Genomic DNA, 65935 nt, shown 5'->3' on the forward strand with positions numbered 1-65935 from the left:
AGGTTTAACAAAATTCTGAAAATTTCCATGACAAATTTGATGTGTGGGGGAAAATATCAAATATAAAATTATTTCTAAATAAATATTTTTCAGTGCCTTGTTTTGCCGACACCTAGCCCTCGGCATGTCTATTGAGTAAACAGTCACTGTTAAATCCCCAAAACCCCACCTTGGTGGGAGGGAAATGTGAAATTTAGGGGAATTATAGTATATTGCGTCTTTCCTTATTTAGAGTATTTTTCTGAATTGGCATTTCCTCAAATGTTTGTCTTGGAAATTTCTAAACCTTTCTGTAGATTTAAAGTTGCAAGAATTATATGTCTATATATGACTTTCACTTAGATTCACTGGTTGTTACAGTTTTCCCACATTTGCTGTGTAGACATGTGTTTTTGCTGAACCATTTGAGTTAGTTCCAGATATCAGCTTCATTCCTAAATACTTCATCATGTATTTGCCAAGAACAGAGACATTTCTACATAAGCACAAAATGTTATCACATTCAGGAATTTTAACATTGTTACAGTATTATCTACTATATAGTCCATTGCAAATTCCCCCAATGGTCCCAACAATTTTCCTGTGATTAAAAGAACAAACAATAAACCAAAAAAAACCCCCCAAACCTGCGGGATCCAATCAAGCATCATGCATTACGTCTAATTGTGTCTCTCCGGTTTCCTTAAAACTATAAGATTTCCCTGCTCTATTTTTTTCTTGCATAACATTGATATTTTTGAATTGTGCAGGCCAATTATTTTAGAAATATACCTCAATTTGTCTCCTTGGGATCAGATTCAGTTTAAACATTTTTGGTAGGAATACGACAAGTGACTCTGTGTCTTCCCCGGTGCATCCTGTGGGGGACAAGTGATGTCAGCTTGTCCCATTTTTGGCGACGTTAAATCTGATTACCTGGTGGGACTTCCTCGGTGGCTCAGTGGTAAAGAACCTGCCTGCCAATGCAGGGGACGCAGGTTCCATCCGTGGTCCAGGAAGATTCCACATGCCGCAGAGCAACAAAAGCTCGTGCCCCGCACCTGGAAAGGCCACTCTCTAGAGCCGATTAGCCACAGCTACTGAGCCCACAGGCCTGGAGCCCGCCTTCCGCAGCAAGAGAAGCCGCCCCAGTGAGAAGCCCATGTACCGCCACCAAGAGGAGCCCCTGCTGCTGCAACTAGAGAAAGCCCGTGCAAAGCAAGGAAGACCTAGAGCAGCTGAAAATACAGAAATAAAATCGTATAAAAATTTAGTCATCTGGTTAAGGTGGCATTCGTCCATTTTTCTTAATTAGGGAGGATGTTACCTCAGAGAGGAGGAGAGGGATGAGAGAGTGAGAAGACCAGGGAGGAGAGGAAAGGGAGGGCTAAGGTTGGCCATCATTTTTCCTGCGGCCAACACTGTGCAAAGTGAAGCGTGCTTCCTGCTCCCTGCCGCGGAGCCTTGGAGCCAGCCTGTGCCAAGGCAGCAGCAACTCAATGACTTTCTCTTCTCCCTGCTCTTCCCTGATGCCCAGGTCCTGAACTAAGGGCTGAGATGCACCTGGGTCAAAACCAAGTTCAAAGAGAATCCTTGTCTTGAGTGTCTGCCACCCACATCTACAGAGTGATAGCTGATTCCTAGGTGCTGGTTCTCCATCCTGGGATTTCTCTAGGATCCTTTCTCTTGATCTTGATCTGTCCTGAAGAACTAAGCACAATACAGAAGGGGAAATGCTGTATGCTAAACACCAATTTTTTTAATGACAATATCTATAAGCCAATGACAATCATCTCCACCCCACATCCTTCTATTCAGGGTGGATGAAAGCACTTTAGTGAGGTTATATCTATCTATCTATCTGTGTATATTTATGTATTTATGGGGGTTCCCAGGTGGCACTAGCAGTGAAGAACCTGCCTGCCAATGCAGAGGACCCAGGAGATGCAGGTTTGATCCCCGGGTTTGGAAGATCCCCTGGAGGAGGGCATGGCAATCAACTCCAGTATTCTTGCCTGGAGAATCCCATGGACAGAGGAGCCTGGCAGACTACAGTCCACAGGGTCGCAAAGAGTCAGACATGACTGAAGTGACTTAGCACACAGCACACACACACATATATTTACAGCCTTACACACAACCTCTGAGGCTCATGAGATGAGGAATTCTGATATTTATTAGATATTGTTCCTTTTAGTCCCACTCCCATCTTGAGCACATGTATAAAGCTGACTTTCTAGACCATTTTTGGCAAGAGCAAAAGCAACTTTTTCCATGGCAACTACTCAGCCAGGGAGATGGGGAAGCAGTGGGAGAATGGCCTTATGACTCTCTCCTTACTACTCTAAAATATTTTAAACAAAAGTGTGGACATCATAATATTCTACCGCTAAAAACTTCAGTAGTATTTCTCAAAAAGAACATTTTCTCATAGCACTGAAATTACATTATCCCCCAACACAATTAAAAATAATCCCATGTGACACCCAGTACATCAAGCTTCCTCTTTTGTAAGAAAGGCTGATTGGGAGGAGTTTGGGTTGAGGAGGGACTTGACAAGCCCTCAAGAAGGAAGTGGGATTCTGGGGCTTCCCTGGTGGTGCAGTGATTAGGACTCTGCACTTTCACTGCCTCAGGCCGGGGTTCAGTCCCTGGTTGTGGAATTAAGATCCTGCAAGTCTTGGGACATGGCACACACCCTCCCGACCCCACCCCCCACCCCTCAAAAGAAGGAAGTGTGATTCTGAATAAGGCCTAGAATGAAAACTAAGAGCTAGCTCGCTGTGGCAGGCTGACTCCAAGCTGGCCCCAGAGGATCCCTGTCTTCTGGTATCTACTCCTCTGGTATAAGGGCCAGCCTTGTGACTTGCTTCTAGTTCACAGAACATAGCAAAAGGGATGAGATGGCAGTTCTTTGATTAGGCTACAGGAGCCTGTGACTTCCATCTTGCTAGCAGACTCTCTCCCTCCGGTTTTGATGAAGTAAGCTGCCATGCTGGAGAGATACATGTAGCAAAGAGCTGAGACCCTCAGTCCAACACCCTTCGGGAACTGTCAACAACCACCTGAACCTGGAATTAGATTCTTCCTCATCCAAGCCTCGGTTGAGACTGCAGCCCTGGCTGACACCTTGATTACAGCTCAGAGCACACAACTAAGCCATGGCCCGGGTCCTGATCCACAGAAACTGAGCTAGTAAACATGTTTAAGGTGTTAAATGTGTGGTAGTTAGGCAGCAATAGATAACTAATACACTCATTTAGTAAAACAGCCTTGGAAAAAGAATTCGCTTTCATCCCTTTTTACCAAAGAAGAAACTAGAGATGAGAGAGGCTGGATCAATTGTCCAATCAATGTATCAGTCATCTTGGTTGTAAAAGCAGAAATAGACTTCGACTAATGTGAACAGAAGAGATATTTATTGGAAGGTTATTGGAAGGTTAGGGAATAGCTTGAATTTCCCTGGTGTCTAATGATAAAGAATCCGCCTGTAATGCAGGAGACCTGGGTTCGATCCCTGGGTTGGGAAGATCCCCTGGAGAAGGGAATGGCAACCCATTCCAGTATTCTTGTCTGGGAAATCACATGGATAGAAGCGCCTGGCAGGCTACTGTCCATGGCGTCACAAAAGAGTTGGACATGACTGAGCGACTAACAACAGGGAATAACTTGCTCATAGAATTGATGGAAAGGTCAGAGTACCAGGCTTAAAAAACAGGCAGGAACAAAGGGAAATTACTTCCCAGGTGGCTCAGTGCTAAAGAGCCAGTGCAGAAGATGCAGGTTGATCCCTAGGTTAGGAAGATGCCCTGGAGGAGGAAATGGCAACCTGCTCTAATATTCTTGCCTGGAAAATTCCATGGACGAAGGAGCCTAGCCTAGAGGAGCCTAGCTTCAGCCCATGGGGTCACAGAGTCAGACACGACTGAGAGACTGCACGTGTGTGCTCACACACACACACACACCACCATGGAAGAGTCTGGTTCCCATAGTGTCCCCTGCCCTGCCCCAGCACGGATTGTAGCTTGCATGGTGAAAAACTGGAGGCCAACTGTGGGCTGCAGTGTCAGGAATATGCCACCAGAGGGCACACAAGACTCAGAAATCAAAGGGAGCTGGAAGGCTTGGGAGCAGTAAAACCAAGGGGTAGAGAGAAGTCGGGCTTGGCTGGGGCTCTGGTGTGTTGAGGCTGTAGCGGCTCAGAGAAGCGCGAGCACTGGTGTGGGCACCATCTGGTTTCTCTTGTCCTCATGGCCCTGACTGCCCCATCTCCCCATTGTTGGAGCTTTGGGCTCTTTCAGTCTTTGCTCTGAGATCTTGGGAGGACTTTGGACTCATTTTTTTATGGCATCAATTCTCCAGCTGTTAACACTTCCCCCACCCCCATGCCATTAACTCCCGCTCAGCGTTGGAGTCTAGTGCAGGGGAGAGGTGAGGGTGTGGCCATGGCCCTGAAGGTGGGACAGCGCCTGGGGTGGGCAGTGGCTTGCTCAGCCTAGAGCTTGATATGGTGGTGGAGCAGCAGAGGTAGGTTTGTCTTCTCTGGGCTGTACAGAGAAGGCAATGGCGCCCGCTCCAGTCCTCTTGCCTGGAAAATCCCATGGAGGGAGGAGCCTGGAAGGCTGCAGTCCATGGGGTCACTGAGGGTCGGACACGACTGAGCGACTTCACTTTCACTTTTCACTGTCATGCCTTGGAGAAGGAAATGGCAACCCACTCCAGTGTTCTTGCCTGGAGAATCCCAGGGATGGCGGGGCCTGGTGGGCTGCCGTCTATGGGGTCGCACTGAGTCGGACACGACTGACGCGACTTAGCAGCAGCAGCAGCTGGACTGTAACTTCCAGCGCCTAGCACGGTGTCTGGCATACAGTGGCTGCTCAATACATATTTGTCAGTTTGGGATTATTTGTTGTGGATCAACCAAGCAGAGGGAACCAAGACAGGTCATCAGGGTACTTCAACTCCAAACCTTTCACTTCTCAATAGCCCACTATTATCACCATCCTTGTCTAAGACATTGCTGTTTTCCACCTGAACCACTATAATAGCTTCCTAAGTGGTTTCCCTTGCATCTCTTGATCCCTTGATTTATTCTTCATCTAGCAGCCAACATGATCTTTTAAAACCATAAATCAGATCATGCCGCTTCTGAGCTTAACATATTCCAAAGGCTTCTCATTACACTTTGAATGAAATCCAAGCTCCTCACCCTGGCCTCCGAGCTGTTGTACTAGCTAGGGCATGCCTCCCTCTCTGACCTCATCTTTACTCTCTTTCTCCAGCACACTGGGCTTCAACCTCATTGATTTGCTTTCTGTTTCTTGAACCCAGTGAGCTTGCTCTTGCCTCCGGACTTTTACACTAGTTGTCCCCTCTGCCTGGATGCTCTTTACTCATATTTTTTGCATGGCTGATTCCCTGTCATTCAAGTCTCCATGAAAACATTACTTCCTCAGAGAGGAACTTACTTCCTATCTGTCCCCGCTTTGTTTTTTTTTTTAATATTTATTTTTGGCTGTGTCAGTTCTTAGTTGCAGCATTGGGGACCTTTCAGTGAATTGCACAGACTCTCTAGTTGTGGCACGTGGGCTCAGTAGTTGCACAGCATGAGCTTAGTTGCCCCGAGGCATGTGGGATCTCAGTTCCCCACCAGGGATCAAACTTGGGTCCCCTGCGTTGCAAGGTGGATTCTTAACCCCTGGAACCAGGGAAGTTCCTGTCCCCATTTCTAACGGTTATCATCACACCTATCACCATCAACATATCTTCTCATCTATTCATTTGTTTCTTGTCTCCTCCCACTAGAAGGAAAGCTCCATGAGAATAAGGACCCAGTCTGCTGAGACTGTAGCCCCAGTACCTATGAACAGAACAGTACCGGGCCTTAGTAAGCACTTGATAAATATTTGTGGAAAGAAAGAAAGAATAAATGAATGATGGGGAGCTAAGGAATGAGGAAGTTCGTATCCATCTTGGGTTGACAGTTAACCATTCCATTCCCATAGATGGTAGTGGCTGTGGGACTGGTGGCAGCCAAGGGCTCGTCCAATCTGGGACCTAGAGGAAGCCAAGAGTCTCTGGGGTGGTGATGGTGGCAGTAGCCACGTTCCGGTGGGGTAGTGGACAGGGGATATACGAATGTGGGATGTCTTGACACATCTTTCCTACTTTCCAGGAATGAAATACACAGAAATCTGATCTTGAAGAGAGAAGAGTCAGGGAATGGTTGTTTGCACTGTAAAGGAATCCTTGCCTTGTAAAAGGGAGTAGGCAGAGGCTTGCTTAGCTGTTTCCCAAACAACCCAGGGAAAGCTCAGGGGACTCAAGCTCTTCCATTACTTATGTTCCAGGGTGCTTTCAACGCTGGATATTTATAGCACTGTCCAGATACACTTACAGTGATATGGAACTTGCATTTACATATGATGCACTTTTCTCATAGGAATTTCCTCTTTGTGAAAATGAGGGGTTGAGAGTATATCACTCTGTGACTGTGGTCTGTATTAGAAAAAAACCACAGTCATTGACATTAAGCTAGACTTGGACGACAGAAACAGTTCATGCCAGCTGCCTCTCTCTTTTTAATTCTCTTTGTTAGGGTTAAAACTTTCCAACTGATTCCCGACTGGTTTTATTTCCCACCCTGGGATAAGAAGGTCTTTTCTGAGTATTTCACTTATTGTAGTGGTTCTCAAACCAGGCTCAGCAGGGCTGGTGTTCCCTCAGCTGGATCAAGGTGTTCTGCCATGAAAATTGAGTAATAGCCATTGTGTTCTGGCTCAAGGACTAAAAATTAATAGAATTTTCTCAATTTTAAAGTTTCTCCAATATTTTTTTGTAAAACATAGGTGCCTGTGATTCTAGAGTCTGTTAGACCTGGCAATGCACAACATTATGTATTTTAATATATTAATATTTCATCCTGGTCTGCTAAGAGTACCATTTCTTCCAGGGGCTCAGGATTAAGTCTGAGAACCACCGTCTCAAAAATTCCATGTTTGCTATGCAAGCTCTTTTAAATTGCCTTGGTGCATTTCAGAGGGAGGTGATTTGACTTAAAAATGTCCCACATGTGCACCCTTCTCTCACCGAGGGGCTGGTGGAAGGCCCAGACTCTAACCCGTGCTCTAATCTGGAGTCCCTGGTCCCCGACAGTCAGTCACTAGCATCAGGTCTCACTCTTCCGGGGTAAGGAAGCTGCAGATCGGGGGCCCACTGTCCCTACCCTTCAGTGCATTCCCCACAGCCAAAGGGGAGAAAAATGTTGCCGCCTGCCAGCAGAAGAATGTCGTGCCTCCGAGGGAATATAGGGAAGGATGAGAACAACTCACGTCTATATGATCTTGGGTTGGCTAAAAGTTCATTTGGGTTTTTCCCTAAGATCGTATGGAAAACCCCAAACGAACTTTTGGGCCTGCCCAGGGAAGCTGAGTGGAGAGGGAAAGGAACCAGGGCCAGGGCTGTGTGCCCGTCCTCTTCTGTCACCAGTCAGCTGTGTGACCATTCGTTGTTGTAGTTGTTCAGCCCCTAAGTTGGGTCTGACTCTGTGACCCGACGGACTGCAGCACGCCAGCCTTCCCTGTCCTTCACTATCTCCCAGAGTTTGCTCAAACTCATGTCCTTTGAGTCAGCGATGCTATTCACCTGTCTCATCCTCTGCCACCCGCTTCTCCTGCCCTCAATCTTTCCCAGCATCAGGGTCCTTTCCAATGAGTTGGCTCTTTGCATCAGATGGTCAATGTGTTGGAGCTTTAGCATCAGTCCTTCCAATGACTATTCAGGGTTGATTTCCTGTAGGATTGACTGGTTTGGTCTCCTTGCAGTCCAAGGACTCTCAAGAGTCTTCTCCAGCACCAGAATTCGAAAGCATCAGTTCTCTGGCACTCAGTCGTCTTTATGGTCCAACTGTCACATCTGTATACAACTACTGAAAAAACCATCGTGCTGTGCTAGATCACTTCAGTCGTGTCCAATTCTTTGTGACCCCATGGACTGTAGCCCTCCAGGCTCCTCCGTCCATAGACTTCTCCAGGCAAGCATACTGGAGTGGGTGGCCATGCCCTTCTCCAGGGGATCTTCCCAACCCAGGGGTTGTACCTGCGTCTTTTATGTCTCTTGCATTGACAGGCAGGTTCTTTACCACTAGTGCCACCTGGGAAGCCCATAGCTTTGACTATACGGACCTTTGTCAGCAAAGAGATATCTCTGCTTTCTAATATGCTGTCTAGGTTTGGGTGATCATAGGCAAGTCCACTCCCATCTCAGGGGCTGGGTTTTCCAGAGTCAGCAGAGGACAGTGGTGACACACAGACTCTGAAGCCAAGCAACCCGTGCTCAGAATCTGGACCTACCACTCTGTGATCCTGGGACTACTGAACCTCTCTGTGCCTCATTTTTCATCCTCATTCCAAGGTGAGGATAGTAACAGCATCATGAACGCAATTATGAAGATTAAATGAATTGTTTTAAGTCAAGGGCTTAGAAGACTACTCGGTGCACAGCAAATGATATGAATGTGCTTGCTATTTTGTTTATGGAAAGTATAGCAGCTGCATTACATAAAGATTTCTTCCTGCTCTAATATCATATAGATTAAAATGTTTAATTGAATATTCCCCACATGCCTAGCACTAGCTCACGTTTCCTATCTGTGAAGTAAAGGGCTGGAATCATTTTTATGGCCCCAATAGCGCTAGAAACAGATCCTCTGTATAAGGTGCTGATAGTAGGGATCAAAGGACCATGCTGGTGCCAGCCTTGCCCTTCAGAAACCAGAAAAGGACTGCAGGAGGCCAGACCACCATAGCAGCTTCCCAGGAGGCAGAGGGGGCCAGAGATGCGTCCCTAGCATGTTTCTCCAGCTTACTTGGTTGATGTCCCCCAAATTTTCTTTTTCATTCCAAAACAAAATGAAGGATCAAGGCTTCCATTTTGAAATATAAAATTTCATAACACACACACTTCTTTCCCTCAATGTCTTTTGTATTTCCCCAATACTGTCTGTCAACATATTATTCTAAGAGATAAATGGCAGATACTAGATTCAGATTGGAGAGGAAATTTTGACAGTGGTCAGAACACTGGCTACTTGAAGGGAGAAGTCAGGCAGAAAGGCCCCAAAGGTCAAATTACAGGTCAGGCCTGCACCACTGAGACTCATACATGGAAGAATAAATTGTCCCTTTTTCACTTTCAATTTTCAAACATTTTAACCAACATTTTTCTAGCTTATCCTGAAAATTTTGTAAGACAAGACAGATAGTTTTATCCCTATTTTATAGATGAGGCACCAAGAGAGTAAGTGATGATTAACCGCAGATGAAGAGTTTCCAATTATATATGCCTGATAAGTGACTGAAAGAGGCTTTTTTTTCCTCTTTTAAAAAATATTTATTTGATTGTACCAGGTCTTAGGTGCGGCATGTGGGATCTAGTTCGCTGACCAGGGATGGAAGCCAGGCATTGGGAGCACGGAGTCTCAGCCACTGAACCATCAGGGAAGCCCCCTGAAAGGGATTTTCTTAATTCTTCCTCTCTCTTTCTGGCCTCAGGCTCTGTCCTGGGCTTCGGGATCCTAGTAGGAGTTTGGCAAGGACAAGAGTTGGGCCCTGAAGCACAGTGCAAGTGAGGGCAGGAGGGCTGGGTCTGAAGAGCAGCTTCCGATATCTAGGCTGGGACCTCCGGGTGGGGAAGGTGCTGCCAAAGGAAGGATGAACTACTGGGCTGGTTGAGGACCCTGCGAGCGGCCTCCAGGGGAAGGCTGACAAGCCGCCCTCTCCCCAGCTCGGGAGGACTGGCACCCCCTCTAAAGCCAGAATCACCTACATCCTGGGTGAGGTCACTCACCCTCCTCTCCTTTCTGGCTACACCGTCTTTCTAACCATCAAAGGGTTAAAGCGGTTTCCACGTGATTTCCCCATCATCCAGGTTACTTGGGCTGCAGCTCCCGGCTTGAAAACCTGGGAAATAAATAAAAGTCCCAAACAATTTCTCAGTACCCTAGCAATGCACCCTCTCTTCACCCCAACCCCCACTCCACAGAGAAGGACAACCCTTTGGGTAAAAAGTGTGTGTGTGAAAGGTGCAGGTGTGTGTCTACATATGGGCAGGTGCTGGGGAGCGGCTTCCCAGAGAGAGTGGGGCCACGTGGTGAGTGCCCCTTCCCTCGGTCCCCCTGGGGCTCTGGGTGCAGGAGATTCACGTGGGGCCAACGCTCCGGAGGGAGGAGGAAGAGGAAAAAAGTGGTGTGTGGGGAAGCAGGCCGCACACACCTGGCGCCTTGTGGAATGAAATCTTTATTAATTATTAAACCGAGTTCCCTCGGGAGCGAGCAGAGCCGTGGCAGGCGGGGCGGGAATGGCGGGGTGGAGGCTGGGGTAGGGAGGAGGGGTGAGGAGTGGGTGCTGGGCACCCGTTCAGTCCCAGGGTACCCCGACAGGAAGGAAGCTGACCCTCTGGGCGCGGGGCGGGGGCGGGAGGGGGTCGGGTAATCGCTGCTGGAGGGTGCGTTTCCCCTGCGCGTGGGGGGACCCCGGGAGTGAGGGTGGGAAGAGAATGCTAGAGGAGGCAGCCCGGGGGTGGAGGGAAGTGGGGAGAGGGCCGGCCGGCCGGCTCCTCCCCGGGGTCTTGATCCCAGAACAGTAGCCGCCTGTTTTCCCAAGACTGGGGGAGGGAGCGGCCGGAGGAGAGGAGGGGGCGCGCGGAGGGAGGGTTTCCATTCTTCTTCGGGCTCGCTCGCCCCTACCCCGCTCCTCCGAAGGGAATCGGGCCGCTCGGCCGGGCGTCCGGGGTGGTGGCGGGGGGGAGGGGGTGCCCAGACAAAAGGAGCTTGTGCCTTTAAGGCGGGGAGTCCGGGAGCCGGCGGGGAGGGGACTTCTGGATCCGGGGTAGAGGGCGGCTGCGCTGGACAACAAGGGAGGGGGCGCGGGCCCGGCGCTCGGCGGACGGCGGGCGGCACGGCCGGGACGCACGGGCGCGGAGCAGGACCGCGGGACTGCCGGCCGGCCGGCCGGAGCCCGCGGGGACGGCGGGGCGGGGGCCCCGGGGACGCGCCGACCCCGGCCGGCAGGTGAGACCGCGCGGAGGAGCGTCGGGGGAGGCGGCGGCGCCCGGCGCTCGGGTCTCGGCGCGGCGGCGGGCGGACTCCCGCGCAGCCCCCCGAGAGGTCTGTGGTCGCGGAGGAGCGGGGGGCTCCGGGCCTTCGGGACTGGCGGAGGGAAGTCCGGGAGGGGATGGATGGGGCACGGGGGACTCAGGCCTGGGGCTGCAGCCTCCCACCCTCACCCCTCGCTGGGCGCTTCTCTTTCTCCACCCGGAGTGAGTTCCCGGCTGGCGGGGAAGATGGGGAGAGGCATGTACAGCGGGGAGGGGCTGTCCTGAGGTTTGTGCAGCCGGGCTGTGGGTGCTTCTCCGAGTTTGAGGTAGAGTGTGGCTGTGCTTGGGGAAGAAGGGAGGGAGGGGTGCCCTCTGCCTGCAATCACCCACCTCACCCCAGACCTTGGGAACGGAAAGGGTTGGTGTGCTGGCTGGCTGCTAAGGCAGACTTTATTCAGAACAGCTCTGGGGCCCGACTGAAAAGCTCGAATCAAGAGTCAGGCGGTGGACTCTTTCCCCAGCCTCCCCTGCCCCAAGTGCCTTGTTGACTGGAGGAGCCTGATGGGGGTTTTCTGGCTGTGGCGGAGGACAGAGCTCAGTGCCATCTTCAGGGAGACCAGGGGCTACGGAAGGGAGGGATAGGGTCCCCGGACCTCCTGATGCAGGCCCTGGCCAGGCTCATCCACATCTGGATAGGCCTGGAATTGAGGCCCACGTCCCAGCCTGATGGGTGGTGCTGGCACTGAAGTGCCCAGCCTGGGCAGCGCCTTCTGCCATGAACTTTCTGAAGTCCTTTTAAAGTCCCCCCGGAGCTTCCTTTTGCCAAGGAGGGCAGGGGCAGAGGCGTCCTGGGAACAGGAGGTGGCCAGGAAGAGGGTGTAGAGTGAAGGGTGTAGGGCAAAGCAGCAAGTACAGCCATCCTTGGGGCTGGGGCCTGGCCTGCTTCAGGCTCCAAGTTGCAGACCCACCGGAGGATCCAGATTTGGGGTCAGGGGCCCTGGGCCTGGGTCTGCCAGGCTGCATGGACACAGCTCCCAGATGGAGCCGGAGGTGCCTGTATCTGTGTTGGAGCAGAAGATCGGTGAGAGAGAGCAAAGAGACCAGGAGCCTGGGGAGGAGGGGTTCCGGGCACAGGCTCAAGAGCCTGCATCTGGGGAGGAGCGGGTGGTCTGTGGTTCACAGAGTTGGGTTCCTGGACATGTAGGGGTGGGGGCCCGTATAGGGAAGTTTTGTGGCTTTGAACAGTACCCTGCCCTGTTCCCTGCCATACCAGCCTGGCATGGGGTGCCAGGAGTGAGTTCTCCCAAGTTGGGCAGCGCCTGGAGTGAAGCCCAGGGTGGGATGGTTGCAGTTGGTTGGACAATTACAGATCTCCAAAGCTATCCGCTTGTGGGGTCAGAGTGTTCTTGGGAGGGTCATGCGTTCTGCTGGACAGTGTGTGTCCTTCCTCTGTGAGTACAAGCCACATGCTAGAATGTGCTTCCAGGGGGCGGGAACATGGCCAGAAACGGGTCCTTTGGGAACAGAGGTCTGGCCAGTGGCGAGGGGTGGTGGTGGTAAGGACAGGTCAGGGGACGGGTGAGGGTGAGGAGACTGAAGCGAAATATCACAGGGAGTGGGCAACCTGCTCGCTCTGGGCTGTGTCTCATGCAGCTCTGGAGACTGACAGTTGAGGACATAGCAACACGTGACTGGCTGGCACGTGTGGGGTTTTGCTCATGATTTTTCCTCTCTTTCCATCTCTTGGACATTGACAGGCTTTTGGGTTCAAAGTGGTGGAAGGCGGGGAGAAGAGCTCACATTTATTAAGTGTGTACTATGTGTGTGGCAGGGGCTGTTATTCTTTCCTCGCAACACTTCTTATTCCCATTTTACAGATGAAGAAAATGACATAGGGAGGTGATGTAACTTTGTCCAAGGCCGTGAAGCTAGCAAATAATCACAGTACGGTTTGAAGCCTGGTCTCATTCCCAAGACCCCGTATCCAGGGAAGTGTTTTGAAGAGCCAGGCTTTCTTCGGTGACCCTTTCCAAACGCCAGCCTGACCAGAAGTCTTAGGTTTTGGATCTGTTTCTCCAGATGGTGCTGTTGGTGATGTTAAGGGGTTGAAGGACACCGAGGGAACTTGGCGGAGTGTGCTTGGGAATGGGGGTTCCCCATGTGCGGAGAGGTCCCCAGGCTGCCTTCTGCTCTGGGGGTCCCTGGCTGTCAGCTTGAAGCACTGCTGCTGTGGCCACCTGGGGCAAGTGCTGGGTACTCCTCTCGTGAATACGAATGTCAGCGCTGCTAGCTCTGCAGGTTTAAGTATGAGGAGCCCCTCAGGGTGCCCCGTGGCCATGGAGGAGTGTAGCCCTGGAGGGGACACAGGCATCCGTGGTGGCAGGGCTCTCACCCTCACCTTCTGAGCTGGGCTCAGCTGGAGACACGTCCACGGTTTTGTCAGGGAGTCCTCCCGGCCCAGGTCGAGACACTTCCCTCCCGGAGACGTGAGATCTGGGGCTGACTTGGTTACTCGTGATCTCTAGAGTCTGGGCCGGCCGTGTAAGACTACAGTGGACCTCAGCTGCAGTTTGTTTTGTTTGGCTGTCAGATCTGTCCTGTGCACTGGGTGGCCACAGGACCAGCCTCACAGGGTTTTGGTGATGATCAGATAGTAGTTCAAAGCAGAGGGAAAGTGCATGGAAGTGTTATCTATCCATCCGTCCCCCAACCCACCTGTCCACTCAGCGAACATTCATTTAGACCCTTCTAGGTGTTGTAGATGTGGCAGTGAGCAAAACCAGCCAAAATCCTTGCCCTCGTGAAGTTGGCATTCCAGTTAGGAGAGACAGACAATGAACAAATAAGAAAATATATATAATGGCAGTTGCCGGTAAGAGTGGTAGAGAAAAATAAAGCATAAAGCTCGGAAGAGAGATAGGGAGCGCCAGGAAAGGGGGTTGCTATTTTAATAGAGTGGTTAGAGAAAGCTCACTGATAAGGGGGTGTTTGAGCTGTGACCTGGAGGAGCCCTTGTTCTAGGCAAAAGGGACAGCAAGCACCAAGGTCCCAGGCTGGCTTGTGCATGGTGTGTTGGGGAACAGCAAAGAGGCTAAGTGAAGCAGAGTGGAGAAAGAGAGATGGAGAATCATAGGATTATCACTATTAGTTATTATTTCACGTTAGCTTCTCTGAACTAGTCCCTTGAGCTTGCTTTTTTCCTATCTTTTCAACATATAAATTGGTTGAGTACCTGCTATGAGCCAGGCTCAGTGCTCGGGGTACTTGGGGGTGGGGATAAAGTGCTGAACAAACTAGGTGTCATCTGTCCTTTCATAACATTGTAGTCTGGGGGCAGAGTCACACAATAAACAAGGGCTGTTGTGGTTGCTGTTCCGTCTCTAAGTCTTGTCTGACTCTTTGTGACCCCAAGGACTGCGGCACACTGGGCTTCCCTGTCCTTCATCATCTGGAGTTTGCTTTAACTCATGTCCACTGAGTCAGTGATGCCATCCAACCATCTTGTCTTCTGGGCCCCCTTCTCCTCCTGCCCTCAGTCTTTCCCAGCATCAGGGTCTTTTCCAAGGGATGGTTTAGTTTCAGTTGTGATCAGTACTACGGAGGGAATGCATGGAGAGTGAATAAGGGACCAAACCTAGTCTGGGTGGGGGCACTGGGACACCTTCCTGAGGAAGTTATGTTTAAGCTGGGACCTGAGGGAGAGTTTGACTTTCACTCGGTGAAGTGAGCGGTGTGTGTGCACGAGCGCATGCGTGCAAGATCCCCCCCATGTACAGAGGTCACCAATTGGTAGCTCACAGGCTGAATTCATTCCATAGATGTGATTTATTTGGCTCGCAGTATTGAGAAATGTTGGTTACTTGCCAAAGTTTAATTTTTTTTTTTTAAATCTTTTGACCGCGCCACATGGCATGTGGGATCTGGTTCCCTGACCAGGGATGGCTCCTGGGCCCCCTGCTTTGGGAGAGTGGAGTCTTAACCACTGAGCCACCAGGGAAGTCCCTTGCCAACATATAAAACCAGGAGATGTCGTGTTAAAGTCTACTTTCTTTTTTTTTTTTAAAGCTTCTGTTGAAAAGTCAGATCAGATTCCACTGGGACGCCAGTGGCACCAGTCCCCCAGTGCGGGGTGGTGCTAGCCGCTGTCTAGGGTGTGCCCTCTCTCCTGAGCCAGGCGGCTTTTCTCACTGACAGGTCACACCAAATCAGTGCCTTGTAAGGAAGAGGTGGATGTTTAAGTGAACTGCTTTGGAGTCAGACCCATCTGGGTTAGAATCTCAGCTCTTACACTTGTGTGGCTGCTTGACCTTGGGCAGGTGACCCTACCCGTCTCTGCTTCGATTTTCTCACCTGTTGACTAGGGCTACCCTGGTCTTCCTCAGAGTCATTTTAGGAGGAGGATGTCCCTGAAGCGCTCAGCTTGGCAGCAGAAAGTGCTCAGTTAGTGAGAGCTGCTGGTGCTGGCGGCCCGTGATGGGGGTATTGACACCGTCTCATTCCTTTCCTCCCCGCAGGATGTCGTGGTTTAGCGGCCTCTTGGTCCCCAAGGTGGATGAACGGAAAACAGCCTGGGGGGAGCGCAATGGGCAGCAGCGGCCGCGCCGCGGGACCCGCACCAGTGGCTTCTGCACGCCCCGCTACATGAGCTGCCTCCAGGGTGCGCAGCCGCCCAGCCCAACCCCCGCCACTGCCCCTCGGTGCCCCTGGCAGGATGAGGCCTTCATCCGGAGGGGCGGCCCAGGCAAGGGCCCGGAGCTGGGGCTGCGGGCAGTGGCCCTGGGCTTCGAGGACCCTGAGGTGGCTGTGGCCGTCGGAGCAGCGGAGGCGGCCCCCGCCGTGGCCACCAGGAGCAGGCGGGCTTGCTGGCGCCAGCTGGTGCAGGTGTTCCAGTCGAAGCAGTTCCGCTCGGCCAAGCTGGAGCGCCTGTACCAGCGGTACTTCTTCCAGATGAACCAAAGCAGCCTGACGCTGCTCATGGCGGCGCTTGTGCTGCTTACAGCCGTGCTGCTGGCTTTCCACGCAGCGCCCGCCCACCCTCAGCCCGCCTATGTGGCCCTGCTGGCCTGTGCCGCCACCCTCTTCGTGGCACTCATGGTGGTGTGCAACCGCCACAGCTTCCGCCAGGACTCCATGTGGGTGGTGAGCTACGTGGTGCTGGGCATCCTGGCGGCCGTGCAGGTCGGGGGCGCCCTGGCAGCCGACCCGCGCAGCCCGTCTGCAGGCCTCTGGTGCCCTGTGTTCTTCGTCTACATCACCTACACGCTCCTCCCTATCCGCATGCGGGCCGCTGTCTTCAGCGGCCTGGGCCTCTCCACCCTGCACTTGGTCTTGGCCTGGCAGCTCAACCGTGGTGATGCCTTCCTCTGGAAGCAGGTGGGTGGTCAGGGAGGTAGGCCTTGGGGCATCAGGCCAGGAATGAGAAGGGGTCTGGTGATCAGGGCGGTGGGTGAGCCCTGGATAGACACTGGGTGAGGGATGTCTGGCTGGATCTGGAAGGAGGGGCAGGGGTCGGGAGGCCTGGTTGCGGGGGTCAGTCTCCATCTGGGGTTTGGGGCAGAAGGCCCTGCTGAGGGGGAGGAAGGCTACAGACCCTGTGCTCTGCTCCCATGGGCCACTGTCCGCAGCTCTTTAGCCTGAGGCTTTTGAAATAGTATCTGCAGAGACACCGTGGAGGGCTGGAGAAGGGCAGGTGATGTTTAGCCCCTGGGTGGGGGCAAGGCTGAGAGGCAGGGAAGGCTACATCCTACCCTGACCCCTGACCCCCAGCCTGAGACTCCGGGCTTGGTGCCTGCCTTCTAGGCAGCTCTCAGCGGTGATGCGGGGGGACCGAGTAGGCTTTCGATGGAGTTAGCAAGGGAGGAGTCACCTGTCTCCTGGACCAAGGCCAGCTCCAAGAGGACAGGGGAGGTGATGGGTGGTCTCTCCTCTCCTGGGCTGGGAGTAGTTTGGGGTGGGACTGTGGACAAGAGGGGCATTAGGCTACTTCCCACTGAGCACCAGGGCTCTGGCAACTGCCTTGAGGCTCTCTGCCCATGTGGGCTTCTGCCTCTGGGTTCTGAGCGGTATGTGAGGTGAGGCTCTCGTAAGAGCTTGGCTGTGGGTGGACCTGGTTGTCCAAGGGGCTGAAATCTTCTCTGTGAGAGTGCGGACAGCACATCTTGCCTCTCCCAGTCTTAGTTTCCCATTCTGTAAGAGGAAGATGCAAATGGCGTCGACCTCGTGATGCTGCTGAGGACCCTGCCTCATAGGGTGGTGTCCTCACCTGCAGCGAGGTGTGGGGAGGCTGGAGGGGACGGTACCCAGTAAAGGGGCTTCCGGGACGTCCGTTGCAGAGAGACGTGAGCCAGTGGAGTCGGCTGTCTCATGTCGTCCCCTGACCAGGCACAGGGACTTTTGCCCAGCTGAGCCTTTGGGGCTGCTGTAGATACAGTTCCCCAACACTCCTTGTGATCCCTCCATTGGCCCCTGCTTTAGATGGTGCTGTCCTCTTTCTTGCTCTGCCTTGCCCAGAGCCTGTGGCCTGTAGCCCACCCAGCCCCACCCACAAAGAGGAAGTTGCCTGGGGCTCCCAGGGTGAGAAGCTGGGTGCTCTGGCATGATGCCCTTCCCTGCCTTGCCTGTGGAACAGAATGTACCTTTTTAAGAGTAACCTTATAGCCAGTTTGTTTGTAGAGCACATAGCCGCAGGGCGCTGTCAGATCTCTTAAAGGGCCAGGGTCCTTCTGCCGTTGCTAGCCCCCCATCTCTCTCCAGGGGAGCTGTCACACTGGGCATTGGAGTTGGACTGCCCTCTTGGGGAAGGAGGAGCTTGGAGGTGGGACTTCCCATCCCCCATCCTTTCTAGGGTAGATAGGTGTCTCTTCCCTGCTCTCTGCTGGCCTGGTGCCCAGAGCCAAGCCCAGGGCCTGACTAGGGAGGCATAGTTCCATGGAGGCCAGGACTGCACCAGTCTCCTGCCTCTCCAGGGTGCCCAACCAGTGGGGCTCAGTGGGCACGTTCCTGGGGCGAGTGGAGGAAGCTGCCCATGGCCTGTGCCAGCCCTTGGGGCCAGGGCAGCCCCTACCCCTTCTCTGAACTGAGGATTCCCTGCACCCAGTTGGCTTTCAGGTTTCTGGGTGGGCCTCTGGCCTCCTTTCTATGGTCTTTGGGCAGCCCCTTTCCAGATCCAGGCCCTTCATCCTCCTCTGACCCACTCACCCAGACACACTGAGCAGCTTCACCCGGTGACCTAGTCCAGCCTGGCGTGTCCTGCAGTGTCCTGGCAGCCATTTTTTCTCACAGTCGGATTGGGGTCTGTGTACAGATCTATTTCAGTCTCTTGTCCCCCTTCCCCTTCCCTCCACCATGACTCACATTTTCCTCTTGGGCTCCTGGGGCCAGGAAGGGAAGTTGCCTGGTTTCCCCCCCCTTTTCTTCTCCCCCACTGGGGGCTATTCTTAGAAACCCCCGAGGGAGATAGTGTGCCCCCCTTCTTCACCCCTGCTGCTGGCAAGGGGGTGGTCTTGTGAGCTAGACAGAGAAGGGAAGCTGGGAGACCAATCCTAGAGGGCCGGAGCTGGGAATGGCGGGGGTTAGCTGGCCCACCCTCCGTCTTACCCAAGGAACAAGAAGCTGAGGTCCCAGAGACTGAGTGACAGGCCCAATTTTGCAGGATGAGTCCTGGTTCCAGGCAGAGCCCAGAACTCCTGGCTTCCAGTTGGTGCTCTTGCCCTCCCTTCTCCCAAAACCAGAGCCCTGCCCCAGCCAACTCTGGGGTGGAGCCACGAGTGCCAGGTTAACTCCTGAAGTTCCAGAATCACTGAGCCCAGCTTCCCTTAGACTCGCTCTCTAGTCACTGTTGCTGCTGCTGACTGAGGATGGAACACCCTTGGTTTGGGGCCCTAGGGTGTAGGGACCTGGCTGGACCAAGTGTTGGGAGTGGCCAGGCGTGGTGGCACCCCATCCCAGCTCAGAAGGGTTCTTCGTGTCTGTGAAATTGATGACTCCAAAGCCTGGGTTCTGAGGTGGGCCTCAAGAGCGTTGCTGAGTGGAGTGAGTTGGAGTCCTGGGAACGTGGGTTGTAGTACACGGTAGGGTTAGGATACAGCCTGGAGTCTGACTGTCCTGGACTCGAGTCCCATGCCAGCTACTACCAGCAGTGAGATCCTGGGCAGGTTATATAACTTCTGTGCACCTGAGTCCCTCACCTTTAAAATAAGATCATGCTCCCATCTCATAAGAGTTGTAAGACATGCATCCGTTAATGTATAAAGCACACCTATAGAATCCAGGCATGTTGTAAATAGCCAACAAATTAGCTCCAGTAATAATAGTAGTCATTATTATCATATTAATTTATGTCAGGGTAGGGAGGAACCTTGGAGATCTTACTGTCCCTCTCCAGGTTCTAGACAAGCAGACAGGCCCAGAGAGATGAGGTGACTTGTCCTGGGCACGCACAGGAAGATTTGGAGCTCAGGTCTCCTGGGTGTCGTCCTGTGAGGAGAACCACATGCTGGAGCGGCAGCATGTCTTTTGTTTGGGGTGTTTGTGGGGCAGGGAGTCAGAGAGTGCTGGGCCCAGGCCCTGTGACCTACCTGGCCCTGGCTGGTGCTTCCACTCCCAGGAGCTGTGAGAAGATCACATTTCTCACCACGGGTGAGCCAGGCAGGGAGCTGGACCCCTGTGGGGAATGGGGAGCTGGACTGCAGGGGTGGGGCTGGCTTGGGGAAGACAAGGCACAGGATCCTGGCTTCCTCCCCAAAGCAGTGCGTCCACCAAGAGCCTAGCTAGTTGCAGCTGTGTGTGTTGGGAGTGGTCACCATTTGCCACTGCTACCCCTCTGCAGCTTGGTGCCAACATGCTGCTATTCCTCTGCACCAATGTCATTGGGATCTGCACACACTATCCGGCTGAGGTGTCTCAGCGCCAGGCATTTCAAGAGACCCGCGGTTACATCCAGGCCCGCCTGCACCTGCAGCATGAGAACCGGCAGCAGGTGGGGCTGCTCTCCCTCGTCACGGCCTTCCCCAGCCCCCTGCCAGTAGCCTGCAGGTTGGATCTGCCACCTGTGCCATGGAGTAGTGTGAATGGTTCCCCCTGACTGTGCAGCACAGAGGCTCTCTGACTTTGGAGTTGCTGGCCTGTCAGAGGAGGGGAGGGAATAGACGCAGTGCACCTGAGGGGCTGAATGGGGTGTCGTCAGAGAAGACTGGGGTGTGTGTCTGGCAAGGGCTCTAACGGAGGAGGGTCAGGCTACGGTCCAGGAGGGAAGCTCAGGTCTCCAGAGAGGTCAGGGAGGGTTCCAGGATGTGGAGGGACCAGGAGGGATTAAAGCGTGGGGCCAGGAAGATAGTGGTGCCCTGTTGAAACCACTGGTCTAGGAGCGGCTGCTGCTGTCTGTGTTGCCCCAGCATGTTGCCATGGAGATGAAAGAAGACATCAACACAAAGAAAGAAGACATGATGTTTCATAAGATCTACATTCAGAAGCACGACAATGTCAGGTAGGGTGGGGGTGGGGAGGATACTGGGAGAGGTGGGGGCGGTCTATGAGTCTCTGAGGGCCACACCGTCCTTCCGTCTTCTGCCATCGTCCACAGCATCCTGTTTGCAGACATTGAAGGCTTCACCAGCCTGGCATCCCAGTGCACTGCGCAGGAGCTGGTCATGACCCTGAATGAGCTCTTTGCCCGGTTCGACAAGCTGGCTGCGGTGAGAGTGCTGGGGCTAGGGGGCAGGGGTGACCGGGTGGGGCACACCTCTCTGGCAGCAGCTTGGGGGTGAGAGCCTATGGAGTCTGCAGTGAGAGTAGTGGGCTAGGCGGGCTGGCTGGTAAGAGAGTAAAGGTGACTGACTCTCCCCCAACTCTTTCCGCTTCAGGAAAATCACTGCCTCAGGATCAAGATCTTAGGGGACTGTTACTACTGCGTGTCAGGGCTGCCAGAGGCCCGGGCAGACCATGCCCACTGCTGCGTGGAGATGGGGGTGGACATGATTGAGGCTATCTCGTGAGCACCGTTCCCTCCCAGGCTTCCTGGGACTGAGGGGGGCTCCGCCTGCCCCTGCCCTTCGATGTGTCCTTAGGACCTTTCGTCAGTCTTGGCTGTCTCTCTGTCTTGGAGATCCACGCCTGGGGAGGGGAAAGGCTTCAGCCCATGTGAAGATCCACGTGCACCTTAGACTCCAGCAGCTGGGATGGGGCAGGGGGAGTCAGGGTGAGGGGGGATTTATGCTGGAGAGAATGCCAGCTGTAGGCCTGCTGGGCGGGTGGCGATTCCTCATCTCCTCGCCCAGTCCCATAGGACACTGCTGGACCCCTGCTGGTGAACAGGGTTCCCAAAGGTTTGTCCTTGAGCCCTGTGCAGCCTCCTACCTGTGTCCCGCCAAGGGTGTGTCCTGCCAAGGGTGTGCCGTGTGCCCTGTGGCTGGGTCTGTCCTTGCCCACTTGGCTCCAAGGCGAGCTCAAGGCCTGGGCTCTGGGCTGGGGGTGGGGAGGACTGCCGAGAGCTAAGCCAGGCCACCTCCTCCCAGGCTGGTGCGTGAGGTGACAGGTGTAAACGTGAACATGCGCGTGGGCATCCACAGCGGGCGTGTGCATTGCGGCGTCCTTGGCTTGCGGAAATGGCAGTTTGACGTGTGGTCCAATGACGTGACTCTGGCCAACCACATGGAGGCTGGGGGCCGGGCCGGGTGAGTGCTGGTCCAGGGCTAAGGGGTGGGAGCCATCGGGTAAGCCGGGGTCTTACCCACCTGTCCCACGCAGCCGCATCCACATCACCCGGGCCACACTGCAGTACCTGAATGGGGACTATGAGGTGGAGCCGGGCCGTGGTGGGGAGCGCAACGCCTACCTCAAGGAGCAGCACATTGAGACCTTCCTCATCCTAGGAGCCAGCCAGAAACGGGTCAGGGTCGGGTTGGGGAAGGCGGCTGGGGAGGGGGCAGACGGAGGGAGCAAGCAGAGGCCTTCTCTGGGCGCCTCTTCCCAGCCTCTACCTGTGCTGTCTACACAGAAAGAGGAGAAGGCCATGCTGGCCAAGCTACAGCGGGCGCGGGCCAACTCCATGGAGGGGCTGATGCCACGCTGGGTGCCTGACCGTGCCTTCTCCCGGACCAAGGACTCCAAGGCTTTCCGCCAGATGGTAGGGTCCCACCACGCCTGGCCCGGGCCTTGGTTTCTTGTTTCCCTCAACACTCAGTATCGCCCTGCCCTCTTCCGCCTCCCTTGTGGAGGCTGTTGTCTCTCTAGTTTCTGCAATTGGGAATGGGAGGGCTGATTTCATCCCAGGGGTCCCAAGCTCCCCAGAGTCTATGGGGAAAGCCCTCAGAACAGTGTTGGGGGTGGGGAAGGGACTGTAGAGGTGAAGGTGGCCTGCCCGTCACCTCACTCACACACTGTCCCTTTCTCTAGGGCATCGATGATTCCAGCAAAGACAAGTAAGTCAAGTTGTTGAGGAGGGCGGGTGGGTGAAGGCACTTGCAGCCTGGGGTGAGGCGGTGGGGAGCTGAGATCCCCCTCTTCCCTGGACTTCAGACGTGTCACGTGGGACCAGGTGCCACCTGCCCCTCTGAGTGCTGCCCGTGCCCCTCCCTTCTCATCACCTGTCACGTGGCCATGGTCAGGCGCCTGGTGAAGCCATGTCCTCTGCCCTCAGCCGGGGTGCTCAGGATGCCCTGAACCCTGAGGATGAGGTAGACGAGTTCCTGGGCCGGGCCATTGATGCCCGCAGCATCGATCAGCTGCGCAAGGACCACGTGCGCCGGTTCCTGCTCACCTTCCAGAGAGAGGATCTTGAAAAGAAGGTTTGAGGGGTGCAAGGGCAGCAGGAGGAGGTCCCGGCAGGGCGGTCTGAGCACAAGTGAGGGAACAGGAGAAGTTTCTAGGGAGCGGGGGATGACCACCGGGCACTGGGGATTCACCTCAGCTGGGCCAACTGGCAACACCCTGCCTTCCGAGGGCAGTGGCAGCCAGCTCAGTCTCCTCTCCCTCAGTACTCACGCAAGGTGGACCCCCGCTTTGGAGCCTACGTGGCCTGTGCCCTGCTGGTCTTCTGCTTCATCTGCTTCATCCAGCTTGTCGTCTTCCCACGGTGAGAGCTCTGCCCCTCCCTGCTGGGCTTCTCTTCCCGCTACCACTTCCCAGGCCCTTCTTAAACACCCTCGCAAGCACACAGTCCTGGGGCCTGCCCCCCGCCTGCCCAGGGAGTGGGAAAGGACCCCCAGATCTCCCAGAGTAACATCTTCCCTGGCCCTCTCCCGCCCAGCTCAGCCCTGATGCTTGGCATCCACGCCGGGATCTTCCTGCTGTTACTGGTCACTGTGCTGACCTGCGCCGTGTACTCCTGTGGCTCTGTACGTGTGGGACCTTCCGGGGCTGGTCGGGGAGGCCAGGCTGGGAGTGGGGAGGGAGGAGAAGGCCAGGCCTCTGCCACTAGGCCTGGCCCTGGGTGGCCTTACCCGTTGGGTGACGTGGCCTCTGTCTCTGTCTCCTGCCTCCTGACAGCTGTTCCCTGAGGCCCTGCGACGTGTGTCTCGCAGTATCGTCCGCTCGAGGGCACATAGCACCGCAGTTGGCATCTTTTCTGTCCTGCTTGTGTTCACCTCCGCCGTCGCCAGCATGGTAAGGGTCCAGGGAGAATTCTCCTGCTCCTCCTGTGCCAAGCACTGTTCTGGGTGCTGGGGCTACAGAGAGGAATGAGACACATTTCCTCCTCAAAGCAGGAGTGAGGTTAACCCCTGTCCTCCTGGCTTTCTCCCTTTGCCTCTTGTTATCCCTCAGTGAGAACTTGGGCCTCTGGCATATAAGGCACTTGGGCAAGGCCCTGGTAACCCCTCCCCACCTCAGTTACCCTAATATATACCTCCTCTCCCCCTGTTTTTGCAGTTCACCTGTAACCACACCCCCATACGAACTTGTGCAGCCCGGATGTTGAATTTAACCCCTGCCGACATTACCGCCTGCCACCTGCAGCAGCTCAATTACTCTCTGGGCCTGGATGCTCCCCTGTGTGAGGGCACCGCACCCACCTGCAGCTTCCCCGAGGTGTCCAGGCAGTGGTCAGGCGGGGTGGGGGGTCCTGAGCAGTGCCAGTTCCTGACCTTTCTGTGCCAGGCTTGGTGGTGGGCACTGGGGACCCAGGATCTCACCAGTCTCCAGCTCCAAGAGCAGCCCTGGCGTGGTGTGGTGTCAGGGTGTGTGGATGGCGAAGGAGGCTTGGGTTTGAGGCGGTCGAGGGGGCTCAGGCCAGGCGGCGGCGTGCCTTGTGCTCTGCCCTCTCACCCAGACTTCCTCTGCCTTCGCTCCGCAGTACTTCATTGGGAACGTGTTGCTGAGTCTCTTGGCCAGCTCTGTCTTCCTGCACATCAGTAGTATCGGGAAGTTGGCCATGATCTTTGTCCTGGGGCTCGTCTATCTGGTGCTGCTTCTGCTGGGTCCCCCAGCCACCATCTTTGACAACTATGACCTCCTGCTGGGCGTCCATGGCTTGTGAGTTTATTCTCAACCCCTTTAATCCCCCAGGAGCCTCTTGACCCTGCTAGGTCGCTGAGAGCCCTTTGTGCCCTGGCATGCTACCACTCATCCCTCACATGGGGGGAAAGGAGGTAGCAACTGACCCCCAACAGTCACCTCAAGGAAACCCCAGACCTGGGAAATCCCTTTGTCTTTAGGCTACACATTAACAATAAAAACTCCCTCTTGCATTTGCATGTTTCATATCCACTCTTAACTACTTGCAGGTCACATAGCTGCTTGGGGTAGAGCCCCAGCTAGGAAAGGAACCAAAACTCGGGCTCCTGCTTTAGGGCTCTGCCTGGGACAACACTGGCTTTTCCTCTGTAAAAGCCCACACCTTATGTGGCAGAAACATATGGTGTGGTAGAAAAAGCCTCTGCAGCCTGCTGAGTTTGAATCCCTACTCTGCCACTTATTAGCTGTGTGACCTTAGATCGGTGAGTTAACTTCTCCGAGCCTCAGTTTCTTCATCTGTAAAATGGCAGTGCCATCTATATCACAGGGTAGTTGTAAAGATTATAGTAACTAACATTTATCGAAGACTTGCTGATGCCAAGCACTGTGCTAAGTCTTTTTTTTTTTTTTTTAATTAAAAGCATTTTTTAAGAATTTAGACTGTGCTGTGTCTTTATTGTGCTACTTGGGCTTTCTATAGCTGTGGATGTGCTAAGCCTTTTGCTCACATTGTTTAGATCTGATCACTCTTGTATTGATGAGGAAACTGAGGCTTACAGAGTTAAACAACTTGTTCCAGGTCACATAGTTGGTGGGTAGAAGAGCTAGGAGTGGAATCTCTGCTCTTAATATAAGCAAATGCCTTGGCCTGGTCCCTTATCTGTGGTGCTCAGTAAATGCAGTTTCTGTCTCCTCTTCCATGCCCTGACCTGGCGACCCAGGAAGAACCAATGACTTTGTCTCTTGTATCTTCTTGCCAGGGCTTCTTCCAATGAGACCTTTGATGGGCTGGACTGGTGAGTGAGGGCTCCAGGGCAGTAAAGGGCTGGGCTGCCAGACGCCTCTTTCAGCCACTGAGCCCGCCTCTGCTTCCCTCAGCCCAGCGGCCGGGAGGGTGGCACTCAAATACATGACCCCCGTGATTCTGCTGGTGTTTGCACTGGCGCTGTACCTGCATGCCCAGCAGGTGGAGTCCACCGCCCGCCTGGACTTCCTCTGGAAGCTGCAGGTGACAGGGCAGGCCTCCGGGGTGGGTGGGTGGTTCCTGGGGGCGGAGCCTGGGCCGTGTCAGGCATCTCTTAGTCTGGTCAAGGTTCAGCCTGCCCTGAGCCACCCTGGCTCCATGCTTTCCCTGTGCCCACCCCCATCCCCCGCCTCATCCTGTCCCTGCCCCCTCGGCCCCTCTGCCTGTTCTTCGGCCTCATCTCTCCCTGGTTTTCTTCTCCCATGCGGTTCCCTTAGATACTCTTCTCCAGGTGTTGGCTGCTGTACCCACGCCTTGTGGATGTTGGGCAGTGGGTGATGGGTGTGGTGTCCACAGGCAACAGGGGAGAAGGAGGAGATGGAGGAGCTCCAGGCCTACAACCGGCGGCTGCTACATAACATTCTGCCCAAGGATGTGGCCGCCCACTTCCTGGCCCGGGAGCGCCGGAACGACGAGCTCTACTACCAGTCCTGTGAATGTGTGGCTGTCATGTTCGCCTCCATTGCCAACTTCTCTGAGTTCTACGTGGAGCTGGAGGCCAACAACGAGGGTGTCGAGTGCCTGCGACTGCTCAATGAGATCATTGCTGATTTTGATGAGGTACTTGTCCCTTAAGCTGGTGCTGGCAGAGGGTTGGGGGATGAGGTGGGAGAACTTTGGATAAGAAGGCAAGGATTGGAGGGGCTCATCTCATGAGACCCAGAGATGTGAAGGGCAGGAGTAAAGGTAGGCACCGTGGAGTGAGGGACAGATATGAATGTGTCACAGGCAGCAGGGTCAGCTCCAGTGGGGCAGGGTCATTGTTACTGAGGAGCAAAGGAGGACGTGATCTGTGGAGGGGCCAGTAGAGTTAACAAGTGGATGTCATTGAAGGAGGAGCTGGTAATCTGTAGACTACAGCCTCAAGAGGCCAAGTAATCATGATGATCCCCTGAATAGAGAAAATTGAAGTAAAATATGAGGAAGCGTCCTGAACATCCAGGTCAGGTCTGGAGAGAAGGCACTTCCTCAGTCTGGGACTCTCTCCAGCGGTGAGGGTTGGAATCATTAATGCCTGATATCCCTCCTGTGGTTCTGGGTTCTGTAGCGGGCTGTCGAAGTTGTCCTGGAGTTGTGTGCTCAAGTCCCTGCTTGGGTTTTGACGGCTGCCTGGTAAAGGAAACATTTTCCCAGTTCCTAGCCCAGCACCAAGAGCAGTAGTTGGAAGCGGGGCTCACATACTGGAGGGAAGTATGAGCCAGGGAAGTGGGGCAGGGGCCAGAGCATGGCCAGGAAGGAGCCTTGGGGCAGGACTGGGTCTGGCCTTTCTGCCTTGACAGCCAGGTCCCCCCTGTGCTGTCCAGATCATCAGTGAGGAGCGCTTCCGGCAGCTGGAGAAGATCAAGACAATTGGTAGCACCTACATGGCTGCCTCTGGGCTGAATGCCAGCACCTATGATCAGGTGGGCCGCTCCCACATCACCGCCCTCGCTGACTATGCCATGCGGCTCATGGAGCAGATGAAGCACATCAATGAGCACTCCTTCAACAATTTCCAGATGAAGATTGGTAAGAAGGCCTGGATGATGGCACGTTTTCCCAGGGGTGTTTCTGGGGTGAAGCTGAGGCAGCAGGCTAGGGATGGTGTCTCAGACTCCCCATCAGGAGTCCTGTGGGGGTTTCCTTTTCTCTCGCTTCCTGTATCATCTGATGTTAAGAATAGATACCATTTATTAAGGGCCTCCTATGTGCTAAGCATTGTCTCAGACTCTTTTTTTTTTTTTTTAAACACATATCAATCCTCACATTATCCCCTTTTACAGAAAAGAGTTGGATTTTCAGAGTGGGTAAATAACTCAGCCAAGGTCATACAACTAGTTATGGCTGAACTGGGATTCAAGACCAGGTTTATGTAGATACCAGTACCTATGTCCCTATCTGTGGCTGGTCTGGTAAGAGGCACTTCCTCCCAGATGAGCTGGTGGATGGGAGTTGTTAATAGTGTGGGTTCTGGAGTCAGAATGTCAGAATGTTTGAATTCTGGCTCTTCCACTTATGGGCTTATTTAGCAAGTAACCTAACTTCTGTAAGCTTCAGGTACCATTTCTATAAAATGGGGATGATGAGCCCTACCTTGTAGGGCTGTTGAGAGGCTGAGATAGTGTAGAATGCTTATAGAGCGGTTGGCACAGCATGAGCCTTTGGTGGATTAGCTGCCGTTCTGGCATAGCCCTTCTGACTCAGGGGGGCTCCTTGGCATTCTTTACAACCAGGAGACTTGTCCCTTTTCCACTTTCTTCTCTGGGTCCTTCTAAGGGTGCCAGGAGGTGGTGCCTCCCTGGGCTGACTGGGGAACATCCACTGCTCTCAATTTCTTACTTTTATCCCTGCCCACCCCAGGACTGAACATGGGCCCAGTTGTGGCAGGCGTCATTGGGGCTCGGAAGCCACAGTATGACATCTGGGGGAACACAGTGAATGTCTCAAGTCGAATGGACAGCACCGGGGTCCCCGACCGAATCCAGGTGAGGGGGTTGTAAGCGGAAGCTGGGAGGGGTCTGGGTGTGGGGAGCTTCCACAGGGCCCCCTCTGCAGTCAGCCAGGACAGGGGTAGGGTGGCGATATTCTGTGTTTGGTGGAGGGGGTTATAGGGGGAGATAGTAGCATGACCAGAGAACCCCTGGGCCCCTGCAAATGCAGCAGGAAGGATCCTGGCCTAAGCAGGTTCCCCTCCCGCCCCACCCCCCCAGGTGACCACGGACCTGTACCAGGTTCTAGCGGCCAAGGGCTACCAGCTGGAGTGTCGAGGGGTGGTCAAGGTGAAGGGCAAGGGGGAGATGACCACCTACTTCCTCAATGGGGGCCCCAGCAGTTAGCAGGGCCCAGCTACAGATCAACTGAAAGGACCAAGGTGGGCATTTGGGTGGACTCTGTGCTTGCTGGGGGAAGCTGTGGCAGGGGTCACTGAGCTTCCAGACCCTGCTGATCACAAAGGGAACACCCCAGCAGGCTGTTCAACTACGTCCTCAGGCTGGTGAACGAGGGGATACCAAGAGGATTATGAAAGTAACTTTTAAAATCTAGGGTAGGGCTGTTTTCCCTCCTTTCTTCCAGCTTTTGGGAGCAGGGGAGGAGGCAGCAGCAAAGGTGGGGGGACCCTTCCTGCCTGAGAGATTAAAATGGCAGCTTGTCACACCTCCCCTTTCCCTGTCTGTCTGGGCAACACGCTTAGGGCTGGGCCCTTTCTTTCCCTTTTTCCTGGGAATCTTTTGTACAAAGACTGGGGCAGGGTTGAAGAGTGCCTGTTCCACGCTTGCCTTTGCTGTGCCTGCATCCCCAGCACGGGTCCTGGGCCCTCCCCACCCCGCCAGGTCTCCCTCAGGGACACAGGGCCAAGGAGGGAGAGGCTCGGGACACCCAGCTCTGTTTATATTTCAGGGGAACGTTTCCATTTGCCAAATCCTAGTCCCACGATCTGTCCCCAAAGGGGAACAAAGGGACTTCTGACAGCTCAGATTAGCCTCAGTTCCTGCACAGCTCCAGGGAGAGGGGCATCTGGTCTCATTGGTACTGTGAAAAGACCCAGCCAGGGAGTAGGCACGTGCATGAGGGTGTTAGAAGACTGGAAGGTGGACGTTCGCCTGCAGGTGCCAAAGAGAGCAGGCCGGCCAGGGATGGGGCTGGTGCCAGACTCTGAAGGTCAGGATCAGGCCACTCTGCCCCCGCGCACTCTTGCTGTCTGCTGCAAGAGACACAGAGCGTCTCTACCCCTTCTGTTGCCAAACAGAAAAGGGCCAGGGCCTGGAGGAAGACGACCTTGATCCGAAACCCGTCCTCCCAGACCTCTGGCACTGGGGAGGGCCTGTGTGTCTGTGTAACTGTGTGTGCACGGTGGTCCGTGTATGTGTTTTCCAGGTCTATGTGTCCTTACGCTCCTGCTCCTCGACTCTCCACCCTGGGTTGCCTCTTTCCTGTGGGCCTCTGTCTTCTGGGAATAAGGCAGGATGTCTGATTTCAAGGGATGGAGACAGATGCCCAGTTTGCACAGGAGTGGGATGGGGTGTGGTAACAAGAGGAGGGTGACTGGAGAGAGGAGGTCTTTTGTGCCAAATCCCTAATTGCCTTGTGGGGACCACGTGTGCTCTGCTAGGGCAGGGACCCAAGCGCCTGCTGGAGCCCCCATGCTCCTTGCACTTGAACGCTCTGGGGTTTGGTGGGCAGAGGCTCAGGAGTCCCCTGGATTTCCCCAGCTGGTATCCTGGGATGTGGTAAGCCTCGGGGCTTAGGTAGCATGGGACCTCCGAGGACCCAGACTCTGGTACTAGGGGCACGGGGAGGGAAAGCCGGACCTCGGCCGTCCCTAGTCTGCAGCCTGGGCCCAGCGTGCTGCAGGCTCCCCAGTCTCCATGAAGCCTGCGGGGGGCTGGCAGGAGGATTAGGAGGGCTGGGCCTTAGATTCCCTTCTTGTCTGCGCCTGCCTTTCACCCGCTTCCCTGCAGCCTTGCCTCTGGCCTGAATGAGTCGGTGCCTTGGTTTCTCTGTACCTGTTTAAGCTGAGGCAGTGGCCACAGTTTTGCTTGAAGATCGCTTTGTCTCAGAGGTGTTAAGAGGCAGAGGGGAGAGGGTCCCAGAGTTGCTGACTTTGGGGACTGGAAGGGGCAGGTGGTACTCTTGCCCTTCCTCATGCCCTTTCTGACTCTAGTTCCTTGTAGAGGTTGTTTCTGGCTCGTACTGACTGCTCTGGGGGATCTTCATGTATCAACCAAGTGGGCCATCAGTCACTTCATTAGCCAAGGCAGGAGAAGAGAAAAGACTAGGTGGTCCAGATGAAGTCAGCTCCCCTTCCCTCAGCCACAGCCCTGGACAGGAAGGTTCTGCATGGGGTCCTGGGGTGGGGAGGAGGCTGTGAGAAGGCCAGAGTGGAAGACTGCTTCACTTACAGCGGAAGTGAGTGACTTGTGTCTGCTTCTTGCTAGTGGAAGGGGCCTGTCTGCACCCTGGCTCCCTGCACCACAGTGCCAGCCATGCATTTCCCCCGGGCTGATATTGCCCCCTTCCTCGCCAGTTGGTGGGGGAGTCAGTGGATGGGAGGCCCATGGACTTTGGTTTTATAACGTAACCAGCGTGGAGGCCGGGGGGAGGGTGGCATACCGTTGTATTTCAGTGAAATATTTAATATATTTAAATATCAATAAAAATCAAACTCTTTGTAAAATTCCCTGTTCTCTGCAGCTGTTCTGGGCCCTGGGTTGGGTCCGAAGTGGCAAAGCCTGGTGGAGGGGCAGGCCCCTGCTGGGGGTTCTGTAGACCTCTCTCATCTGCTAAGATGAAGCTGCAGAGTCTGCAGGGAACGTGACCCCTCTGAGGCCCGGCGGCATTCGTTACTCTGACTCCTGCCATGCATGAGCTCAGAACCCCTTGTAGTGGTCTGTCCTGGCCCCTCCCAAACTAAGCACCAAGCTCTGACTCCTTCAGGAATCTCTCACAATCCTGATCTCACAGGAATTGGGGAATAATTTCCCACCCACTCATTTCCTGTGTACACAAGTTACTTCTAGATCACTCTATTTATTGCACTTTCTCAGTCCCCTCTCCCCACTAGTCAGCCATCGGAACCAGGATACCACCTCTTCACCGCTCCATCCGCAGTACTATCTTGTCCTTCTGCAAACATATCCTGGTTAATACAGACTGAAGTTCCTGTCATTGAGAATAGAGTGATCCATAAACCTGGAAAGAGACAGTCTCAGATTCAGCTGGGTTAGGCTGGACTGGGGGTGGGGTGGGGCTTAAACCTTGAATGGGCAGGGGTAGTGATGAAGAAGTGGAGCTGCTGCCAATGGGCGGTGCTTAGAGAGGTGGGAGGTGGCAGCGAAGGGAGCAGAAACATTCCAGGCCTCCCACAGGAATGCTGGAGATTCTTGAGTGTTCAGAAGTCATAGCCATAAGGTGAAACACAAAGACATGGATGAATCTTTAGCTCCTTTGAATAGCCACTACTAGCAGTAGCCACTACTGCCCAGATTCCGGGGCCAGTTTTCCCTGGAAAGACCAAAACCTCCTATTCCATTTCCCAACTCTGAATAAGATGGAAAGCATCTCCAAGGATTTAAGTGATCTCCCCACCCTCCCCCCTCCCAGCCTAACCTGGTCATTGCGCTTTTGATGAGGCAGTGGCGGGGGTTCCGGATCCACGGCATGGTCTCTTCTGGGCGCACTCCTGCAGCATTGGACCGCCAGAAGCTGAAGTTCTGAGCATCAGTCAGGGGGACCCTGAAGACTTGATTAGGGACTGAATGGTTGGGCAGGTTATCAGATTTCTTAGAGTTTGTGCCTCAGGGCACCACAAGCCCAACGTAGCAACTAGGCTTGACCAGATGCTGAGAAGTCCCAGAAATGTAGTCACCACACTCAGCTCCATTTCTGGATTTCAGCATCTTACACCCTACATGGTCAGTGGAATCAGTCTTGGTTCTTCCTGTGTTTACCACAAGTCAATCTCTAAGAGCGCTTTCCCCAAGTGCTAAGGTGGTGCAAAAACAAGTGGTCTACCTACTTGGTTTCTTTTCTATTTGGCCATGCCACATGGCTTGTGGGATCTTAGTTTCCCAGCCAGGGATTGAACCTAGGTCCTCAGCAATAAGAGTGCAGAGTCCTAACCACACATCCCGCGTGGAAAATGTGCAAGATGGGTCTACTGGTTCTTCCTCCCCTCCCCCTTTGATTATTTCAGGAAATTCTCTGAAATTTAGCAGTGATACTGCCTTATATTTAGGTATTGCTAACATATAATTGTGAGAAGGCAATGGCAACCCACTCCAGTACTCTTGCCTGGCAAATCCCATGGATGGAGGAGCCTGGTAGGCTGCAGTCCATGGGGTCGCAAAGAGTCAGACATGACTGAGTGACTTCACTTTCACTTTTCACTTTCATGCATTGGAGAAGGAAATGGCAACCCACTCCAGTGTTCTTGCCTGGAGAATCCCAGGGATGGGGAAGCCTGGTGGGCTGCTGTCTCTGGGGTCACACAAAGTTGGACACGACTGAAGCGACTTAGCAGCAGCAGCAGCAGCATATAATTTATCAAGTGAAAGTGAAGTCGCTCAGTCCTGTCTGACTCTTTACAACCCCATGGACTGTAGACTACCAGGTTCTTCATTCGTGGGATTTTTCAGGCAAGAATACTGGAGTGGATTGCCATTTCCTTCTCCAGAAGATCTTCCCGACCCAGGGACTGAACCCGGGTCTCCCACATTGTAGGCAGACGCTTTACCATCTGAGCTACTAGGGAAGTCCTATAATTTATCCAGTACCTGTTAAATTCTAAATGTTGTATTAGATATTTAAAAATTTTTGAAAATCAGACTTACCTAGATTTTCTTTATTTGGATTTTCACTATTGTATAAATCTAATTATACCAGTGTATAAAACTTGTATACGTTTTAAAACTTAGAATTATAGCCTAATATTCTGGCTATCTAGTCTTTATAATTATTATTTTTTTTAAAAAATTTCTACTATATTATTGGAGCCTTCCAGGTGTCTTAGCAGCAAAGAATCTGCCTGCCAATGCAGGAGTCTCGGGTTTGATCCCTGGCTTGGGAAGCCCCTCTGAGGAAGGAAGTGGCAGTGCACTCCGGTATTCTTGCCTGGGAAATCCCATGGATAGAGGAGCCTGGGGGGCTACAGCCATGGGATTGCAAAGAGTCCAATACAATTAAGCAAAAAAACAAAACAAAACAAAAAAAAACACCACACTTCCACTTTTCACTGTTACAACTAGGCTATTAACATACTGATACAGTTCTGTCACCACAGGATCCCAGAGTTGCCCTTTTACAGTCACATACTCCTCCCTCCACTCCTTGGTAATCAGTAATGTGTTCTTCAGTTCTGTAATTTTCTCAGTTCAAGACTGTTGTATAAATGGCATCATACAGTATGGGATCTTTTGGGGACTGGCTTTCTGTACATAGCAGAATTCCTTGGAGATTCCTGCAAGTATCTGCCTATATCAGTAGCTTGTCTTGCTGCTGCTGCTGCTAAGTCGCTTCAGTTGTGTCTGACTCTGTGCGACCCCATAGATGGCAGCCCACCAGGCTCCCCCATCCCTGGGATTCTCCAGGCAAGAACACTGGAGTGGGTTGCCATTTCCTTCTCCAATGCAGGAAAGTGAAAAGTCAAAGTGAAGTCGCTCAGTCATGTCTGACTCAGCGACCCCATGGACTGCAGCTTGTCCTAGGTACTTTTTAAAATGTAAGTTTCTCTTTCTCAAAAAACACTAGAGTGTTATTCCAGTTTTCAGGTGGTCTAGAGGCTTCCCTGGTGGCTCAGAGGTTAAAGTGTCTGCTTGCAATACGGGAGGCCTGGGTTCGATCCCTGGGGCGGGAAGATCCCCTGGAGAAGGAAATGGCAACCCACTCCAGCATTCTTGCCTGGAGAATCCCATGGACAGAGAAACCTGGTGGGCTACAGTCCATGGGGTCGCAAAGAGTTGGACACGACTGAGCGACTTCACTCACTCAGAGAAGTTACGTGATCAAAGGATTTTGCCCAAGGTCACACAGCTTGTTTGGAGTTGAAAGAAAGTGAAGTCGCTCAGTCGTGTCTGACTCTTTGCGACCCCATGGACTGTAGCCTACTGGGTTCCTCCATCCATGGGATTCTCCAGGCAAGAGTACTGGAGTGGGTTGCCATTTCCTTCTCCAGGGGATCTTCCCGACCCAGGGATCGAACCCGTCTTCTGCATTCCAGGCAGACGCTTTAACCTCTCAGCTACAAGCTTTGATCCTCATAACAATCCTGTAAGATTGGTGGAGTCGGCATTTTCTGCCTTTTTTTTTAAAAAATGAATGAGGAAACAAGTTTAAAAAGGATAAGTGACTTATCCACAGTGAGACACTTGAAAGAGACAGAAAGTACTCACAGGTAGATCTTCTGCTGTCAATTCTGATTCAGTTTTTATCTTATCTTGTTTACCTCACTATTGGAGCCCACTTTCTCCCTCTTCTCAGTCTCTTCTTGGCTCTTTTTGACCTCGCCGCCTGCTCTAAAACAGCGCCCACCACATCCCAGCCACTTTAGCAACTCAGACACGCTTTTTCTGCCCCTAGAATTGTGACGAATCCAAGATACTTACATGTCTTTAACGATACCTTCCGAACAGCTTCGTGGTACTTTGTGTGGCTATTTTGGTGCACAGAATAATTCCCATCTTCTGAGGAAATAGGGGGAAGCCTCGTGGGCACTGGATCCTTCTGGTCTGAAACGAGAGCAGACTTGGTCTGAGTGCCTAGCAAATGGGATTGTTTGGCTTTCTCAGTCTCTGGTCTCCACGCTAACCCGGCACAGGCAGGGGTCCCTCCAAGCCCCTCACAAGCCAAGTGCTGCAGGGTAAGAAGGCATTCATGGGACACAGTAGTATCAGGAAGAGCATTTTGGGCAGCAGGCATCAAGTGTGTTAGGAGCATTAGAGAGCTCTCAGCTTGCTATTGGTTTAGAGCTGGACTGGTGCTGGGTCAAATGGAGAGGGACAGGGCCAGGAGCTGGAAAGGCAGTATAGAGTGGGATAGTGTAGTCTTAGCATTCTTACGGGGGTTTAGAAATCTTCTCAGATGCAAAATCTGTATCTTCTTATAGTGACTGAAAAGATGAGATTTTCCTTACCCAATGTTGTGGTCTGAATGTTTGAATTGCCTCCACTCCATCCTCCCCCTAAATCCATATGTTGAAAACCTAATGCCCAAGGTAATAGCATTTGGAGGTGGGGCTCTTGGGGTGTGATTCATGAGATGGAGCCCCCATGAATGGAATAAGTGCCCTTATAAAAAGAGACCTGAGAGAGCTTCCTGGCCCCTTCTGCCCCGTGAGGGAACAACAGGAAGTCTGCAACCTGGAAGAGAGCCCTCACCTGGCTTCCTGATCCTGGACTGCTAGTCTCCTGTGAGAAATAAATCTTTGTTTATAAGCCACCCAGTCTATGGTATTTTGTTATAGCAGCCTGCATGGACCCAGCCTCTCTTGTAGGAAGGCCAAGGGCCAAGAGTTTTGGCTAGGCTAATCAACACGTCTTCTTCAGATTTTGAATCAAAGATTGGGGTTGCAAAGAAGCTGGGACCATGTGAAGTCTTTTTCTGTTGATGGAGGCTGGGGCAGTGAAGCTGCCTCTTGTCTCCAGCAGCGCTGTCTGGGGCCCAGTGTCCTCGGTGCTGGCAGCGCCCACCACAGCACTGAATGCACTGGCGGAGCTGCACAGCCAGGTCTATGGCATGACTGTGAACCTTGTTTCTGGTTACTATCTGCCCAACGTGGTTCTCTGTCCCTTCTACAGTTTTTATGTGCCTCCTAATATTTTTTAAACAACTATTTCAAGGACTTGCCTGGTGGTCTAGTGGTTAAGAGTTTGCCTTGCAATGCAGGGGGCTTGGGTTTTATCCCTGGTCAGGGAACTAAGTCCCACACGCCACAGAGCAACTGAGCACACACACCACAACTAGAGGGTCTGTGGGCTGCAGTGAAAGATCTCACGTGTTGCAACGAAGACCTGACACACCTGAATAATGATTTTTTTAAATAAAAATTACTTCGTTGTGTAACACACATAAAAAAAGTTGTATGTATATAATTTATACAACTTAATGAATTTGGAGATAAGTATACACCTGTGAAACCATCACCAAAATCTATGCCACAAACATATCCATCTCCTTCAAAAACTTCCTCTCACCTTCTTATTATTTTGTAACAAGAACATCTAACATAAACTCTAGTCTCTTTGTAGAGTTTTAAGTCTATAGTATAGTGTTAACTATACTGTGCTGTACAGTAGATCTCTAGGATTTATTCTTCTTGCATGAATACTTGCATGAAACTTTGTACTCCTTGATTATTGCCCTCCTGTTTTTTCCTCCCCTGAGCCTCTGGTAAACACTACTGTATTCTTTGCTTCTATTGAGTTTAATTATTTTAGATTCCTCACATAAGTGGTATCATGTAATATGTGTCCTCTGTCTGGCTTATTTCACTTGGCATCTCTTCCAGGTCCATCCATGTTGTTGCAAATGCCAGGATTTCCCTATTTTTTTTAAGGCCAACTAATATTCCATTGTATGCATTTACCACATTAAAAAAACCCATCCAAGCCCTAAGGGACATTTCTGTTACTTCCATGTCTTGGCTAGTGTGCATAATGCTGCAACAAATATGAGAGTGCAGACATCCCTCTGAGACCATGATTTCAGTTTCTTTGGGGATATATATACCAGAAGTGAGATTGCTGGATCATATGGTAGTTCTATTTTAGTTTCTTGAGAAATTTCTTGAGAAATTGCCCTGTTTTCTACAGTGGCTGTACCCATTTGCTTACCTACCACAATGCATGTGGGTTCCCTTTTCTTCTCACCAATGCTGTTATCTTTTGTGGATTTTGTTTTTTATTATACCCACTTTAAGAGGTGTGAGGTGATACATCATTGTGGTTTTAATTTGCATTTCCCTGATAATTAGATGTTGAGCATCTTTTCATATACTTGTTGGCCATTCGTTTGTCTTCTTTGGAGAAGTCTATTCAGATCCTCTGCCCATTTAATTGGATTTTCTTTCTTTTTTTGCTGTTGAGTTATAGGAAGTCATTATGTGTTTTGGGTATTAACCCTTTATCATATATATGGTTTGCAAGTATTTTCTCCCATACTGTAGGCTGTCTTTTCAATTTGTTTCTTTTGCCACATGGAAGCTTTTAAGTTTGGTGTAGTCTTACCACTATCTTTAAAAAAAATTCATGTTCTACTTAAATAGGCTAGATTTGGCTTGCATCTCAGAATCCTGAGCTTGTCGTGAACTGGATCAAAGCTTGCCCTTCTCTCTGGAAATTGCTGAGATTGCAGACTCATCTTGGGTGGGTGGTGGGGATGCCTGCTGTTCTGTAGTTCTTTCGCAGTTCCTGCTTTCCCCTTTCTTCTGCTTGGCCCCACACGTTGTTCATCATCTCTGTCCCTCCACCCTCCTTTTTGCCCTCCCATGGACGTCCTTAACATTCTCTGCGACAGTGACACCACCAGAGTGGGGCAAAGTTTGAGTCCCCTCCACTGACAGTTGAGGGCTGGGACAGGTGGAACCCTGGAGTGAACCAGGGGTTGGCTTTGTACTTCATCACAGGTTACATTTCCTAGAAACAGTGTCATTTGAGTTTGGTTGTTTGACTTTGGGCTAAGTGAGGGTGGCAGAATGTCCATGGCCAAGTAAGTGTAGACCAAGAAAGAGCAAGAGCATATTCCTAGTGAGCAATGGGACCTGGACTGCAGGCAAGTATTGATTAGGGTGCAGGTGACAGAGGGAACTCTTTCTCTGGTCCTGAGGCCTCAGGCTGATAGTTCTTTAAAGTATAGCCATATGATTATTATCAGATAACTGTTATGTCAGTTTCTGAGTAGTGGGTGCCCAGTTTCCTGTGTGGGTTACCATGTGCTTGGAGGCATATTAGACAGTGTCACCCACTTGGATGCCTTCCTCTTGAATCAAGCACCAGTTGGCCTACTCCTCGGATCAGTATTTGGCAAGCTGGAAGGTATTTTTGGTAACCCATAGCTTTGCCAAGTTTTGGAAGCCACCCGAGGTGAAGGGTGGTGAGGGGTAGGTAAGAATCATGCCACAGCTACTGTGAAAGAGCATGTTCTGGATAGCGCGATGCAGTGAACTCTTTATAAGCAAATTCCACTGTGGCAAGGGAGAAAAATTCATCATTTTTTTTTGGCAGATGGTATAACAGAGGTTCTTCATCCACTTAGTTAATACTATACTCCATATGGTTTTTTGTGGTAAATAGATAGGAAGGGCCCTGACAGCTTCTTCTAGAACCAGGCCATAAATTAGGAATTGCCAAAAGACCAGATTTAATGCTTTGAGTGGACTGTGAAGGATATATGGGGTAATGCAAAAGTATGGCTGGATCTTCTACTTTTCCAAATTTATGTTGCAGATTTCTCAGTAGTATAAGCTTCCCAGGGCCCATAAGAAGGTCACAAAATCTTAGTTTCCCACTGCTTTGCCCACTGTTTCTGTTAGTTGGAACTGGGGCTGATTTGCCACAATGTTTTTTTAGAATGGGTCTACCTAGGATGGTTCAGATGGTAAAGAATCTTCCTGCAATGCAGGAGACCTGGGTTTGATCCCTGGGTCAGGAAGATCCCCTGGAAAAAGGAATAGTTACCCACTCCAGTATTCTTGCCTGGGGAATTTCATGGACAGAGGAGCCTGGTGGGCTATAGCCCATGGGGTCACAAAGAGTTGGACATAACTGAACAACTAAGCATGTACGCTACCTCAGTGGCTCCCAGAATTCTGAATTTTAAGTTAAGGTATTTGCCTGTCTGTTCCAGATTCTTAGTACATAGTGATGATAATATCTAACAGATATTACTTGAAGTTGGTGTCACTGTAAGCAGAGTAATACCACCCAGACTAGAAATGCATACAAGATATTTGTAGAACATACTTGTAGAAATGCAAACAACATTTCTAGATGTTATGGTATTGTACATAAAATATGACTCCTATCTAAGAGGTTGTATCAGATATGAGGCAAGTTGACTGGAGTATTAACACAGACTGAAACTGGTTGAAGTATTTTTGGAAGCTATCTTGCACTTAGTCTTTCCTGACATCAGGAAATTGTCAGTGATTTGGGAGAAAGTGAACAAGAACATAAACCCAGGCAACCAGACCAATTCTCAGGGCACATTTTACACATGGGGGCAGTTCCTTTACCTCTGAAAATATCTTCCTTATAGTGGTGCAGTTCTTCAGAATTCTGAACACAGGGAAAGTTGGGGGGTGCATGAGATAAGAGAGAGACAGTGCTGGTTGCAGACTGCTGATATAAAATGGACTGCATGGATCTTCTAGCGATAACAACAAGAAGAAAAGCTGATATGCAATGAATGTGCTTGGCACAAGTGTAAAACGTGGGTACTATTACCTTATTTCATAAATGGAGAAACGGAGGCCCAGAGAAGTTTAGTGATTTGCCAAGATCACATGACTAGCTTATGGCCAAGACACGAGTTTAACCCAGCACTTTGGCTCAACTGCCCATGCTCTTAACCACATTAAATTGGCTTCTGAAATATCATCAGGGTTTCCAGGAAAGACCAAAGGCTAAGGAAAAAGATGAACTGATAGAACTACCCTCTTAGTGGGCTCTCTTGTGTATAGCTCAATGAGGGCCCTGTCAAGGGTGTCTTCTCACCCTGAAGAAGCCTGTGTTGGATAAGGGACTTAGTAATGATATTACCTTGTTCCAGAAGCACATCTTTGCCTCCCTGAGCGTCACTTAAATGCAGAACACGACTTCCTATGGCTAGCATCGAGGGAACAGAGAAGACGAACCTGGTGGGTCACTCTTCAGTGGATTAGACCAGCCTCAGTGGGGAGAACCAGCAGGGAAAGACCAAGCCCCTGTGAAAAAAGTGGTCTGTCTGCTGCAATACAGACACAGTCACCTACCTTGGAGGTGCCCATTCCTGAGGCTCTGGCAGGGTGGTATTACTCTGCTCGCAGTTATACCAACTTCAAGACAACTGCAAGTAATGTCTATTAGATATTATCTAACTGTGAGTAGCTTGAGTATCTTGTCCCTCTAGTTTCAGGTGGATGAGGATGACGGTCTCCAGCAGCTATGAGATGTATGAGTGTTTCCAAAAATAATAATTTCAGTACGTTTATCCATTTAGAAAGGCAGAGGGGCTCAGAGACTTTGGCCAGTTCACTCTTGGCTGCATTGTGCCATTCACGCTCCTGTTCGAAAAGCCAGAACTACAGTGCCCTCTGCTGGAGTCGAAGAATGGCATATCCAGCTGTCTTACAGCGGGTCATCAAACAGGCAGCTAGCAGAGGTCAAGAGAACTAGGAGACTGAGCAGAGTACTTTCCAGCAAGGGTGGGGAAAACCACGTATGGGATCCCTTTGACAAGATCCAGAAAATGAGAATGCAAGTGATACATACTCAGTTTTTACCAAAGATGTACTTGTTCTTTGAAGAGATTCATTTGGAAGTAAGAGCAACAAGGAGGACTCATTATGGAATTCCTCTGGGAGGAGGAATGATAAAGGCTGCAGTGGAGGAAGATGGAGTGAGGCCCTTTGGATATGCAGAGCTCGGAGGTCACTGTGTCTGTGGCTGGAGGGCAGTCACTAGAGTCTGGCAGGCAGACTCCTTCATTTGTTTCCAATCAAGAACAAGCATAAACACTCCTTACCACCAATCCCCATCAATTTGCCTCTGAGACGCCTGTCAGTGGGCAATGCCCTGAGTGGAGATGTGTGTTGGGATTATGTCTAGCTTGACCTAGGTTTTTCATATAACAAGGCAAGCTGTCTTAGCAAAGAGCCACATAACGGAATTTTTCTGAAATTCTAAGACACTTCTGAACCAAGAAAAGAGTCCAGGTGTGATGCTAAAAGAAGATAGGAGAATAGGACTCAAAGCAACTGGTGAGACAGATTGAGCAAAGGAAAGGACAGATATGTGGCCAGGCTCTCCTGGGCAGGATAGGGAAGGGAAAGCTTAGGCACTCAAGGTGAATGAACTCAGGAAGCTGGGCTGAACCTGCAGGGGCAACTAGTAGAATCAGGATCAGTAAGGTGAGTCTGGGAGGGGTAGGAATTACTGATTGGTGGACAAGAGAGTTCTGGTCACTGGTCAGGGATGCTCTTCTGTGAGCAACTGCAATTGAGCAGGCTCTTTCAGGGTCTGGATGAGCTATCCTTTGATGCCAGCTAGCATTTGTTGCTTCTCAAGAAATCTTATGGTTAAAAATATTGCTTTCCATGGGAACTCCCTGGTGGTCTGATGGTTAGGACTCGGCGCTTTCACTGCCAAAGGGCCCAGGTTCAACCCCTGGTTGGGGAACTAAGATCCTATAAGCTATATGACCCAAATATATATATTGCTTTTCAGGCTCTCTACCCTGGCAAGTATGTTTGGAGTAGCAAATATATTCCAGTCAGAGGAAAGGTATATATTCCCTATGTAAATAAAATTATGGTTTTTAACTTTTCTTCCAATCATCTGTCATACAGTTTTATGTGCTAGGTCTTAGGTGTATTACATACATTGTATGTTTAACTTACTCTCCAAAACAGATCAGTAAGGAAGGCATTAGTATCTCCATTTACAGGTGAGGAAAATGGGGCACTCTGAATTTGCTTAGTGTGAGTTAGCTTTGAGTACCTGATAAAAATGAGTTTCTGAAGTCAAGGATAAACCAAAATATGCTCTCCACACCTAGTTTTCCCCTTTGGCTTTTCTATTTTGGTTCTTTATCAGGAGGAAAAGAAAGGAAGGGGGCAGAGACTGGCAGAATATTTAGTTACCTGTGTTGACTCACTTCTACAAGTTCTCATTATGACTATAATAAGGAAAGGTTGAGTGGGCCCTCATATCTACTAGAAGGGGAAAAAAACTTTCTTCAAAGAAAAATTGTGAATAACTAAAAAATATCATCATAGTATGTGTTAAGAATGTGAAGTGTTAATAGATTCATTTTAATGTTGCTGTTAAAGCCCTCACTGAAGAGCCAGGTAAGAGTGTGGCTGATCTGAGCATGGAGAACAGGTTGAAGTGCTAGTACAGGCAGTCAGAAAAGGGTCAAGCCACTTGAGTGAATGTATTAACAAGGTGAAATCAGTCAGAAAGTGAGCGGGGCCAGAGAATCATTCTGAATACAACTCACAGTCCTGTAAGATCACTTGTGTTGTGAAACTAAGGGTGAGCAGAGTCAGGAACTGTGTGTTCCTTAAATTAATGAATGTAGAAATTGAGATTAGAAAGACCTGGTTAAGCGTGGTGGATGGATGTGGTTTTGTAAGAGCCAAACAGAATGCAGTATTTTCTCCACACATACTTTTCCCAAACCAGTTCTGAAGTAACAGAAGGGTATGAAGCAAGTTCCCCATTATGGTGGTCCACATTCCCAAACCTCTACCAGCTGACATACTGTAAGCAACATTAGCACCATCAGGATTCAGAACCAGGTGAGCTCTGTTGCTCTTTCTTGTTAATATGTTAAATAAGATGAAAGCTATGAGTTTACCATTTAATTTAGCAACATCACCATGGATAGGAGCACTGGTGACTAGGTATGTTTCAGTGGACTGGTCGGGGCAAGAGCCCGATTGATGTAGGTTCAAGAAAGACTGGGAGGACATTTGGAGACAGAAAGACCCGACAATTCTTTTGAGAAGCTTTTCTGTAGAGGGGGTAGGCAGGGAAATAGGATGTAAGGTTTTAAGATGGAAAACATTGTAGCATGTATGTATGTAGACAGGAATGGTTAGACACAGAAAAACTGAGGCAACAGTTGGAGTACTATCTTTGAATAGTCAAAAATCTGATGCACCAGTGGAGAGGTTGGTCTTAAGTGTGTAGAACATTCACTTGTTATTATAAGACATATATGGGCACAGATGCAGGTAGATGGATAGATATGGTTTGTGAGGGGTTATATAAATTATCTTCCAGTTGCTTCCATTTTCACTGTGAAATAGAAGGAAAGTCATTATCTGTGAGTGAGGATAGGGGAGGAAGTGGTGGAGGTATGAGGGAAGAGAAGATATGAAGAGGCCTTCAGCAGAGTGAGAAAATGCATAGAACAAAGAAATGTAGTCTGACATTTGGGCAGCCATAAAGACCCACTTGAGTTTAGTGATCAGGAATTTTAAAGTGAGGTCAATCAGCATGGTGGTTTTTCTCCTGTTGATGAGTATAAACTACTTTTCCTAGGCATTTTGGTATAATCAGGAGTGGGAGCGGGGAGAGTGGTGGAGCAAGAAATGGCGATAACAGCTTGAGGGGATCATATGATCAGGAGAGGATTCCCTTTTTTCCCAGATGGAAGAGATTACAGCACATGTATATACTTATGGGAATGATCTGGGAAGAGGGACAAAACTGAGGGAGAAGGGGATAATTACAGGAGCAAAATCCTTGAGGTTATGAGTGGATTAGATCCATGACTTCCCTGGTGGTCCAGTAGTTAAGAATCCGCCTGCCAATGTAGGAACACAGGTTCAGTCTCTGTTCCAGGAAGATCCCACGTGCCACAGAGCAACTAAGCCTATGTGCCACAACCACTGAGCCCGCGCTCCAGAGCCCGCGCTTCCTAACAAGAGATGCCACCACAATGAGAAGCCCACTGCACTGCAACAAAGAGTAGCCTCCACTTGCCACGACTAGAGAAAGCCCACTTACAGCAGCAAAGATCCAGTGCAGCCAAAAATAAACCCAAAAAAAGTGGATGAGATAGAGCAGACAAATGGAGTTAGTTCATTCATTGTAGCAGAGGGAAGACAGAAATGCAGTGGAATGTTAGATGTGATGATGGACAGTGTCTTTTGATTACTCCTGCTTAGTTAAATAAGGAACAAGGAAGTTGTGAGGATCCTCAGAGTGAGGATGGGAGAGGGCATTTTAGAGATTTGAGGAGAGAATAGATGTGAAGTTGCCTTGAGGAGTAGGAGAGTGGCTAGGGAAATATAACAGGATTATCAGGAAGTCCCAAGTGCTCACTTGAGATCTGTGGTTATTGTTCCTAATCATTATAGGAAGACTAGATATCCTAGGAGGAGAGCCATATACACATACCTTTGTCTTGATAGATTGCCCTGGAGTTCAACACTCCAACTCCCTTGAGTTTCATAGCCTTATCCTGAGCTTCTAGAGTCAGCCTATGTACCTCAGAGCTTGGTCACATGAGCCCGGACTTCAGTTCTGGGGCAGCTGAAGTGGCTTCAAGGGAATACTAGAAACAGAACATAATTGCTGTTGAGTGGAATTTTTACGTAGAAGTTTCTGAATAATATAACTGAAACCAAACTTCGCAGAGGGTAGTCAAGTTCCCTGTCTTTGTGCATAGATATTTCAGGATGTGCACAATTAAAATGACTGGTGAAGAACATACAATATGCTGCCACTTTATGGCAAAAGACACACATGGATTGAAAGTGAGGGGATGGAAAAAGATACTTTGTGTAAATGGAAACAGTAAGAAATCAGGGGTAGCAATACTCTTATTAGACAAAATAGACTTTAAAACAAAGTCCATGAAGAAAGACAAGGACACTGTATAATGATAAAGGAATCATTATATTACAAGAAGAAGATATTACATGTGTTATTAATAACATATATACACCCAATATACACCCAACAAGACAAAATGGTTCTCTAAGGAGGTATTACAAAATGGCTGAAAAAAGAAGAGAAACAAAAGGCAAAGGCGAAAAGGAAAGATATACCCATCTGAATGGAGAGTTCCTAAGAATAGCAAGGAGAGATAAGAAAGCCTTCCTAAGTGAACAATGTAAAGAAATAGGGGAAAACAATAGAGTGGGAAAGACTAGAGGTCTCTTCAAGAAAATTAGAGATACCAAGGGAACACGTCATGCAAAGATGGGCACAGTAAAGGACAGAAACAGTATGGACCTAACAGAAACAGAAGACACTAAGAAGAGGTGGCAAGAACACATGGAAGAACTGTACAAAAAAGGTCTTAATGAGCTGGATAACCACCATGGTGTGTTCACTCACCTAGAATCAGACATCCTGGAGTGTGAAGTCAAGTGGGCCTTAAGAAGCATTACTACGAACAAAACTAGTGGAGGTGATGAAATTCCAGTTGAGCTATTTCAAATCCTAAAGGATGATGATGCTGTAAAGTGTTGTACTCAATATGCCAGCAAATTTGGAAAACTCATCAGTGACCACAGCACTGGAAAAGGTCAGTTTTCATTCCAATTCCAAAGAAGGGCAATGCCAAAGAATGTTCAAATGACCGTACAATTGTGCTCATTTCACATGCTAGTAAGGTAAAGCTCAAAATCCAAGCTAGGCTTCAACAGTATGTTAACCGAGAACGTCCAGATGTACGAGGTGGATTTAGAAAAGGCAGGGGAACAGAGATCAAATGGTCAACATCTGTTGAATCACAGAAAACCCAAAGGAATTCCAGAAAAATATCTACTTCTGCTTCATTGACTAATCTAAAGCCTTCAACTGTATGGATCACAACAAACTGTGAAAAACTCTTAGAGAGATGGGAATATCAGACCACCTTACCTGCCTCCTGAGAAGTCTGTATGCAGGTCAAGAAGCAACAGTTAGAGCCAGACATGGAACAATGGACTTAATTCAAAGGTGAGAAAGGAGGCTGTGTATTGTCACCCTGCTTATTTATGCAGCGTACATCGTGTGAAACGCTGGACTGGATGACTTGCAAGCTGGATTCAAGATTGCTAGAAGCCATATCAATAACCTCAGATATGCAGACGACACCACCCTAATGGAAGAAAGCAAAGAGAAACTAAAGAGCCTCTTGATGAGGTGAAAAGAGGAGAGTGAAAAAGCTGGCTTAAAACTCAACATTGAAAAAACTAAGATCATAGCATCTAGTCCCATCACTTCATGGCAAATAGGTGGGGAAACAATGGAAACAGTGAGAGACTTTATTTTCTTGAGTTCCAAAATCACTGCAGATGGTGACTGCAGCAGCAGCAGTGGGAGACTTTAACACCTCACTGACATCAAAGGACAGATCTTCCAGACAGAAAATCAGTAAAGCAACAGAAATCCTAAAGAACACAATAAAACAGCTGGACTTAACTTATATCTACAAGACACTACATCCAAACAAAACAAAACAAAACAAAGAACCAGGACTTCCCTGGTGGTGCAGTGGATAAGAATCTGCCTGTCAATGCAGGGGGCACATGGGTTTGATCCCTGGTTTGGGAAGATTCCACATGCTGAGGAGCACCTAAGCCCATGCACCACAACTACTGAGCCCATGCTCTAGGGCCTACAAGCTGCAACAGCTGAAGCCCATGTGCCTAAAGCCTGTGCACCACAAGAGAAGCCATCACGAGAAACCCATGCACCAGAATGCAGAGTAGACCCTGCTCGCTGCAACTAGAGAAAGGCCGTACAAAGTAATGAAGACCTAGCACAGTCAAAAATAAAAATAGATAAATAATTTTTTAAAAAAGAACCAGAGTACACATTCTTTTCAAGTCTCAAGGAACATTTTCTAGAATAGACCACATAATTTCACACAAAGTTAAGAGGAGAGAAATAATTTCAAGCATCTTTTCTGACCATAGCAGTATGAAACTAGAAATCAACCATAGGAGAAAAAAATTCTTGTTACAAATGGGAGATGAGTCACAGGTCTCTGACTGGGATTCAGTGAAAGTAGTCTGTGATCAAAGTGGGAGTTGGAAGTGCTTTGCTATAGTTTTGGCCTTGAACTGCTTCTAGATTTTGAAATTTGCTCTTATGAAGTTCTTGCCTTACCTCTACACATGGCTGGTTCATTCTCATTCTTCATGAAGTTGCTCAAACATTACTTCCTTGATTATTGTCTAAAGTGGACCTCTCCAAGTTACTCTTCATCATGGGATCTATGAACTCAGTTGCCTCCAAGAGTCAGGCAGATAATGAATAAAACAAACTGAGCAAGAAACTTGTCCAATCAAAATGGGCAGCTGCTACTTTACTCTGGCCATTTGTACTCATGTGGGAACTTAGGGCCAGTGTGGTCAGAGATCTTTAAGAGAAGTCAGAAATGTGGAATTTACATAAAATCTCCTGAGTTTTATGTTGGCCCAAATTTTTTCAAGAAATCACTCTGCAGGCTGAGTCTGGCCCTCTGGCCAGCAGTTTATAACTCCTGAGCCATTGCATCAACTCTCCCACCCTTATATCCTTTCCATACTTGTTATACTTGTTATAATCTGTGAATATCTTGTTTATTTATTGTTTGTGTTAGTCACTTTTGTATTCCCAGCATCTAACACAGTGCCTGGCACAGTCAGTTCCCAAAAAATAAATATCTGATGTTGAATGAGAAGGGGAATCTGGATTGATGCCCTACGTGGGGGTTTTCTATGTACTCTGAATATTATATATATGAATTATAAATGTGTGTTTTATATGTATGTGTGAATTATAAATTTGTGTGTGTTTATATAGAGGTGTGTGTATATATATAAATATGTGTATACACACATACATATCTATAAATAGCAAATATTTTCTCTTAGTCTTTCTTTTATTTATTTAATTTTGGCCATGCTGCACGGCTTGTGGGATCTTAGTTCCCAGACCAGGGATCAAACCCAGGTCCTTGGCAATGAAAGTGTGGAGTCCCGACCACTAGACTAACAGGGAATTCCTCTCTTAGTTGCTTTCTTACCTTGAACTTTATGATGTCTTTTGATACAGAATTTTTATTTAGGAAAGGTTGTCAATCTTTAATTTTAGGCTTCTGGGCCTTATGTCCTATAAGAAAGTTTTCTGAAATCATCCTAGGATTGTGAAAATATTTTACATTTTCCTCTAATATTTCTATAGTTTTGTCTTATATGCTTAGGTCTTTACATCATCAAGAATTTATTTTTGTGTATAAATATGAGGTGGATATCATATTATGCTAATGATGTCCTTTTTTACTTAATTTACAAAGTGTTTTCTAAAAGTATCAAATGCCTTTTTAGTTCCTAGTGATAGTTGGATATAACTTTTGGACATACAGGTGTGATGTATTTATATTTATCTATTTCCTAATAGTAAATCATCATTGCATTTCTGGAATAAATCCTACTTGATGGTATATGATTGTCTTTATTCTTGAACTTAACCTATTAGTGAATTTGTCCATTTATTGGTCTATGGGTTCCTCTTTTGTACTGTATTCTGTATTGTTTTATGTTATTTTATCAGTTTGTGTTAGTATTATAAAATTAATTGGTTATTTTCATTTTTTTCTATTAAGAATAGAATTATCTGTTAACATTTTGAAAATATTTCCTATCAAAATTGTCTGAGCCCACATTTTGTTCTACACAACTGTAATAACTTTCATTTTCTTATGATTGTTGATTTAATAAGTTTATACTTATTTATTTTAAAATCTGTCTTATAATCCAAACATTTACAAAAACACATAAACCTCTTTTCACTTACTTGACAGTGTTCTTTGAAACACAAAAGGTTTTAATTTTTATGAAATCCAATCTATCTTTTCTTCTGTCATTTATGCTTTTGCTGTCATTTATTACAAAACATTGCCTAATCCAAGGTCATGAAGATTTTTCTTCTACAAGTTTTACCTCTTACATTTATGTCTGTGATCCATTTTGAGTTTATTTTTGCATATGGTGTGAGGTGGGGTCCAATTTCATTCTTTTGCATGTGATTATCCAGTTTTTGCAACATCATTTATTGAAAAAACTATTCTCTCCCATTGAATTGTCTTGGCACCTTTGTTGCAAATCAATTGACCATAAATATAAGGGTTTATTTCTAGACTCTCAATTCTGTTTCACTGATCTAATATGGCAATTCTTATGCCAACATCACCATGGTCTTGATTATAGAAGCTTTGTAGAAGAATTGAAATTGGGAAGTATGTCCTCCATCATTCCTATTCTTCAACATTGCTTTGGTTATTCTGGATACCCTACATTTCCATATGAATTTTAGAGTATCTTGTCAATTTCTATCAGATATCATTATCTTTGGGTAATATTTCTTTGTTTTTTAACTGAAGTATAGTTTACATACAATATTACATTAGTCTCATTTGGGTGATATTTCACTACAAGGAATTCTAAGCTTCTAAAATATGTCTGGAAAGGGACCTCACATTTATTCCCCCTCGTATCTTAACTCACATATAGAATTTGGCAAATATTCAGGAACCTCTAGCTTGGTCCAGGACAAGCATATCTAAGTTTTTATCAATAATTCTTTACAATGCCCTAGTTCCTTGGTGTATTTTAGAATATTAAATGTGAATAGCTCAATATTATAAATATTAGGAGCTCTTCTAAAGAAGCTCCATTGAATAGGTTTGCTAGATTAATTAATGTTCTGCATTTCCTCTGAAAAACGTATTAAAAGCTGCCTGAAACACTCCAGTTGCAGCCAAGAGCCACTCTTTAGCATACCTGCATACTTATGCTCCCACCAGTTGAACTGTATGCATACCAAGAGTTAGCTGTGATTTTTCTCCCCGCAAAAATTTTCTCCAGTTTTACTTTGTAATTGCAATTTAATGATATATTATTTAAACTAATGGAATATGTATTTTTAAAAAAGGATCAGTGGGTGCCTCCATGAGATTTACTAGGGGCACCCCAAGCAAATAGTCCCAACCTTTCTCTATAAAATGTATCAAGCAAGAATTAAATAAACTTCTGGGATATTAAAAAAAGAGCAGTGATTTCATATAAAAATGAAATGGAATGCTTTGGAAAAACTCATGCCTAAATTTTACACTTGGAGTTAAAATGGATGTGAGTTAGAAAATTACCATTTTGGAACTATCATAGAGATAACCGAATCATCAGTAGATGCTAAAACTAGTAAGAAGAAGTTTGATGTAAAATAGGGTATTTACATTTCTTCAAAATATCTTCCTGGAAATCACTACTAATTACAAAATAAAAATAGCAACTTTGAAACTGTTTGGGTTTCGTCTCAGGGGCTCTGAAGAGCTCTGATACTGTAGTACTTTATGTCTCAGTGCAGAAGAGACTTCAACAAGAGACAAAGTGATAGATAAGAAGTAGCTGATTAGAGAAGGACACTTGGAGGCTTACAAATAGGTGGGCAAGGGGATGCCATGCTCTGAGAACTTACTGGGCTAGTTTTATAATCACAGGAAAAGTGGGGAGAGGGAGAAGGACTTCTTTGTCTTTCTTGAGTAGATGTCTTGCTTCCATCATCAGCTCCTCTTCCAGGCTGGGCAAGGGAGTTTTTTTGTCCATACATGGTCAAGCTAGGTACACAAATTATTGTTTTTTATGTGTGCAGAGAGCATGTTCTAGGGATCATTAACCTACTGAGCTCAATGGGCAGGATGTGAGTCTCACGCCACCATTGTTTTTTTGTTTTGGGTCATGTCTTCTGCCACTGTGTGGTTCTGTTGCTAAGCTAGTCTGCTTGGTTTCGTGGTTAAGGAAATCTGCTTTCTTAAGTAATCATTAAATTACAGGGTCTCCCATACTGTTTCGTACAATCTCTCAGTGGGATTAACTACTTATTCACCTGTTTTGTCCCTTTACTCTGTCACTATCAACTTGGCAGTGAAGAAGACTGGAAAACACCACCTTAATCAAATGGTCAAAGTTAACATCACCAATGATGGAACAAAATGACATCTCAAGCCTCCTGATGTGATGTATTAAAGACGTACCATTGCTTATTCCTGCCAAAAACATTTAAACCTGATCTAGAGAAAGGAAGTGCTAGTTGCTTAGCCGTGTCCAACTCTTGGCAACCCTGTGGACTGTAGCCCACCAGGCTCCCATGGCCATGGCACTTTCCAGACAAGAATATTGGAATGGGTTACCATTGCCTTCTCCAGGGGATCTTCCCGAACCAGGGATTGAACTTGGGTCTCTCACATTGCAGGCAGATTCTTTACCATTTGAGCCATAAGGGAAGCCCTTAATCTTAATAAATGTCAGATAAACCCAAATTAAGAAAAACTGTATAAAATATCTTGCCTGTACTCTTAAAACTGTCAATGTCATGAAACAAAGGAGCAGAGGAATTTTTCCAGATAAAAGGAAACTAAAGAGGCATGCCACCTAAATGCAATGCCTGATCCTTAATTGGATCCTAAAAGGGAAAATTTTGTTCTAAAGGACATTAACAGGGCAACTGGAAAAATTGGAATATAGACTGTAGGTAATTAGATAACAGTATTGTATCAGTGTTAAAATTGCTGAGTTTGATAACTTATGCTGTGGATTATCTAAAAAAATGTTCTTATTCTTTTTAAAGAATAATTTTATTTATTTGTTTTTGGCCGTGCTGGGTCTTTGATGCTGCTTGGGCTTTTGTCTAGTTGCAGCGAGCAGGGGCTGCTCTCTAGTTGAGGTGTGCAGGTTTCTCTTTCTGGTGGCTTCTGTTGTTGCAGAGCATGGGATCTAGGGCATGTGAGCTTTAGTAGCTTTAGTAGCTGCGGCTCCCAGGCTCTAGGGCACATGCTCCATAGTTGTGGCACACTGGCTTAGTTGCTCTGTGGCATCTTCCCAGATCAGGGATTGAACCCATGTTCCCTGCATTGGCAGGTGGATTCTTTACCACTGAGCCACCAGGGCAGCCCCTAAAAAAGTGTTTTTATTTTTAAGAAATACAAACTGAAATATTTGAGAGTAAAGGACATAATATGAACTACTGATTCTCAACTAGCTGAGAAAAAAATAGATGTTTATATATAGATATGCTAATATATAAATTATATATATATGAGGGGAGAGAGAACAAGCAAATATGGCCAAATATTAACAATTGACTAATTTGGGTAAAGGGTATAGGGAATTTCTTTGTACCAGTCTTACAAATTTTCTATAATTTTGGAAATACATCACAAAAATCAGTTTTAAAAATGATTAACCATAAAGTTTATTTTCTTTCCCTCCTAAATTTCCTAAAATGACATCAAAATAGCAACAACAAGGACTTCCTTGGTGGTCCTGTGGTTGAGAATCTGCCTGCCAATGCAGGGGACGCAGGTTCCATTTCTGGTCTGGGAAGATTTCACATGCCACGGGGCAACTGAGCCCATGCACCACGACTACTGACACCAGTGTGCCTAGAGCCCATGTTCCACAAGAGCAGCCACTGCAGTGAGAAGCCCACACACTGCAACCAGAGAGCGGCCGCCGCTTGCGGCAACTAGAGAAAGCCTGTGCACGGCAAGGAAGACCCAGTGCTGCCCCCAGAACAAACAAGCAAAAACACAATGATGAAAATGGCACTAACCTTCAGGGGCAGAGAGAGAGTAACGGTACAGAAGCAAGATGATACAGTTCACTGGAAACATCTTTTGAAAAATGGAAGTGGATGAAGGGGTAGCAGCTGACTTATCAGAATGTGCATGCGTGTGTGCTACCTCACTTCATCCTGTCTGACTCTTTGAAACCCCATGGACTGCAGTCCCCCAGGCTCCTCTGTCCATGAGATTCTCCAGGCAAGAATACTGGAGTGGGGCATCATGCCCTCCTCCAGGGGACCTTCCCAACCCAGGGATGGGACCCACATCTCCTGCATTGGCAAGTGGGTTCTTTACCATTAATGCTACCTGGGAAGCCCCAGTTTATCAGAATAGGAAAAGTTTCTGCAATGGAGGATATATCTAGAATTGACCTAATGTGCTTGAGAATCTCAAACTTTGGTATATAGCAGGTACCACAGAAGGTAGGAGTAAAAAAATAGGTCTGAGAACAGGGAGGTATTCACTGAAACTCTGTCTACAGAGCACATGGCACAACCAGGCTCATCATATTCACCATGCCCCAGCAAGGAGATAAAAGATTTCTCTGTCCAGAAGCCCCATTTCTGGCTATATATCCAAAGGCAATAAAAACAGGATCTTGAAGAGAAATCGTCATTTTCATGTTCACTGCAGCATTATTCACAATAGCCATTTACAAAATCTTAAGTGTCTGCCAATGAATGAATGGATAAAGAAGAGGCAGTATAAATACATATACAATGAAATATTATTCAGTCGTGGGAAAAAAGGAAATCCTGTTATTTGCTGCCACATGAACGAACCTTCAGGGCATGATGCTAAGTAAGATAAGTAAGTGAGTCAGACAGAAGAAGACAAATACTCTATGATCTCACTTATATGTGGAATCTATAAAAGTAGAACTCAGAAAGTAGAATGGTGGTCACCAGGAGCTGGAGGTGAGCGGATGAGATGTTGGCCAAAGGGTATAAACTTCCATTTATAAGATGAATAAGTTATGGGGATCTAACGTACAGCATGGTGATTATAGGTAATTAAATGGTATTATATAATTGAAAGGTACTGAGAGAGTAGATCCTAAATGTTATTACCACAAGAAAGAAATGGCAATTATGTGATGTCATGGAGGTATTAGAGCTAATGCTACAGTGGTTAACATTTTGCAATATATTTTAAATGTATCAAATCAACATATGGTACACCTTAAACTTACACAATTTGCTTGTTGTTGTTTAGTAGCTAAGTTGTGTCCGACTCTTTGCAACCCCATGGCCTGTAGCCCACCAGACTCCTCTGTCCATGGGATTTCCCAGGCAAGAATACTGGAGTGGGCTGCCGTTTCCTTCTCCAGGGGATGTTCCTAACCAGGGATTGAACTCACGTCTCCTGCTTGGCAGGTGGAGTCTTTACTGCTGCACCACCAGGGAAGCCCAAACTTACACAATGTTATATGTCAATTATATCTCAATAAAAATGAGGAAAAAAGAGAAAGATGTCTTTGGAGGAACTCAATCTTGGAGGCACTGCACTCCTGGACAAGATTTACTGTGAGGGATGGCACATGGTGTAGGACTGAAAATACCATGATTAAGTGAAAACCAAGATCCTCAAAAGTGAGACCCTCAGTCTTGTTCCCAGTATGCTAGCAACAAACACATAACAATCCCCAGAGAGGCAAGTATGGTGTTCTTCCCTGGAGAACATGTAGAAAGCCAGTGGAAAGCTCCTAGGGAAGCCCCAAATGGATAACCAACCCTGCCCTCCAGGCTTCTAGTCAGCTTTTTAGTTCCTCACTCTTACAATAAAGAGCCAAGGATAACCAGTTGTTTGACAACAGTTATCAGTGAGGAAAACAGAGACCAAAATAAACTCATAGGAAAGAAAAGAGCAGGAGAAAAAGAGCTAATGCAGAGAACAGAAAAGAATTTCAAATAAAGTATAAATATCCTGGAAGAAAAAAGATGTGGAAAAGGAAAACCAGAGGACCAAAAACAGTCCTTGGAAATTAAGAATATAGTCACCAAAATATTCTGACACAAAGATATGGTGATTTGCCCACGTCCACAGCTTCTTTATTACCCTTCCTCTTGTGTGTGGGCTGGATTTAGTGACTCTCTTCTAACAAAAAGAATAAGGTGGAAGTGACAGTCACTTCTGAGACGAGGTCATAAAAAGACATTTGGCTTCCTTCCTCCTTCCTCCCTTTCTCTGATCATCAGCTCTCAGGAAAGTTAGCTGCCAGGTTAGAACACTCAAGCAGCTTATGGGGAGGCTCATGTGGTGAGAAACTGAGGTGTCGTGTCAAGAGCCAGAGATGCCCAGCTGCTGATAAGAACTGAGGCCTCCAGCCATGAGATGACTGGAGCCCCTGTTGACACCCTGTCTGAAAACACATGAGAAACCCGGAGCTAGAACCACCTACCTAAACTCCTTCCAGATTTCTGATTCACAGAGACTATAAGGTAATACATGTTTTGTTGGTTTAAGCCTCTATGTTTTAGGGTAATTTCTTATACAGCAAAAGATAATTAACCCAGAAGGTTGGAAGATAAAATTGAGGAGGCTCCCAAAGAGTAAATTTTTTAAAACCCAAAGGAAATATAGAGAAATATGAATAAAGTTAGAGGATCACCTCAGGCTTTACAGCTGATAAGTGGAAGTTCCAAAAAGAGAGAAGAGAGAAAATAGAGAATAAATTAATAAAGAAGTAATAGAGGAAAATTTGTCAGAAATGAAGGGTACAAATGTCCAGGTTGAAAAAGCTCATGGAAAGTCTATCACAGTGAATAAAAAAAGACCCATACAGAAAGTTCCAACATTATGAAATTTCGAACACTTAGGGTACAAAAAAGAAAACAAAAAGCTTCTGGAGACAAATACATCCTACACAAAAGAATACAGTCGGAAGTTAGAGGGCAATAAAGTATACCTTCAAAGCTTTCAGAAAATGACTTTCAACCTAAAATTCCATATCTGGAAAAGCTGACAAGTGTGATGGTAGTCTAAAACCATTCTTCACTCAAAAATATACCTCCGATACATTCTTAGAAAGCTAGTCAAGGATATATTCCAGGAAAAGGAGAGAGTAAAACCAAGAAAGAAAGAATCCAGGAAATAGGGAATAAAATCTTGGAGAGAGGCAAAAGCAAGTTTTAGGAAAGAGCTATGTGCCAGGAATAGAAGGCAGAATGTAGGAGTAGCAGAGAGAAGTTTGGGAAAAAAGGAATTGGTAGATTAGTTGTTGTGTTTTGAATGACTGGAAAAAATATCACTGGGCATTGGATAGAGTTGTTGAAGTAATAGCAGAGAACCAAGCAAATGAGGGGGGAAGAAACAATGGTGGCAGTTCTTAACTCTAGGAATAAGCAAAAAATTGAACAAAAAAGTTATTATAGTCAAACTAATTGCCTTAGAAGTAAACAATTTTTACATATTTTAAGACTACAAGACTATAGATAGAAGCTTGTATTAGGGTGTCTACTGCTACATCTCAAATGACCACAAATTTAGTGGCTTAAAACAACACCCTGGTGGTCCAAGTGGCTAAAACTCCGCTCTCCCAGTGCAGCTGGCCAGGGTTCAATCTGTGGTCAGGGAACTGGATCCCAAATGCTGCAACTAGAAGAGGATTCCCGTGAGCAGCAATTAAAGATCCCACAGGCTGCAACTAAGATGGGAGAGCCCATCTGCCGCAACTGAGACTGGATACAGCCAAAATAAATAAGTACTTAAAACAACATCGTTCACTCACTGTCTGACACTTCTGTAAGTCAGAAGTCTGCAGTCTCTACTTAGTCTCACAAGGCTGAAATCTAAGTCTTGACTGGGCTGGGGTCTTATTTGGAGTCTCTGGGAAGAATCTATTTTCAGGTTCATTCAGGTTATTGACAGAATTCAGGTTTTTGTTGTTATAGGACTGATGCCTTGCTGACTGTCAGCTGGGACACTTTTTTCAGCTCCTAACTGCCACCCCGGAGAAGGCAACGGCAACCCAGTACTGTACTCTTGCCTGGAAAATCCCATGGATGGAGGAGCCTGGTAGGCTGCATTCCATGGGGTCGCGAAGTCAGACACGACTGAGCGACTTCACTTTCACCTTTCACTTTCATGCATTGGAGAAGGAAATGGCAACCCACTCCAGTGTTCTTGCCTGGAGAATCCCAGGGACGGGGGAGCCTGGTGGGCTGCCGTCTCTGGGGTCGCACAGAGTCAGACACGACTGAAGCGACTTAGCCGCAGCAGCAACTGCCACCCACATTCCTTGGCATGCAGCCCCCCTCCATCTTCAGAGCCCCACATGCTTCCAATCTCCAAATTCCACTTTTTCTGTTAACTGGAAAAAACCACTCAGATTTTAAAGGGCTTGTGTGATTAGATTAGGCCCACTCACATAATCTCCTTTTTTTTCTATGTAAAGTAACAATCACCGGAGTGTTTTCCACCATATTCAGAGGTTCCACCCACATTCAAAGGGGGAGGGGATGATATAAGGCCAAGATTCATTGAGGGTCATTCTTAGAATTTTTCTTACCATAAACCTAAAATTGTGACATAACTATACTAGAAGAACTAGGATGGGAGAGGGGAAGCTAAATTCTCAACTATCATTACAGGAGGGCAATATATAAACCAAAATGGAACATGGGAAATTAGTGAGTAGGCCAAGTGTGTTTCTCTGAGAGAGGGTGATGAACTAATTTGGAGACAAAACTATCCTCACCAGGGCACAATGCTTCGACCCAGCTGGGTGGGGGCAAGTAGGGTGTAGGGCTATTAAGGGATTCCTAGGGTTTATGCAGAGAAGGCAATGGCACCCCGCTCCAGTACTCTTGCCTGGAAAATCCCACGGACGGAGGTGCCTGGAAGGCTGCAGTCCATAGGGTCACTGAGGGTCTGACACGACTGAGCGACTTCACTTTCACTTTTCACTTTCATGCACTGGAGAAGGAAATGGCGACCCACTCCAGTGTTTTTGCCTGGAGAATCCCAGGGACGGGGGAGCCTGGTGGGCTGCCATCTATGGGGTCGCACAGAGTCGGACACGACTGAAGCGACTTAGCAGCAGCAGGAGCAGGGTCTATTAGTGGGACCCTTTGTACAAATCTTACCTGAATGCTAAATACATGAAACAGAGCTTCTTTGATAGGATTAGAGAACAGAGAGTGCCCAATGGAGTCCTACACAAGCTCAGTCCTTCTCAGCCTTAACTTTGTGCTTTATCCTTCCCCGGTTATCCTCCCCTCCTTTTACCCCAATACAACTTTTGCAACAGTTCCTGCCCACATTTAATTTCCTTCACATGTGTTCTTCATTCTGCCTGGAGTACCCTTTCTCTTTTATTTCCGTTTTCAAGCGATTCATCTTTTACTATCTTAATCTTGTCACATCTCCTGTAAATCCTCCCTTTAGAATTAGTCATTCAGTATCACTTATTCATTCATTCACCCTACAAATACATTTATGAGACCTCTATTAGATATGAGGTACTGTTAGGTATTGCAGATATAATACAGGTCTGATTATTTACTCACTGCCTACTAAAATTCCTTCACTAGTTCCTATAAAGTTAAAAGGTTAGCATGGATAACATAATCCTCAATTATCTGGCCCCTGCCTAGTTTTCAACACCTGCTTCTTAGCTCCTGTTTACCGTTTGTCTGTACTCAAGGACTTGGAGCTCATTTAATAAGACTCTCAATTCTCTGTTCCTTTGTCTGTGCTGTATTCCCTTCTTGTCTACTCGGTTAATTCCAATCATCCTTTAATATTGAGTTCTAGAAGCATTTCCTGTGGAAGTTCTTCTCTAAAGGATCCTTGTATTCTCATTTCAATCTAATAGCATTAGGTACTTCCTCTTTAGTGGTTCTACAGCATTCCATATTTAACTGAATCATACACCATATTGCAAATTTTTTTGTTTGCATACTTATCTTCATTGGATAGTTGGCCACTTTATGGCAGAGAGAGGTCTAATCCTATCTATCTTTGTAACCCTAGTCACCAACATAAAGTCTGACTCATAGTTGGTGCTTAAAAAATATTGATTAAATGAGCAAATGAATTCATTCAGTTGAACAAACTGGCTGTTTTAACAAGGATATTAAATGACAGGAGAGGGAATGGATACTTTCTCTACTCCATAATTTTAACTAGTGTAGTGGTTAATCTTGGGGGATAAAACTCTAACCCAAGGTAGGAAAAGAAATGACTAAGAAGTGGCCCTTCTAACCCTCTAGTCTATGTTTCCCTTACTTGTTTCTTCAGGTTTGTCCCTCTTCTTGTTCTGAAAGGAATTTTGATATCCTAACAGATATAAGTTGAAGAAGGCCATCTCAGGTCCTCCCTGCCTTCTTCTAGAATGTTCAGGCGGGAGCAGTGGAGTCTGTTTGGTAACCATGGTAATGTCCTGAAAAGGACATCTTTTTTGGGTGTTAGTTCTAGAAGGTCTTGTAGGTCTTCATAGAACCATTCAACTTCAGCTTCTTCAGCATTACTGGTCGGGGGATAGACTTGGATTACTGTGGTATTGAATGGTTTGCCTTGGAAACAAACAGAGATCATTCTGTTGTTTTTGAGATTGCATCCAAGTATTGCATTTTGGACTCTTTTGTTGACTATGATGGCTACTCCATTCCTTCTAAGGGATTCTTGCTCACCATAGTAGATAAATGATCATCTGAGTTAAATTCACCCATTCCAGTCCATTTTAGTTCACTGATTCCTAAAATGTTGACGTTCACTCTTGCCATCTCCTGTTTGACCACTTCCAATTTGCCTTGATTCATGGATCTAAGATTCCAGGTTCCTATGCAATACTGCTCTTTACAGCATCGGAATTTACTTCCATCACCAGTCACATCCACAACTGGGTATTGTTTTTGCTTTGGCTCCATCTCTTCTTTCTGGAGTTATTTCTCCACTAATCTCCAGTAGCATGTTGGGCACCTATTGACCTGGGGAGTTCATCTTTCAGTGTCCTATCTTTTTGCCTTTTCATACTGTTTATTGGTTTGCAAGGCAAGAATACTGAAGTGGTTTGCCATTCCCTTCTACAGTGGACCACGTTTTGTCAGAACTCTCCACCATGACCCATCCGTCTTGGGTGGCCCTACACATCATGGCTCATAGTTTCATTGAGTTAGACAAGGCTGTGGTCCATGTGATCAAATTGGTTAGTTTTCTGTGACTGTGGTTTTCATTCCGTCTGCCCTCTGATGGAGGATTAAGAGGCTTATGGAAGCTTCCTGATGGGAGAAACTGACTGAGGGGGAAACTGGGTCTTGTTCTGATGGGAAGGGCCTTGCTCAGTAACTCTTTAATCCGATTTTCAGTTGATGGGCAGGGCTATGTCCCATCCCTGTTGTTTGACCTGAGGCCAAACTATAGTGGAGGTAATGAAGATAATGGCGACCTCCTTCGAAAGGTCCCATGCAGGCCCTGCTGCACTCAGTGCCCCCAACCCTGCAGCAGGCCACCACTGACCCACCCCTCTGCCAGAGACTCCTGGACACTCACGGGCAAGTCTGGGTCAGTCTCTTGTGGGGTCACTGCTCCTTCCTCCTGGGTCCTGGTGTGCACAAGGTTCTGTTTGTGCCCTCCAAGTCTGTTCCCCTAGTCCTGTGGAAGTTCTGGTGGCTCTACGGTGGGGTTAAAGGCCACCTCTTCCAAGAGGGCTTATGCCCTACCCAGGTCTACTGCACCCAGAGCCCCTGCCCCTGCAGCAGGTCAAAGGCTAACAGAGTTTTGCCAAGAGAACACACTGGTCATAGGAAACACCCTCTTCCAACAACACAAGAGAAGACTCTACACATGGACATCACCAGATTGTCAACACCAAAATCAGGTTGATTATATTCTTGGCAGCCAAAGATGGAGAAGCTCTATACAGTCAGCAAAAACTAGACCGAGAGCTGACTGTGGCTCAGATCATGAACTCCTTATTGCCAAATTCAGACTTAAATTGAAGAAAGTAGGGAAAATCACTAAACCATTCAGGTATGACCTAAATCAAATCCCTTATGATTGTACAGTGGCAGTGACAAATAGATTCAAGGGATTAGATCTGATAGACAGAGTGCCTGAAGAACTATGGATGGAGGTTCATGACACTGTATAGGAGGCAGTGATCAAGACCATCCCCAAGAAAAAGAAATGCAAAAAGGCACAATGGTTGTCTGAGGAGGCCTTACAAATAGCTGAGAAAAGAAAAGATACGAGAGGCAAAGGAGAAAAGGAAAGATATACCCATGGGAATGCAGAGTTCCAAAGAATAGTAAGGAGAGATAAGAAAGCCTTCCTCAGTGATCAATGCAAAGAAATAGAGGAAAACCATAGAATGGGAAAGACTAGAGATCTCTTCAAGAAAATTAGAGATACCAAGGGAACATTTCATGCAAAGATGGGTACAATAAAGGACAGAAATGATATGGACCTAACAGAAGCAGAAGATATTAAGAAGAGGTGGCAAGAATACACAGAAGAACTGTACAAAAATGATCTTCATGACTCAGATAACCATGATGGTGTGATCACTCACCTAGACCCAGATATCGTGGAATGAGAAGTGAAGTGGGCCTTAGGAAGCATCACTATGAACAAAGCTAGTGCAAGTGATAGAATTCCAGTTGAGCTATTTCAAATCCTAAAAGATGATGCTGTGAAAGTGCTGCACTCAATATGCCAGCAAGTTTGGAAAACTCAGCAGTGGCCACAGGACTGGAAAAGGTCAATTTTCATCCCGATCCCAAAGAAAGGCAATGCCAAAGAATGCTCAAACTATCGCACAATTGCACTTATCTCTCATGCTAGCAAAGTAATGCTCAAAACTCTCCAAGCCAGGCTTCAACAGTATGTGAATCGTGAACTTCCAGATGTTCAAGCTGGATTTAGAAAAGGCAGAGGAACCAGAGATCAAATTGCCAACATCCGCTGGATCATCGAAAAAGCAAGAGAGTTTCAGAATAACATCTACTTTTGCTTTATTGACTATGCCAAAGCCTTTGACTGTGTGGATCACAACAAACTGGAAAATTCGGAAAGAGATGGGAATACCAGACCACCTAACCTGCCTCCTGAGAAATCTGTATGCAGGCCAAGAAGCAACAGTTAGAAGTGGACATGGAACAACAGACTGGTTCCAAATCAGGAAAGGAGTAGGTCAAGACTGTATACTGTCACCCTGCTTATTTAACTTATATGCAGAGTATCTCATGTGAAATACTGGACTGGATGAAGCATAAGCTGGAATCAAGATTGCCAGGAGAAATATCAATAACCTCAGATATTGCAGATGACACCACCCTTATGGCAGAAGAAGAACTAAAGAGTCTCTTGATGAAAGTGAAAGAGGAGAGTGAAAATGTTGGCTTAAAACTCAACATTCAGAAAACTAAGATCATGGCATCCAGTCCCATCAGTTCACGGCAAACAGATGGGGAAACAATGGACACAGTGAGAGACTTGATTTTGGGGGGCTTCAAAATCATGAAATTAAACGATGCTTGCTCCTTGGAAGAAAAGCTGGACAGCAACCTAGACAGCATATTAAAAAGCAGAGACATTACTTTACCAACGAAGGTCTGTCTAGTCAAAGCTATGGTTTTTCCAGTAGTCATGTATGGATGTGAGAGTTGGACTATAAAGAAAGCTGAGCACTGAAGAATTGATGCTTCTAAACTGTGGTGTTGGAGAAGACTCTTGAGAATCCCTTGGACTGCAAGGAGATGCAACCAGTCCATCCTAAAGGAAATCAGTCCTGAATATTCATTGGAAGGACTGATGCTAAAGCTGAAACTCCAATACTTTGGCCACCTGATGCAAAGAACCAACTCATTGGAAAAGACCTTGATGCTGGGAAAGATTGAAGGCAGGAGGAGGAGGGGACAACAGAGGATGAGATGGTTGGATGGCATCACTAAAGCGATGGACATGAATTTGAGTAGGCTCCAGGAGTTGGTGATGGACAGGGAAGCCTGGCGTGCTGCAGTCTTTGGGGTTCCAAAGAGCTGGACACGACTGAGCAACTGAACTGAACTGAACTGAATGTCCTGAAGAACTACTATGACTGAAACTCCCATTGTCTGAGGAGGCACAGGATTTATGGGTTCACAGTAGGGATGGAATGGCAGTGGAAAAAATAACTTCACAAAAATTGATGAGCCAAGTGCTTGTTACCCTTTTTCTTGTCCTAGTCTTTATACTGTAAGCTTCAGAAAGCAGTGAGTAGAAAGAGCACTGAAAAAAGTGAAGTGAAAGTGTTAGTCGCTCAGTTGTGTCCAGCTCTTTGTGATCCCATGAACTGTATAGCCTGCGAGGCTCCTCTGTCCATGGAATTCTCCAGGCAAGAATAGTGGAGTGGTTTGCCATTCCCTTCTCCAGGAGATCTTTCTGACCCAGGGATCAAACCCGGGTCTCTTGTATTGCAGGTGGATTCTTTACTGTCTGAGCTACCAGGGAAGCCACTGATGTGGGCTCAAATCTTAGTTTTGCCATATTCTAGGTGTCTGACTTTAAGGGCTATGATATCTACTTCATAGTTAACAGAATTAAATAATGTATGCAAACTTCCTCAGCATGTGTTCTGCATATAATAGAACCTTATATGTGTATATAATGCATTAATAAATCTGAATATGGTACTTTCAATAAGTCTTTAAGTTATTTCAAGAGTAATGTGCTGTGCCAGTTCATACTGACTTTTGAGAATTAACTGCTAAGTTTTCAGGAATTTTGTGAGCTGGTTAACCCATTATTATTATTGTTGTTGCTATTACAGATAATCTACAGATTACCTAGACTTACAATTGAATAAAATATACTTATTAAAAATAAGGGTGGTGGTTGTTCAGTTGCCCAGTCATGTCTGACTCTTTGCAACTCCATGGATTGCAGCATGCCAGTAGTGAATCCTAAAAATCCATCTTTTCCTAATTATTTTATTACATTTTACTATTATCTATGTTTATGAAGTTATTTACATCTACTGTATCTAGATATTCTGTTCTGTTGTTTTCATTACTTTTCCTCTTTGCTTTTCAGTTTGGGAAGTTTCTACTGACATATTTTCAAACTCTCTGATTCTTTCCTTCGTCATATCCAGAGTAGTGATTAGTTCATCAAGGCATTTTTTATTTCTGCTATCGTGCTTTTGATTTCTAGCCTTTTGATTTTTTCTTAAGAGTTTTCATCTCTCTGCTTATATCACTTGCTGATTCTTTCATGGTGTCCACTTTTTCCATTAGAGTCCTTAGGATATTAATCAGTTACATTTCCAGTTTCTGCCATATATGAGTCTGATTCTAATGCTTGCTTTATGTGTACATATATTTATATATATATCTCGAATGCCCTGGGCATGGCCAAATATATATTTGTCCAGTTGCCCAATATGTATTTGTATATATGGCCATGCCCCAGGGCATGTGGAATTCTAGTTCTTTGACTAAGTGTTGAGCCTGGGCCCCTCTGCAGTGGAAGCATGGAGCCTAACCACAGGACTGCCAGGGAAATACCCAGACTGTATTTTTTGCATTTTAGCATGCCTTGTAATTTTTTGTAGAAAGTGAGACATGATATATCTGGTAAAAGGAACTGAGGTTCTGTGTTTGTCTGACTGGGAGTTAGGCTATGTTTCCTGTTTGTTAAAGCTGTAGGTGTCAAATTTCCTCTGATGTCCTTGTTTCCTCTGATGTCTTTGGGTTTCCCTAGAAATTCCTTCTTAATAGGGTCTGAGTTTATAGTTCTTTTGGACGGAATCACCTGTTAACAGGAACTCAACTGATGTGTTGGTAAAGGGTGGGGAAGGGAAGTGTCCTGTGGGTCTCATTCTTTTAGTGAGATTGTGTCCCCGTACTCTGACCTTCATAGATGCTTTTTGTCTTTTTTCCCTCTTACATGAAACAAGACAGCTACAGGAAACTGGAGTTGGCTTATTTTCCTTCTCCCACATTGGTCAGGCTCTGTTGAATAGTTTCCCTTGAGGGAAGGGCTTTTTTAAGAACTGAATGCTCTAGTATATTTCAAAATGGCTACTTTTCACTCTCCTCATTGGAAGGATGAAAGGATTTTTCTCCTATCTTCATAGTAAGACCTGTGGGGCTCTGAGGGGTAAAACTCATAAAAATGTGGATATCTACTTAGGCTGGGCACTAAGGAGTTTTTGTTTCTGGAAATCTTTCAATCAAGTTCATGTTCAGTCTCCAGTAGTTAATCAATTGTCCTTTAAATATTTACATCAGTTACTGGTTCCATGATTTTGCTCCTAGTAAGCCACGATTCTGTGTTCTGCTTGTTCTGATTCTTCTTTTTTGTGGTAGAGGTTTGCCCTGTCACCTTGATTCTCTGATGGATCTAAGAAGGGTTACTGCTTTTCAGTTTGTTCAACTTTTTTGTTGCGAGAACAGGAGTGATAACGTCTAAGCTCTTTGTATGTCATACTGGAAACCAGAATCCCTGTCTATTACATCTTTGTGGAGGAAATACTATGTGATGGTATGTTCATCTCTTCCCAATTTCATGATCAGTGATGTCACACTGGTAGTTTGAAATTAACTATGGTGAAAGAATTACACTATAGAAATTGGTAAATACTACAGTCAATTCATTTGCTTTGTCAACTGTTTAGACTTAAGAAAGTGATCAAGAAAATGTTAATAATGTACATTAAGTTTAAAAATGTATCATATCTACAGCCATTAAATTGTCAAAAGCACAAAAAATTGAAATATTTTTCCAGTATTCAAAAACTATTATCTAATTCAGCAAAGATGTTGCTCAAGTCACTGACAAATAAGTGAAGTTCCAACATGTCTCTTTGCTTCACTTTCACCTTATTAATGCATATGAAAATGTCAACTAGCAATCAAAGCTATACAGGCATCCCTCATTTTATTGCCCTTTACTTTTTTGCACTTTGCAGATACTGTGGTTTTTAAAAACTGAAGGTTGGAGTGAGTCTACCAGCATAAACTTTTTTCTAACCACATTTGCTCACTTTGTGTTTCTATGTCACATTTTGGTAGTTCTCACAATGTTTTTAGCTTTGTCCTTACTATTACATTTGTTATAGTGATCTGTGGTCAGTGATCTTTTGTGCTACTATTGCAAAAAGATTACAACTCACTGAAGGCTCAGATGGTGGTTAGCATTTTTTAGCAACAAAATATTTTTTAATTAAGGTATGTATTATTGTTTTTTAGATATAATGCTACTGCACACTTAAGAACCAAATTATTCATGACTCACTTTATTGCAATATTTGCTTTATCATGGTGGTCTGAAACCGAGCCCACAATATCTCCAAGGTATGCCTGTATTTGTCTGTCAAATGTCACCACACATTTGGTTCTTGATTCAAGATTTGGGAAAATTCAATGAAAGCATTTCATGAGGATCAGCTGGCTACAAAAA

At 47.5% G+C, this 65935-nt stretch overlaps 2 protein-coding genes and 1 long non-coding RNA gene across 8 annotated transcripts; 1 reads left to right on the forward strand and 2 right to left on the reverse strand.

Annotated features, from left to right (window-relative positions):
• Nucleotides 1–9418: 9418 nt before the first annotated feature.
• On the reverse strand, nucleotides 9419–10767 carry LOC128047236 (uncharacterized). The gene is made up of 3 exons (XR_008199327.1): nucleotides 10724–10767; nucleotides 9826–9938; nucleotides 9419–9553 (listed from the first exon to the last, which is right to left on the reverse strand). It is a non-coding gene; the product is annotated as an uncharacterized LOC128047236 (long non-coding RNA).
• A 209-nt stretch (nucleotides 10768–10976) lies between these two features.
• Nucleotides 10977–50975, forward strand: ADCY6 (adenylate cyclase 6). 6 transcript variants are annotated; one of them, XM_052639517.1, is made up of 22 exons: nucleotides 10977–11047; nucleotides 15588–16446; nucleotides 19901–20050; nucleotides 20436–20557; nucleotides 20654–20765; nucleotides 20934–21061; nucleotides 21585–21743; nucleotides 21817–21958; nucleotides 22067–22195; nucleotides 22465–22490; nucleotides 22709–22856; nucleotides 23046–23143; nucleotides 23318–23405; nucleotides 23557–23673; nucleotides 23938–24096; nucleotides 24362–24540; nucleotides 25503–25538; nucleotides 25621–25750; nucleotides 26063–26326; nucleotides 27070–27274; nucleotides 28106–28230; nucleotides 29353–30847. In XM_052639517.1, the coding sequence occupies exons 2-22, from the start codon at nucleotides 15589–15591 to the stop codon at nucleotides 29524–29526; spliced, it is 3549 nt and encodes a 1182-aa protein (XP_052495477.1). In that variant the 5' UTR covers nucleotides 10977–11047; nucleotide 15588; the 3' UTR covers nucleotides 29527–30847. The 6 variants fall into 6 exon arrangements, with proteins under 6 accessions (XP_052495477.1, XP_052495480.1, XP_052495479.1 ...); XM_052639520.1 differs by lacking the exons at nucleotides 10977–11047; nucleotides 29353–30847 and adding exons at nucleotides 11054–11143; nucleotides 50851–50975; XM_052639519.1 differs by lacking the exons at nucleotides 10977–11047; nucleotides 29353–30847 and adding exons at nucleotides 11054–11143; nucleotides 34721–34814.
• TEX49 (testis expressed 49) lies at nucleotides 31387–58859 on the reverse strand. The gene is made up of 4 exons (XM_052639522.1): nucleotides 58781–58859; nucleotides 34846–34968; nucleotides 31853–31997; nucleotides 31387–31435 (listed from the first exon to the last, which is right to left on the reverse strand). The coding sequence occupies exons 1-4, from the start codon at nucleotides 58857–58859 to the stop codon at nucleotides 31387–31389; spliced, it is 396 nt and encodes a 131-aa protein (XP_052495482.1).
• Nucleotides 58860–65935: the final 7076 nt, after the last annotated feature.

Source organism: Budorcas taxicolor, chromosome 5, assembly GCF_023091745.1.
Source record: "Budorcas taxicolor isolate Tak-1 chromosome 5, Takin1.1, whole genome shotgun sequence".
NCBI lineage: Eukaryota > Metazoa > Chordata > Mammalia > Artiodactyla > Bovidae > Budorcas > Budorcas taxicolor.

What these genes read in the sequence shown, in the direction of transcription:
- ADCY6 (XM_052639517.1), top strand. Translation starts at nt 15,589, where the DNA reads ATGTCGTGGTTTAGCGGCCTCTTGGTCCCCAAGGTGGATGAACGGAAA. An exon ending in CCTCCGCCGTCGCCAGCATG is followed by an intron (nt 23,674 to 23,937) that starts GTAAGGGTCCAG and finishes CTGTTTTTGCAG; the next exon opens with TTCACCTGTAACCACACCCC. An exon ending in ACCTTTGATGGGCTGGACTG is followed by an intron (nt 25,539 to 25,620) that starts GTGAGTGAGGGC and finishes TGCTTCCCTCAG; the next exon opens with CCCAGCGGCCGGGAGGGTGG.
- TEX49 (XM_052639522.1), bottom strand. Translation starts at nt 58,859, where the DNA reads ATGGCCTTCTTCAACTTATATCTGTTAGGATATCAAAATTCCTTTCAG. An exon ending in GGACAAACCTGAAGAAACAA is followed by an intron (nt 34,969 to 58,780) that starts GTAAGGGAAACA and finishes CTCTCGTTTCAG; the next exon opens with ACCAGAAGGATCCAGTGCCC. An exon ending in GAAGGTATCGTTAAAGACAT is followed by an intron (nt 31,998 to 34,845) that starts GTAAGTATCTTG and finishes CCAACCATTCAG; the next exon opens with TCCCTAATCAAGTCTTCAGG.